The sequence below is a fragment of the Oncorhynchus nerka genome, linkage group LG10 (assembly GCF_034236695.1).
Source record: "Oncorhynchus nerka isolate Pitt River linkage group LG10, Oner_Uvic_2.0, whole genome shotgun sequence".
Taxonomy (NCBI): Eukaryota; Metazoa; Chordata; class Actinopteri; order Salmoniformes; family Salmonidae; genus Oncorhynchus; species Oncorhynchus nerka.
In genome coordinates, this window is record NC_088405.1 from 52,796,110 (window position 1) to 52,856,361 (window position 60,252).

Consider the following 60,252-nt stretch of genomic DNA (forward strand, 5'->3'; position numbering starts at 1 on the left):
ATTTGTCAATTTTCACACATTTGTTTAACTAGTCTGTAAAAAAATATTTAATCATGACAATTTAAATAAATAATTGTATCAATTTTAGAATAAGGCTGTAACGTAAGAAAGTGTAAAATGTCAAGGGGTCTGAATACTTTCCGAATGCACTGTATATTGGTTCCTTGGACCTTAATGAGTATTGGCAGGCTACTTAAGAGTACATCTTGGGCTACAGCTGAGGGATTGCAAAAATTCCTGTCAAAGGAAATACAAGCACACACAGGCTCCTGAGCCTTGTAGGGATGTGACTTGAATTGGAATGTGACTGAAGGAATGGGATGTTATTTTTGTGTGTGTGTGTGTGTGTATTTTTCTCTTTTGTATGATGTCGGTTTAGCCCAGTTTCCTACAATGAGAGTGGTAGAGGAAGATGAGTACAAGGTGAGGGATCCTTGTAACCAGCAAGAGAGTGATGGGAAGAATATGTGCTTCAGTAAGGTGTGCTTTTTAGCGTGTATAGCCATGGTTGTTAATTGTATTGCAGAAATGTATCGAAAGTCACAGAAAATAGAGGTTGTAGTGGCAGCGCCAGAGAAGTAGAACAGCTGCAGGGGGTATTGAGTGGTAGTGGAGTGGGTGGTGAGTTTTTAGAGAGGGCTAATCGGTGGTAGGGTAATTTTCCTTAACTCCAATTTTGTATTGTTGTATCTAATAATATAATGTGAATGTCCTCACACACCAGTACAGTAGGTGGTGGTGTATGCACCTAAAAGTTGGACGCGATCCCCCAACTAAATCCCAAAAAGAAGAAGGTGGTGGTACGGGACCGCCATTATACCATAGAAGAAGACGGCTCCGAGCGACAGTTCAAGTGTTTGCAGCAGCACACCCTCCCCATAGATAGAACAATGAGACAGATATTTCACTGGATGTTAAAATGTGAAGCATCCGCTAGGCGTTTCCACTCACTACCAAATATGGTAGTGAGAGGAAGCCCCACAGGCGGGCAGTACGAGAAGATGGAAATAGATTATGTAAATGCTCTCATTGCTGAAACATTTGATCTCAATACAGTTTTCTGTTCCCAAAACTAGTATATTATGAACAGTGGACTACGGTTTGTAGATTTTACCCGTCGCAAAAGTTGTTTAAAAATCGCGTTGTTTGGAGGTATTGCACACGCGCACTTCACAAAGTAGGCGTTCCTTAACGGAAATATGCCAATGACGCTAGATGCTTGTTCTGCCCACTTTGGGTCATTTGTTCCCTTTGAAACGAAAGGCTGTGGTCTATATTTACTTTAGTTGGTCTATCTTTGGTTTAGAAAATCTTAGCCCTCCCTGTACCGGACTGCAGAACGAAGGCGATTGAAAGTAACGCTATTTCAACACAAACTGAAAGGTAAGTTATTGCTATTAGTAATTTGGTAATTTGTCCCATTTAAAAACAACTCGTCGTATGTGGATGTATCCAAGAATAGTTCACATTTCTAAGCGGCATAGTTAACATCAGCACAGATTTGGGGAGCTTAACGCTTAACGCGTTAGCTAGCCAACAATAGCTACACCGTTACATTAGACTAGCCAGTTTAGTGTACAAATAACCAAATAATTTCAACTGCACCATGTTGGTTATTTAGCTAGATGCTAACTAATGTTTTTGCTAACAAGCGCGATCGACTTGCGGTTGGCGAGACTTGTCTAGTTATATCGTTTAAAATATTTATAGGTAACCCGTTAGTGATATCTTGCCAATGCTAACAAGCGAACAACTTTTTAGCTAGCTAGTCGAGGTTGTTTGGCACGCTGCGTTTAGTCAACGTTATCCCACATTTCCCCATAGTTGCACTTCACTGCTAGCAACTAGTTACTTTTTATAGTAACTGTTACAACTAATTGTTCTGACAAACCCATGTACCTAACAAGCAACTACTTCTTAACATGTTTGCCTTTTTAAAATGGCTGCATATGTCGATGTGCTTTAGCTTGTTAATTTAGCGAGCTACTTATTTCTTCGATGGTGTAGTTCGTAGCAAAGACAGTAGAGTATGAAGATAGGCAGAAACTGCTTCTACAATAAAAGTCTCCGATCACGCTTGTAGGTGTCGTGGCGACGTTGGCTGGCTAAGCGCAGAAAACGCAATTTGGTCTGAAGGTCGTCTCACGCCGAACTGCGCATGTGCAGGCCGTCAAAATCAAACCCTGGTCTTCTTCGCAAGGGTTCCTGGAAGTCTTACCATGTTACGTCTCTGGGGTTAAAAACTGTGTTGGTAGTAACTAAATCTGTACATTGGTTAACGTTAGCTACCTGTAGTTTCACCAAGTCCGCTTGCTAGGCTTTGTTTAAAACTTGCTGTCACTTCTGTCAATGCAAGTATGTTTCTTTTCTACAGATTATTCCGTATATGCCAAAGATGGTCAGACATCTCTCCGGACCTCCTCGGTTCAAGCCCAGGTATTTGCAGAATATTAGTTATTGCAACAAACAAGGTTACGTAACAACAACAACAAACGGGTGTGATCATTCTACATTGGTCCCTGCAGTTTACGCTCAAACCTTATTTAGAACGTCCAGTTTCGATTGATGCATCAATCGGCATTTGAGCTGGCCACACTGTTTTTTCATAGACATTTTTCACAAACACAGTCCCTACAAAGTTATGTCCAGAATGTGACCAGTTTATTTTTGGATGCAATGTTCAGACATTCACAGAAGTAGCTGCAGCATAACACAATCATCCAAACCAGAAAATGTAGGCTGCATTTGTCCTAGTGCTAACTGAGGAAAGATTGACATAACACAAGCGGTCAAATTTTTATAACTATCGGCTGACAAACTTTTTAAAATGTATTGTACCTGTATTTAACTAGGCAAGTCAGTTAACCTCACTAGGGTACGTGGGATGCTAGTGTCCCACCTGGCCAACATCCACTGAAATTGCAGAGTGCCAAATTCAAAAACAGAAATACTCATTATAAAAATTCATAAAACCTACAAGTGTTATACATGGGTTTAAAGACTAACTTCTTGTTAATCCAACCACGGTGTCAGATTTCAAAAAGGCTTTACAGCGAAAGCATACCATGCAATTATTTGAGAACAGCGCCCAGCAGACAAATCATTTCAAACAGTAACCAGCCAAGTAGAGGAGTTACACAAGTCAGAAATAGTGATAAAATGAATCACTTACCTTTGATGATCTTCATATGGTTGCACTCACAAAACTCCCATTTACTCAATAAATGTTAGTTTTGTTCGATAAAGTCCATGTTTATATCCAAAAACCTCCGTTTTGTTCAGTAATCCACAGACTCAAATGCAGTCACAACAGGCAGACGAAGAATCCAAATAGTACCCGTAAAGTTCGTAGAAACATGTCAAACAATCAGTATTTCAGCCGGACAATATCGTCGTCAATATAAAAGGAAAACAAGAAAGGCACGCTCTCGGTCGGGCGCATGAAAAAGCTCTGGGACACTATAGTGTCCACTCATTCAGAGGTCATACTCATTTTTCAGAATACAAGCCTGACACAAATTCTAAAGAATTGACATCTAGTGGAAGCCATAGGAAGTGCAATTTGAGTCCTAAGTCAATGGATACTGTAATGGCATTCAATCTCTCTCCACCAGGTGTAGCATTTCCCTCATACTTTAAAAACAAGAAATGGACAGTGACCGGGGTAAGGGAGATGCCTAGTCATTTTTTGCGTCATCACTGCAAGCGATCATAATTCTCAAAGCCGCTGTTTACTTCTAAGATCACTTTAGCACCGCCCTAAAAACCCGACTCAAATTCGACACAAACTTCAAATAGGTATGTAATGTCACATTATATAAACTTTTTATAGTGTTTTATTTACATTTTAGAGGTGATAAGTTGGACAGATCGAGTGGGGAAAAAAGCAATTTTCCCACACAATCTCTCTGTCTCACTATCACGCGTGTCGCATTTCGCTTCCCTGCCCGCCATTTTTAAAAAGACCCGACGGGGCTCATTGCCTGCTTGAATTATGCAGAAACGGGCAGTGTTTAGGTCATGTAATTGATTCTGTTGGAAAGGGGAGAAATTGTGCTTCACAATGGTATTGACATTACAGTTGATCTGGAAGTATTACGTTTTTGGGGCGCTAAAATAAGGGCAATTGTATGGACCAAGGCGATGTACGAGTTTACGTGAGTTCACGTTACTTGATCGGCGCAAACATATTGAAGTGCGTAGGCTCTCCTCGAAGAGAGAAGTTTGTCCGGCGCGATCAATCCTCAAACGTAAATTGTCCACTGCTGAAATAGGCTACTTCTATGTGAATCAATGAGGCGGGAACACGCCTCAATTGAAACTTAAAAAATACAACTTGTTTGAAAATAATAGCCTAATAGATAACTTGCAGGCAGCGCGTGTTAACCGTCCGGTTGCGTAATAATCACATTTTGGAACAGTGAGTGCATGCTGACATCACGTGCATAAAACAACTCGCGCTGGGGCGACCGTTATTTGGATATTTGGAAGTCATGTATGAGAAGGTTAAGTAGCACTATTTTAAGTGTAGACATGGCTAATGATAAAAGAACATGAATTGTGTGGATGGATTCTTAAGACTGTTTTGTTATTCAACAGGTCCTACTCGGGTGGCTACAACAACACGCCACACGAAGAGCATTACAGCCCTCATCCCGGGAGTCAGAGAGGATTCCAGGGCCACCCAGGAAAGGCCCCTCCAAGCTGGAGAAATTCCAGAGGCAGAGGACACGCTCACTTTGCCAAAAGTCCCACACTGATGGGAGAAAGGCGGGAGCGACAATTCAATCAGTGGAGGTCCCAAAACCAGGATTCCTTCAACACATGCCCCTCTCAATCGGACCCCCATCATGGCCACAGGAGGGCACCCCCATCCAGGCCAAACTGTCCTCCCCAAGCCCAGCATAGGTCCTCCCCACACAGTCCTGCACAATGGCACCAGGGCCAGAGGGGAGCACCTATCCATGGACAACACCCAGGTCACAGATCCCCCTCACCACACCATTACCATAGCCAACGCCCTGACAGGAGGCTGCCACCCTCACCATCCCCCCACAGTTCCTTCATGGGCCCCCACAAGCACCCAGGTCCTTCCTATGAAGAGGATAGGAGCTGGGGTGCCCGGCCACACCATAGCCCCGGGAAGAGGTTGTTTGAGCGCCCAGGTCGCGGGGGGAAGCGCTGGAATGGGCCAGGGCCCTTTCCCCACCCACACAATAGTGAACGTGGACCTTCTGGCACCACCCAGAAAAAGCCACGGGAGTTTCATGGCAGAGGCCCATATCCAGAGAGGTACAGGAGTGAAGAGGCAGTATGGGCTGGGTAAAATAAATGGAAAGAAAGTGTAAACTCACATAGTCCTCTACACCACAGAGGTCAAAATTATTGTTCAGTGTTACAATGCTAATAAACTGTAAAATGCGGTGATCTGGTGTTAATGCGCTGGTCGCCTGCCACTGGAAAGAGTTTTTGTATATGCTCACTGAAGGTTTTACGCCTACCTGTATCATGGCATTAAAGTGAAGGGGCACCATAAAGAAACGCTAAACCTCTTCCTGCGTCCCCCGATAATGGATCTTCCAATGTAATCATTTGTTGTATTGTTTGTGATGGATGTGCAGGTGGTCTGCTGAGCGAGATCCCAGGCAACAGCATGGAGTGGTGGGAAGGGAGAGGGAGGGCAGCGGACACCGCAGCGCTGAGCGGGCACAGGAAGGCAGCTCTCACCACCCTCCCCACAAATCCCCCGCATGGAAAGGCGTTTCATCTTCTTTCTACCAGAACAGCCCGCAGGGAAGACCAAGTGGACAACCTCACAAGCGGAATTTCCAGGAGTGCGGACCAGGCCTTGTTCCGGAGCATGGTCATCCAAAGTGCCCTCGGAGAGAGATCCCACAAACCTTCTCTAGGGGATTTGGCGGCCGTCCCTTGTCTCTCGTGGACAAGAGTCGCTTGATGAAGGGGCGTCAAATTAGAGCGGAGTCGGTGATGCGGCTTAAAGCACCTCCACTTCGACCCAGAGGAGCAGATATCGAGAACCAGGAAGAGGAAGGTCCGCATGCATCCAGAGCAAATGCACGATCCAAGTTCGCTCTTCGGCAGGAGCGTTTCCAAGCAAAGGCTGGGCCGCTGAGGAAGAGGCCCATAACTCATCAGTCACCTGCCAAGTCTTCCAGGAACTCTGAGTCACACAAGGAACATGTGGACTCTCAGCGCGCCTTGAGCACACACAGGTACGGTATCTTCCTTCTCACTCTGGGAGCTGGGGCGTGATGATGTTTGGAGGAAATGGAGTTACGGCGATGTCCTGAATACGTTACGCTTTGAAATCAAATGTCCAAAGTCCTCTGGCAGTGAACAGAATAATTCACAAGTGTTTTTTTCCCCCTTTTTTCTTCTGGGTGCCATACATTCAAAGTTGAATTAATATCAGCCTGTTCATTAATGTCAGATTGAAAGATGCTAGAAAAGCCATATCCATACGTGTTGATGGGAGGCCTGTTCCTCTGATGCTATTGGGGTCTGAAGCTAGTGGTGCTGTCCCTCTCTGACCAAGTGGAAGAGTTGAAGAAACTTACGCACGCAGCAAGCCCCCCCCCCAGACAGAACAGAAGTTCAGAAGAGTCCATCTGTGAAGAGGACTGCGGACAAAACCATACCATTAAATCCACTGAAATGCCACAGTAGTTGCACACCAACATGACTCGTAGGAAAGGAGGTGCTTTTCTTATCCTGGATGAGCAGTGACCTATGTAGGAGGAGACTCTGAAACGGACAGCTGTCATACTAATTCGGGTAACACGATCTGCCAGTTGACAAAAGGATATTTGGCTCGCAGGAAGTCAGTTTGAGCAATAACATTCAAATGGCATTGGAATGTGCAGCAGCTTCCTTGAAGATGCCATCCAGAGGACTTTTGGGGATCGTACACTGCCACTGACATGCGGCAGAAGCTCTGAGGCTGTACAGCATCAAGAGGAGAGGACACTGCCGCTGAGGAATCTTCATATCAATATTTACTCAATGGTCCAAAGATGAGGTCAACGTGTGCTGCTGTTCCTAAACTGTTGGCCCCTTTTATGCTCTGGTAATACATGGATGCATACAATACCACTTGTATTTCTTAGAGACAGAATGCAGCCATGCAGTTGACTCGCTACTTAAAAAATTACTCATTAAATGTCCAATAGACCTACAAGAAACAAATGAAGCGATAATGGACCACACCTTGGTACATTAACATCACACGGAACCTTATCTGGCTAAGCAGGTGAACAGTGGACTTTCTCTGCATGAAAGAATACATCAAATCTGCATCTATGCAGAACATGTGCAATGTTTTGTACAGTACACTGAATCTCATAACAGCAATGGTGGGATTACAAGTACAATTGGATGTCTAGGTGTAAACAACGGAATCCATTCCTACAAAGTGCAAGCTCCTTCACACCGTGCTCTGTAGATGCTTGCTTGTTTATTGAAGCGTACTGGTGAATTTTGACCGAAGACTGACGATCTCGATTTGAATTGAGCACACTGCTTGTACCAGACAGGAGCGCAAGATCACAATAACATACCCTTTTGAAATTGAATGTCCAATGATTGCAGGAGAGTTGCGATTTGGGATATGAAGACTGAACTTAACGAAGAGAAGTAAGGATCAACTGAAGGTCACCGAACATAGACTAATGTCTCGTTTGAACTGGAGAGGATTGAGCTTCACTTCAAGTTAAAAAATGTGGACCCCAAGAGACCGGGTCATCAAAACCATCAGCATCACTTGTCCATTTCATACACGTCAGTTTTCACACAGTGAAGGGTTCATTGGAAAAACAGCGTTAGGAAACCATGGACATTACATGCTCTTTGTAAGTACCCGAGTGACGATCAGCTTTTATTATGACCATTATTACACTCAGTGATTTTATAAATGAATCTTTAGCCGCCTGCCCGTTAACTCCCTTCATCCGCCATGCAACTTCCTGTCATTCCATGTCCCCCAATATCTGTTCTAGTCTGTTTTAGCGTATTACATTTTTTGTTCTACAGAACGACACCATTTCAACTTTTCAGGGCATTACTTAGACTGACGGAATCTTCCCTTAGGGTGCAGGCTTCTAGTAATAATGTTCTGCTTGACTGCCTACCAAACCTTTGCCTCTCAGGCTTCACTGAATAGGATGCTTATCTCTTGTCATCCTCTACCTCGGCTGGTCTCTCTCCAGCTCTTCCTCTATAGACCGACGGTTGGCTCGTGACCTAGTCGTCGTGTCCCAGTGGCAAGCGCCGGGGACAAACTCCAGCTCAAAGGACAGCCCCCCAAGGGATAGAAGTAGACCACCAAAGAACAAAACCGGTAAGGGAACTGTGACATTTTGTTTAGTCATGTTGGCTAACAGTTTGTTTGATGCCCCTCGACAGGAATGTGACGTCTCTTGGCAAATTAAGATGATTCATGAATCATTGAGAGAATGCGACTTCTCTTACTCACTCTCACCTGACTTTTCAGAGCCCTATTACAATTCAGATGAACAACTTACGCTGAATGAACGCTTCTCTAAAATTCATGACTCCAGTCCTTCCCCTTCTCCAAGAGACTGGAGATATGCAGAAAGGTAATCCGCCAATTTAAATATAAGAAACTGGATGAAGATTATTGTAAAAAGAGTTGATGTAAAGTGAATATATTGTTATGAATGGAATATAACTGGAACCATTTTGTTGGTGCAAAGTCTTTGTGGTTATGGGTTACATGGTATGATGCATAACAATGGATGTGGCTTCACACAGCAATAACTGTAGTTTCAGTCAGGATTATTTAGCCGGATAATTCACTTTGTCTTGTTTCACATGTTAGGCAAACGGACATGCCACAGGAGAACCACACACCTGAAAGACCCTTCAGGAATCCAAGATCACCGCAGGTGAGGAGCACTTCCTGGTTTTGACTGTGCTCTTGGAAAACTGAATGTTCATAGCTTTAGTGTTGGGAGTGCTAACATGCTTACTGTAATGAGCGTAAGCTGTCATGGGATGCCAATACCTTGAATGTTGCCTCCCATAGTTTTGGAAACCTCAGCGAGCAATTCCATTTCTCGATCAACTCCATTCCACCATATATGCTCATGCTTTACTCTTATGTCCCACAGAGACCCAGCTTCCGTCCCAGCAGCCCAAATCATAAACCAGGTCCTCCCCAGAGAAAGCCAGGCCCTGAACTGCCAGGTCCCTTTAGGAAGCCACTCATGGTATGAAGCTTATTTTTTTTCTTATTTTTTTTTTATTTTAAACAGCTCTTATAACTTTTGGTCAGTGACTTCTCTTAGCCCACTGACCTTGTTGTTGGCCTCCCTGACCTTTTTGAAAATATAGGTGGTGGTGTCCGGTGGATTAAGCTGTATGTCACTGAAAGACTGCATTTCTGACTAGTCTGTCTGAAATAATTTCTTCCTCCTTTTTATAGGGAGGCTTTGTGCCACGTCCCTTCTCTCAGAGGCCAGTGTTCAGGAAGAGCCAGAGCATCCTGTCAAAATACCGCAACATGCCGACGATGCGTCAACGTGTACCTCCCAACAGAGGGTCGAATTACCGCCGCTGGTGATCAAACTAGAGGGACTGACTGCACAGATTGGGGTTACACGCCCTGGCCTTGTGCTTCGGGCTGCCTCGTTGTCTTGGAGATGGCTCCCAGATGGAACTTGTGCCCATCAGAAAAACCAGACATAAAATGTGTATTTTTTATAACATAAGATGTTTTAAATATAGAGAATAGGCCATCTGTTTCTATTCTTCCTGACTAGTTATTATGGACATGGCTTTGTGATTTCACAACTGTGTTACAGCTCTCATAACATGTAAATGAGGTAATGGAGACTTTTCTTTTTATATTTTCCAGCATCACTTTTTTCCCCGATGCTTAGATTTGTTTGTGTTTTTGCTGTAAAGTGGCCTTAAAGACTATTCCACAGGGGCTGTTGAATATGATGCTCTGTCAAAAGTGTGTTTTTATCATTCTCAACCTGTTAAAAACTACTGATACCCTTTGCATGTCCTGCTCATTTGAACATTTTGTTTTAAGGTATTTCAAATAATTGGCTGGACATGCCTTGTGTGGAGGTTTCTCTTGTGCTGAAGGAGGCCCCGTAGGACCTTTTTTGGGATGTACCTTCCATGGGACTGGGGAGATCTAGTTAGCATTTCACATTGACTAAAATTCCTTTTGAACTGAAGTGATCCAATTCATAGTATTGAGGTTCATGTGAACTACAGATGCTTGATCAACACTGTCCCTTTACTGCAAAAGGAGTTTAAAACAAAAAATGAATAAGCGGTGGACAGACTATAGCTGGGAAATTCTATACTGATTCTCATTTATGGATGTAGTAGTGTAGCTGGTTTGTATGTAAATTGAGTCTTGCTGAAAATTATATGGGGCTTGTATGATTTAGTTTTGTATGAGATGATACTTTAGCTTGTGTTATGGCTGAGTAGATAATTTAATCTCTGCCAAATTAGCTTCACCCTACTCCTGTAACACTGTTGAATAGAAAATAGTTAGGGGAACAATCTGAAGAAGATAAAAGCACCATTTAAAACATTGATGTGAAAGACAAAAAAAATCCACAATGAAAGAAGAAGAAGAAGGGGGGAGTCAGAAGGAAAGTTTGCTCTAGTTTGAGAGGTGGAGAGAACTGTTCTGTTGGGTGTGCCATTTGCATTCCTTGGAGATCACCAGTCAGACGAGCTGTTGACACTTCAGTGTAGGCTAGCCATGTCCTTTCCTGTGATTGGTTACAGCTGTCACCTTAAAAGGAGGGGATTGCAGGGGTCTAGCTGCATTCCAGAACTGTCACAAAGGCTTGACAGCTAAAGGAAGCCCTGTGGGGGAATAACCGGTGTAGAACTATAGAAAAGTAAGATTAAGACCGTGAGAAATAACCATATATAAAGGAGGTAAAAGTACACAATGAGCTTATACAGTCAGGTCCATAATTATTGCCATTCTTGATAAAGGAGCAAAAAAATACTATATAAAATAAATAAGACAGATACTGAGCTATATTGTATATGTATTTTATACTAATACAACTTCTCATAGAAAGAGACTTTGTTCAAGTTTAAAAATAAAGATCAGGGTCAAAAGCATTACACATCTGATTCAAACTCATCAAGCTTTGATTATTTGAATCAAGGTTTCACACATTTTGGCAGACAGGAATTCCATTTATATCTTCTAATCTCTGAATAATATAATTTACCCCCAAAATGTAATGATAAACTAGTAGCGCTTCATATTCCTGATTCAAACTACAATGACGATTCCTCTTGACTTTTCCCATTCAAACTCAAATTGTGGAACTGACTCTGAAGATACTGGATAATTGCGTGTGTCAAATGCCCTGTAGTCTGTCCCTTTAAATGCTCCCAAATCTTTAGTTCGGCAATCAGTAGTTCTGTCATCCTCAGGGACGGACCCAATGTTACTGGTAGTGAGCATGTCTGGGTGCTCCACTATTCTGTGCTAAACTTAGCCCTGGCAATACCTCCTCTCATCACACTAACGTGCTTTTGGGTTACAATGGAACCGGTGAATGGTGTAGAGTTACCACCAATGGAGCTGGATTGCGATAGGAACACTGGCCGAACAAGGTGAGCATGTACAATATAAATCCTATCTTGAACACCTACTAAGACACCAATCCATTGACAAGATCACATGTTTCTTTTCTGTAGCAAACGGTTACTGCTAATGTTTTGCACTGATTCTTCATTTAGATTTTTCAGTGTGCACAGTATCTACGATTATGTTACATTTGAAACAACAGTTGTCCCTTACGGTTGGCAGCCTCGTTTATTTTCTTGAGCAAGAATGATTCATGCATTTACTTATCCCCTTGATATCTGACAAGTGTACATTATGATGCTTTCCAAAATAGGCTTGAACGCGTGCATGTTCTGATTGACACGTGTGCTTGGAGAAATACCAGACTCCACTGACTTTATTCACTCCACTCTGTCATTTTTAGATAGAAATTCTTAGCTTCTGGAGCTCTTTTCTCTCTTTCATTCTGTTACTCTACATATCACCTTGGCGTTCTTCTGTGTCACCATGGGCAACTATAGCTCTGCCCTCACCGCCGGTAAGCCAATCAACCATTCTCCAATCTTCTCTTACGTTCCTTTTTTTTTAACTCGTTTTAATTTAGTGGCTCAAGAATTGAAGAATACCTGACAACGTGTTTTTACGATATTCTGTTATTTTACTTAAATGACCCCCACCTCCAATTGAGCCTTTAAATCAAATAAACTGTGTCTAATGCCGTCTTGGTTTGTTTTTTTTCTCCCTAAGACATTGAAGATTTTGATGCTGTCGTTTCGGTCACTGAGACGCTGAATCAATTGGCAGCACACGTGGAAGACGAAAGGTTTCAGTCACAGATTCTGTCATTGGTCAGTATATTTCTTAACACCGATATCTGATATGGTTATTATTGTAGAGTAGTGCAGCATGTGATAGGGTTGTTGAGTCTCTGAGTAGCTTGTCAACTACTCACAGATCTGTTTGTGTCCCGTTTTGTCCTTGAGTTAAATTTAACATTTTAAGCTGGCAGACAACCCAAGCAAGCATGCATGCACACATGTACATTTGACATGTGCTAGTAAGTATTCATAAAGGGACTGAAGTGTTCAATATTCTGTAGGGACACAATTACAATAACCACCTGTACGCATAACAGGATATGTCATTTAAAAAAGTATGAAGTCCTCATCTCCTTTCAATACTCATGTTTCTTTCTCTGTTTGCTGTTGTCCTCTCAGGCTGCTCAGTCTAACCCTGACATACAGGTGGCCCCTACACAGGAGGGAAAGGCGGAAGAGGAGCTGGACCTCTCCTCTGTCATATCCCACATCAGCACCCAGACAGCACCTATAAACACCCCTGTTTTACCTGTAAGTCCATTTTCACCTTACTATGCTTGCTGCCCAATGACTATGTGGAATATAGAGTTGCTTATTCAGCCTCTGTTGCGTTGGTTTAAAGACTATCAATTGTTTGTGCTGTTATGATGCATTGGTGGACAGGTGATTGAAAAGAAGCCTCACCGCCCTCCAAGGCACACAAGGCTCTCCTCTTCAACATCCACTGTTGCCAGTGTTCCCCACCCCTTCTCCACCCTCCTCCCTGGGGCTCTCTCTGCTATCCTGCGTGTGACCCTGCCCCCTCACCTCACCTCTAACACCAAGCCCAGGAGGGAGACAAGTGCCCAGGGCCCACTGACCCTAGAACAGCTGCAGACAGAGCTCCGGGACCTGAGGGACGAGGTAGAAATGATGAAGAGCCAGCACAAGTAAGTCTTTGTTTATCTTTGCGTGTAACTACAGTATGTCTTGTATTGTGTTTTCCAAGTGTGCCTCTGATTTAGGATTTCTCTTCTCTGATAGCAAAGAGATTCAACTGCTGATGAATGAGTTGGATGAGGAGAAAAGGATTCGTTTGTCAGTACAGGTACTGTGTGTCTGTCAGACATCTACATATGATCCAAGTACTGAATATATCACACTATTGGAGATATACCTAACAGAGATTAGATGTTTACTGACACTATTAGGGGAAAATAGGGTTCTTCGTCCGTTGCCATAACTCTTTCTGGGTTCCATGTAGAAATCTGTGGAAAGAGTTCTATATAGAACCCAAGGGTTCTACCTGGAACCAAAAGTAGTTTTTCAAAGGGGTCTCCTATGGGGACAGCCAAAGAACCATTTTAGGTTCTAGATAGCACCTAATACAATGTGTAGGCATTGTATTCTAGATACATTTGATGACCAACCTTTCCTGACTTAAGACGAGCTCTGTTTATTACAGTCCAGATTGATGTAAATGGTTGTAATGATTTCTTATCATTGTGCTGTGCTTGCTTGCTGTTGTCCAATTGATGTTACCTCAAGGTCTCATGTGTGTCTTCTTGTTTCAGATGGAGGTGGCACAGATGAAGAAGCACAAGTCCAAATGAGCTGTCGGGCTCAAACAGCATGACATCCCCAACAAAGTTTTGAACAGGCGGTAATCTGTCTCAGCCTCTTTTGGTTTAAAGACTATAAATTGTTTGACCAGTTTGTTGTGATCCGTTGGACAGGTGATTGGAAAGAAGCCTCACCACCCTCCAAGGCACACAAAATGAATTATCAATGATTTATGAAACTCAACAAACTATATAGTGAATGTTGAGAAGTTCTCATGAGCATCTTGTACAGAGACATTTTATATTTGCTTATTTTACTTTTTAAAATAAAATTAAAACCAATCATCTTCTAAGTCTAGTGGTTTAAAGTACATTTTAATTTCTATTGTGGCTCTTCCCCTTTTTTTTATTTTTTAAATTGATTGACATTAAAATATTGTGGTTTATAGTATGATTCCTCTACCATATCATTCCACACAGTGATAGACACAATCATAGTACTTTTCAATATTCTTGTAATAAATACAAATCATCACACTCGCACTTATTTAAAATGCTCTGGACTCTTACTAGACTTAAGCCACTGAATACAAGGAGTTGACAGTGAGTAGCTATCTGGGTCAACCGCCTCACACGATTTATCCAGAGAGCCATCATATGGCCGCTGCTGATTCTGTACATCGTAGATCTGCTATTGTCTCAGAAGTTGGATTCCTCACAGGGGATGGGTCTGAAGGTCAACTCTTTGTTCTCCTCCAGGATGACGTCATAGCGGCAGAGAGGCCTGTGTGTGTGACAGTAAAAGTGTAAGTTTGATAGGTGACATTCATGCAAAATTACACAAGGAAACAATGACTTGACACACAGTCACAATGGGCAAAAGTCTGGAGATGGCATATGTACAGTGCCTTCAAAGTATACACTCCTTGACTTTTCCCACGTGTTACAGCCTGAATTTAAAATGGATTACATTGAGATTTGTTGTAACTGGCCTACACACAGTACCCCATAATGTCAAAGTATAATTTTGAATATTTTTATAAAATTTAAAGCTGAAATGTCAAGTATTCAACCCCAATGTTTAGGAAAAAGTTTGGACTGTGTGCAATAATGGTGTTTAACATGATTTTTGAAGGACTACTTCATCTCTGTACCCCACACATCCAATTATCTGTAAGGTCCCTCAGTCGAGCAGTGCATTTAAAAACAGATTCAACCACAAGACTAGGGAGGTTTTGCCTTCCAAAGAATGGGAACCTATTGCTAGATGGGTAAAAATAAAGCAGATATTGAATATCCATTTGAGAATTAAGTTAATTACACCATCCAAAATGTGTCACTACACAGACAGCCAGAGAGGAAAGAAATCGCTCAGGGCCAATGGTGACTTTAAAGTTTAATGTATCAACATTGTAGTTACTCCACAACACTAACCTAATTGACAGAGTGAAGAAGGAGGCCTGTACAGAATTAAAAATATCCCAAAACATACATCCCGTTTGCAAGGAGGCACTAAAGTAATGCTGCAAAAAAAATGTGGCAAAGCAATTAACTTGTTTTGGAATACAAGGTGTTATGTTTGGGGCAAATCCAATATAACATATTACTGAGTACCACTCTCCATATTTTCAAGTATAGTGCTGGCTGCATTATATATATACACACTGCTCAAAAAAATAAAGGGAACACTTACATTGTGTTTAACTCCAAGTCAATCACACGTCTGTGAAATCAAATTGTCCACTTAAGAAGCAACACTGATTGACAAACTTCACATGCTGTTGTGCAAATGGAATAGACAACAGGTGGAAATTATAGGCAATTAGCAAGATACCCCCCAATAAAGGAGTGGTTCTGCAGGTGGTGACCACAGACCACTTCTCAGTTCCTATGCTTCCTGGCTGATATTCTGGTCACTTTTGAATGCTGGCGGTGCTTTCACTCTAGTGGTAGCATGAGACAGAGTCTACAACCCACACAAGTGGCTCAGGTAGTGCAGCTCATCCAGGATGGAACATCAATGCAAGCTGTGGCAAGAAGGTTTGCTGTATCTGTCAACGTAGTGTCCAGAGCATGGAGGCGCTACCAGAAGACAGGCCAGTACATCAGGAGACACGGAGGAGGCTGTAGGAGGGCAACAACCCAGCAGCAGGACCGCTACCTCCGCCTTTGTGCAAGGAGGAGCAGGAGGAGCACTGCCAGAGCCCTGCAAAATGACCTCCAGCAGGCCACAAATGTGCATGTGTCTGCTCAAACGGTCAGAAACAGACTCCATGAGGGTGGTATGAGGGCCCGACATCCACAGGTAGGGGTTGTGCTTACAGCCCAACACCGTGCAGGACGTTTGGCATTTGCCAGAGAACACCAAGATTGGCAAATTTGCCACTGGCGCCCTGTGCTCTTCACAGATGAAAGCAGGTTCACACTGAGCACGTGACAGACTTGACAGAGTCTGGAGACGCCGTGGAGAACGTTCTGCTGCCTGCAACATCCTCCAGCATGACCGGTTTGGTGGTGGGTCAGTCAGGGTGTGGGGTGGCATTTCTTTGGGGGGGCCGCACAGCCCTCCACGTGCTCGCCAGAGGTCCCGAGATGAGATCCTCAGACCCCTTGTGAGACCATATGCTGGTGCGGTTGGCCCTGGGTTCCTCCTAATGCAATACAAGGCTAGACCTCATGTGGCTGGAGTGTGTCAGCAGTTCCTGCAAGAGGAAGGCATCGATGCTATGGACTGGCCCGCCCGTTCCCCAGACCTGAATCCAATTGAGCACATCTGGGACATCATGTCTCGCTCCATCCATCAACGCCACGTTGCACCACAGACTGTCCAGGAGTTGGCGGATGCTTTAGTCCAGGTCGGGGAGGAGATCCCTCAGGAGACCATCCGCCACCTCATCAGGAGCATGCCCAGGCGGTGTAGGGAGGTCATACAGGCACGTGGAGGCCACACACACTACTGAGCCTCATTTTGACTTGTTTTAAGGACATTACATCAAAGTTGGATCAGTCTGTAGTGTGGTTTTCCACTTTAATTTTGAGTGTGACTCCAAATCCAGATCTCCATGGGTTGATAAATTTGATTTCCATTGATAATCTTTGTGTGATTTTGTTGTCAGCACATTCAATTATGTGAAATTAATTATATGAAATGAAGAATATTTCATTCATTCACATCTAGGATGAGTTATTTTAGTGTTCCCTTTATTTTTTGAGCAGTGTATATATCCTTCATTTAACTAGGCAAGTCATTTAAGAACAAATTCTTATTTACAATGACGACCTACCTTGGCCAAAACCGGATGACACTGAGCCAATTGTGTGCAGCCCTATGGGACTCCCAATCTTGGCCGGATGTGATACAGCCTGGATTCAAACCAGGGACTGTAGTGGCGCCTCTTGCACTGAGATGCAGTGCCTTAGACCGCTGCACCACTCGGGAGCCCAATGAGCATGCTTGTAAGTATTAAGAACGCGGGAGTTTTTCAGGATAAAAAAGCAACAGAATGGATGCTTCTACAAAGTATTGACTCAGAGGTGTTAAATCGTTATGTACATAAATGACATTCCTTCATTTTCAGTACATTTGCAAACATTTCTAAAAACACGTTTTCACTGAGAGAGAGAGAGATTTTTTAATTTTTTAAAAATCCAGTTTGAATTCAGGCTGTAACACAAAATGTGGAATAAGTCAAGGGGTATAAGTACTTTGAAGGTATAGTACTTACAGTAAATAAGTGACACGTGAGAGAAGCCCTAGATGAACGAGGGTACAAACTAACACTGACCTGTCTTTACGCTCCAGGTGTGTGAGACGGATGCGGAGCACTCGTAGTTTGAGCTTTGGCTGTAATGCATTCCCTGTAGAGAATTTGATTGAGATCTTGTAGACCTTCTGTATGTCCTTATCAAACTGGGCCAATAATCTGGTCTCTGAGTACTTCTCAAACTTGGATGCTTTACTGAAGATGGAGAGAGAATGAAATGTTAATCACTTCCCCCCCAAGAGTGTGTATATGTGTAGTTTTGAGAATGATACAGTGAGAAAATTGTAACTTACTGGTTTATTGTTGCCTCTGTCACCTCAGCACCATTGTGTAGTTTGATGGTGATGTAGCCCCAGCGAGTATCGTGGTTCCATGTTACAACATCCACCCTGTAGTTTGTCCCTTAGAGAGAGAGAGAGAAGCGTAATTTCCTCCGACCAATGGCCTACTAGAGATCTCATTACGTTTCCAATCTAGTTAATCTTGTACATTTCGCCTGATCATTGAAAATAAGTGGTTAGAAGATTAAAAAAGACGGACCAAAGCAATATTCCCAGAAAGTCTCTCTTTATAGAAGTCAAATGTGTATGTAAGCCAATGATTGTCCACTTACTGCAGAATGGAGTCTGTTTATTGGTGGTGAAGAAAACCCTGGTTTGATTCAGAGGCACAAGAGTATCCTTCCACTCAATGCTATCATACCCTGGAACAACAGATAAAACAGCCATGTTATGTCAATGTGAAGGGACACTGTCTTCCAAAGATGGATTGGTCTTCACCTGAAAGAACTGTGTGTGATTCAGGAATGTACGTTAGCTTAATCAAGGCACTGATGTTGGCGAGTTGGCAAACTTTTTGTGATTACGTGCGATTAGAAAAGCTTGAATCTAATGGAGAAACTCATGAATCTAATGGAGAAACTCATGAATCTAATGGAGAAACTCATGAATATAATGGGAGTTAGAGAGTAACAACCAAAGACTGGGCATCCGGCAGGTTTGAATTGATCACAGTCCATGCAGCGTCCGTCCAGGAATTCGGTGTAGGAAGAGCATGGGAAGGCCCTGATGTTACAGGTCCGGTTAATGGAGCCCAGATAGAGGAACACTGATCTCTGGTGGTCACACTTAAAATAGCTGGACCCTTGGAGAGTAGGAAGGGGAGAGGACATAATTAATATGTTTACCGTCACAGGAATGAACTATGTGATACACATGTCCTACGTCTCATTTGAAGGACGACATCTTGTGCAAATGGGATTTTTGAATGATCTCTCTGGCTAACCAGTTTGATTGTTATGCCTGTCTTACCAAGATACTTACCTGAGAAGATGGTCTTTGGACAGCCAGGCTGGTCGGCTCCACCGTTAGGATAGAAATCAATGTGGCCCAAAGGCTTCCTGAACCCAAATGCTGGTAATACAAAATGAACACATGAAGATACACAACAGAAAACACAATAATAGCCGATTCCCTTGGTATTCAGTGAACGCCAAACATGCAAGCAGAGACCCATACATACCGTCCATGTCTGTGTGCACCACGTCCACAAACTGTGCATCTGTGGGGTCCAGACGGTCCTCTGGGGGGTTCCCAGTGAACATAGGCCCCGCTGGATCTAGAGCTGATCAGGTCCACATCAGATCAGTACATTTGTAGGATAAATGTGTTAGCTTGCACTATTTATAACAAAAGCGGGGAGGAATGAGCAGAAAATCTATTCCACTGATTCTAACCTGTGATCCTCCCAATTTTTCCATTGAATTTGGCTCCAACAAAGCCTGAGATGTGAGCTCCAAGACTGATTCCAATCATATGGATGGAACTAAGAGAGGCACCATTCTCCTGAAACAGACAAAAATAGGCTAAATAAATATTAAGCTGTTATTACATACATAATACATGTGGCCCTAAGTAGGGCCCTAAATAAGTATGTGAGATACAGTATTCAGACTAAGCACCCACTCTTACCTGCATATTTCTGATGAAGGCAGTGAGGTTGTCTGCTGTATCGTGTGTGTAGGTCACAACTTTCAGGTAGTTGACATTGGTAGCTCCGCGGTTCCAGTCCACCAACAGGACGTTCATGTCTCCGCGGGCCAGCAGCTGCTGTGTGATGTCATGGATCCAGACGGGCGGAGAGCCCGTAGGACGGTAGCCATGAACGATAAAGGTGGTGGGTTTGGTGACGTTGAACAGGGGCTGGGCTGACAGGTTGTGGTGGGACAGCTCCTGACCACAGATAAGATTAGCTCTGGTGTACAGCAACAGCTTCACATACAGGCTGGTCCCGATGATAGAGTGATGGAGGTCCAGATCAGTGAACACATCACATTCATGGGCTGAAGACAGAGTAAGTCAAAGGGAAAGAGAGAGAGAGAAAAAGAGTCAGAAAGGAAAATCACGGTCATTGTTGAATAGGAAGTTCCAGAAGTAGTATTTCCTGTCAGTGACTGGTTTCACTGTGCGTATGACCACCACCAAAAACCACTCTGACTAAACAACCTATTTTAATGATGTCTTAAAGTTTCCAAAAGATCTTCCAACAGCTGGGGGAGTATTATTTGATGTCCCCAGCTTAGGTTTTACGCAGTTAAAGTGTGTGTGTGTAAGTTCATCATACCGCTGTATATTGCAACAGATCCCAGCAGCAGTGTCAGGCACCACCAAAAGGACATCCTTCAGACCTGCAACGAGCCAGTTATAAGACTATTGTTACAATGGTTAGTGGTTACAAAATGTTACAAAAACAGGGTGAATCTCTTTCTCCAACTATTTTCAAGCAACACTACTTGATTGTACATTGACATGAGAGTTATGCTCGGCGACCAGTTGACTGAGCTGAATATCTCTGTCCCTCTCTGTGTTCCCATTGGGTGACTATGGTGTGTTTGTGTACTACCTGACACGATATGGTGCATTCCTTTCACTGCGTCAGTGCAGTACTAGGTGCATAAGGGCATGTCTGAACTCATAGAGTAAGCTCTTAGAAAATATGGTTCCAAAATGTTTTTTTTTCAGCTGCCCCCATAAGTGAATTATTTTTGGTTCCAGGGAGAAGGGTTATTCATAGTGATAGGTGTTAGTGATGGGCAATGATAAGGTAAATCTACATATCCGTTGAATTTTCTTGATCACATTGGTTTGAATGAATAACATTACAACTGTATAGACTTCACATCCACAGCTTGTGAAGTTTAGACAACTCTTTACTAATTGCCCTTTGGGCCAGGTATCAAATGTTCTGGAGGCCTAAACCTTCCTAATCAGTTTGGATACAATGGGAAACCTGTTGATGGCCCATCAGCAGGCAGTTAAAAATACTAAATGAAGAGCCTTTGAGAGGATTTGTGCCTGCTGGAACAGTCATGTATGCTCTTTTACATAAAAGTGTAGGTCAACTGTAATGGAGGACTGAAAAATGTACTTACTATGACTGAGATTTGTGGTTGTTAGCACCTAGCTGTTTTAAGATGAATGCACTGTAAGTTGTTCTGGATAAGAGTTACTGCTAAATGACTCAAATGTAAATGTTAATTGACTTGGTGGACTGTATATTCTTAGGTTTGGGATTGCTTAATGGGTTTGCTGATCAGGGCACAGATGAAAGACAGGTGGATTACCGTTGAGTTGGGTTTAATTAAGACAAGGATTCACACGGCATAGGACAGAGCACAGCACAGCGCAGTGTGGGATGTAACATGGGTTTAGTAGGCACTTATGGGTTAATGGCTTGATTGACAGCTTTGAGTGTCAATCAACTTCCATGTGGCTGTGGTTTGGGTGTTTGCCTCTGGAGTTGGTCAGAACGCAATGATGGCAAGACACTTGAAGGATAACAGTGGCCTATCATGGGGGGGGGCTAAGCGGAAAAATCTGAAACAATCATGCATTTTGTGATAAACAAATACTAAATTTGGCACAGATGTATGCTCCCTGAAAAGATTTAGATATGAAGCCACCCGAGATTTGGCCCTTGGGGGTATGGCAGACATTTTAAAAAAAGACCGCAATAATATTATTTTACAATTCAGGAGGACTGTTTTGAGAAGAAGGCACCAAATTTGTCACAGACCTCTCTTAATTCCCATAGAGCACCCAATTTCTTCCTTTTTGTTTACAAAGCCCCTTTGCACAAGCTTCCAACCGCCACACCCCTAGCCTGGCGTACCAATTTGTGTCAAGAACGGCAACGCCATTCACAGGGGAGGCAGGTAGCCTAGTGGTTAGAGTGTTGGGCCAGTAACCGAAAGGTTGCTAGATCCCTGATCTAGCAACCTTTCATGGTAAAAATCTCTCATTCTGCCCCCTTTTTTTATTTATTTTTTTACCTTTATTTAACTAGGCAAGTCAGTTAAGAACAAATTCTTATTTTCAATGACGGCCTAGGAACAGTGGATTAACTGCCTGTTCAGGGGCAGAACGACAGATTTGTACCTTGTCAGCTCAGGGGTTTGAACTTGCAACCTTCCGGTTCCTAGTCCAATGCTTTAACCACTAGGCTACCCTGCCGCCCCGGCATTCTGCCCCTGAACAAGACAGTGTTCCCCGGCAGGCCATTCTTGTAAATAATAATTTGTTCTTAAATGACTTGCCTAGGTTAAATTCCTTTTAACTCGAGGTCCCTACCAACCTAGGTACCCTTTAGTTTTAACGCCCCCATGTTTGGAATCATTTAGAAACCTCATTAAATCTTGAATCCCTGGTGCAAATAGAGCAGTTTAGAATGCTGATGAGGGATGAATTCACTGAGACCTGCAAATGTTTTGGTTGATTGTGGTGGTTTATTAGTGTTGTTGAGATGTGGTGTGTCTGTATCTGCTGTATCTTATAGTTACTTTTTGGCTGCTTTATTGATTCATCATGTTGTGAGTTGTTTGTTCACAGGGCACCATTGTGAATGAGACCATGGTTTCAATTGGGCTCCACTGAATAAATAAAATATATTTAGATATGGAGCCACCACGGATTTGGACCCCGGAGGCCGTGGCGGCCATCTTACAAAATGGCTACTGTCAGTAATATAATGGTACAGTTTTGAAGACCTTTTTATATAAACCAAGTTTGGCACAGAGGTAGATGTATGTACCCTGAAAATATTTAAATATGTAGGCACCACATTTATGGCCCCTGGGGGCCGTGGCAGCTATCTATGAAAATGGCTGCCAATAGTACCATTATTTTATAATTATTTTAAGATAAAGGCTCTAAATTTGTCTCCACCACATATTTTGCCCCTGGGGGCTGTGGCACCTTACACAATGGCCACTGTTGGTAATACAATGTTACAATTCTGAAGGCCTTGTTTGAGATAAACACACTAAATGTGGCACAGAGGTAGATTGATGTACCCCGAAAAGATTTAGATATAGACCAACCACAGATTTGGCCTGAGGGGCCGTGGCAGCCATCTTACAGAATGGCCACAGTTCAGTTCAGAAGGCCTATTTTCAGATAAACACACCAAATTTAGCACAGACAGATACACTGAGTGTACAAAACATTAAAAATGCCCCCCCTTTCCCTCAGAATAGCCTCAATTCGCCAGGGCATGTACTCTACAAGGTGTCAAAAGTGTTCCACAGGGATGCTGGCTCATGTTGACTCAAATGCTTCCTACAGTTGTGTTAAGTTGGCTGGATGTCCTTTGGGTGGTAGACAATTTTTGATACACACAGGAAACTGTTGAGCGTGAAAACCCAGCAGCATTGCCGTTCTTGACACAAATTGGTACGCCAGGCTATGGGTGTGGCGGTCACGAAAATTCGTCAGCCGAGGATTGTCAAGAAAACAACTGTCGGTCTCACGGTAATTGACCGTTAATTAACATAAACACATTTAGCATCGCCTGGCTTCCACACAGGGCCTACAAGCCACTGATGACGACCTTTGCAACATCTGCATGTTAAAAAGTCTAATAAATCCATGTAATATAGCCTACACCTTCACAATAAATCCATTATTTATTTTAGACAGGTCTAAAGAAGCATGATATGAAGAAAATGTCATCTATTTCAGAAGAAAAGAATAGCATACTCTGAGTTGTCCTTATGTTAGGTCCTTATGTGGCTATGCCTTATGGCTGTGGGGTACACTTGTTAGTTTAGCAGACAAGATTTGCTTATAATTCTGTGGCATTATTTTATATTATAGTATGAAGAACACAATTGAACGAAGCTGAATAAAATATTAATATTTTCCAAACGATTTGAGGGAGTGTGCACATGTGGCTATTCTGTGTTGAGCAGTTAACAAATAAATAGATACTCCTATATACTTAATTTGTCACGGGCGTCGTAAGAAGTGGACCAAAGTGCAGCATGGTGAGCGTACACATTCTTTTAATTTATGTAAAATGTCACCAACAAAACAGGGAAATGACCGTGAAGCTTACAGGGGCTATAGTGCCCCTAACAAAGATAACTACCCACAACTACAACAGGGAAAAAAGGCTGCCTAAGTATGATTCCCAATCAGAGACAACGATAGACAGCTGTCCCTGATTGAGAACCATACCCGGCCAAAACAAAGAAATACAAAAACATAGAAAATAGAACATATAATGCCCAACCAAATCACACCCTGACCAAACCAAAATAGAGACATAAAAAGGCTCTCTCAGGTCAGGGAGTGATATAATTTAGAATTATTAATGCAACGTTAGTTGTTCTACAAAGGTTGGGCTATATGTTTTGATTTTTAATACATTGTAAGGCTGCATGGTGAGACTCTAAAGTTGCTTGAGTGCTGCATTGTACTTTTCTCCCTCAGCGCTGCACAATTCGAAGCGCCTCTCGCGCACATGGTTCTGTCACATGATCGGGTCTTTCTCACAGGCTACAAGTGAAGACAGACACATTGGGGACGCAACTGCGCACGTCCTTATCCAAATCCGAGGTGCATATTGACGATTTCCTCAGCTAACAAGATGAGTATGCCTAACGAACAGCAAAAGCACCAGTCTAGGTCAATCTACTATCCCCCATAGTACAAAAGTTGAGCTATTCTATTCTGTGCAAGAAATAAATATTCCAAACATAGTCTGAGACAGTTGTGGGGTGCAATAAATCCCAAATGAATACAACCACTAGCATAAAAATAAAAAAAAACATTTTTACGCAAGGTGGCCGACGCAACAGAAACAAACATTTAGCTTCAAATGTTGATAAACCATTAAGCTATTTCTTGAAATTATAAGCGCAACAATGCACACATGGCAGTAGGCTATAAGCGCCAATATTCCATTATCCCAAAACACCATCATCAAAAGTGACTGCAAATGCGATTATGCATGTAATGCTTTTATTATAAAGGTGAATTTTTAGGGTGAAAATTATATTTCCCAATCCTGAAACTCACATGCTGCTTATGTATGCTAGTTAGGCTCTAAACCCCTTGTAAGCGGTTAATGTGCTTCATTTTAAGAAGTTATTTGGCCACTTTGGGCTAGGCTACATGAGGTGTGCGACTATGATTAGAAAAATATGCTTTTCCTGTGGTTCATTTTCATGCCAGACAGGTAGGCTATACTCCTGTTATAAAGACAAACAATGTGCTTAATATTAGCAAAGTTGAGAAATAAATATAGTAAGCCTATTCTATAGAAAGCTGATGGGATCCTCCTATTTTTAGTAGAGGCCATCACTTTGTTTTCTCACACAATTCCATAGCCTATAGAAATGCTGTGCAACATGAGCTCATCGATTACATTTGCATTGATGTCAGAGTGATTAGAGGGACAATAGAGTGCTGAGTACCAGGCAGTTAGCAAGTTCGGTATGTTACGAATGACCATCAGCAGCATCAGAGCTTGGAAAAGCGCAATTACAGTGACTTAATGGTCACCACGAATTGGCTTCATGACTCATGACCACCAGTGTGGCGATAATATGGTCACCGCAACAGCCCTATGCTGGCACCTAGTACCAATCCCTCTTTATTCTGTTTCCTCCCCTTCATCTACATTGATTGAAGTGGATTTAACAAGCGACATCAATAAGGGATCATAGCTTTCACCTGGATTCAGCTGGTCAGTCTGTCATGGAAAGAGAAGGTGTCCTTAATGTTTTGTACACTCAGTGTATGTACAGTATGTACCCTGACACTTTTTAGACAAGGAGCCACCATAGCTTTGGCCCCTGGAGACCATGTCAGCCATCTTACAAAATGCCATTGACACCCAATTAGGCTAGATGTTATAATGTATGTTATAGTTTAGAGACCCTTGTGTACATATCCTAACAATTTTATAACACGCCTGCCATTGTTTGATGTACAGCATTGGTTTATGTACATGAATACAGGATATCAGATGCGATCCAAAGCCATGAGTTACCTTTGCTTTATAGCCCCTAGTAAATTAGCTGGTTAATTCCAGGGCTTTTGATGTTGTACTCATCTCTCTTGAAAGGGTGTATAGTACACCTTTACTCGATGCTGCCTCAGATCAGTCACCACCAAAAGTCCCAGACATACTAAATTGTGCCTTTAAATTAGTTCCAATTGCAGAAATTTCAAGCTACATAAATACACCAAAGATGGCACAGAGGTAGATGTATCTAAAAAAGGCCTTAAGAAATGTAACATTGCATTACAGAGTTGTAATTTTGAAAAATGGCCACCACTGACCCCCAGGGGCCAAATCTGTGTTTCTCGATACCTACATCTTCTAAGAATCCATAAATCTACCTCTGTTCCAAATGTGGTGCCATCATCTCATAATGGTATTGCGGCAGCTATTTTGAAAGATAGTTGCCCCGCCCCCCAGGGGCCAAATCTGGGGTGGCTCCATATCTAAATATTTTCAGGGTAAATAAATCTACATTTGTGCCAAATTCGGGGCTATTATCACAAAGTACATGATTGATTTGCTAAGCTGCCCCACTGATAAAGGTACAGTATATACAGGGATATGTCTTGACCGCTAGGAAGGCTACAAATTGTACCACTGATCTATAACTATGGATGTCGGAAGGTGCTTGTGGGTGTGCTGTGCATGAAGTGACGTTACATTTAGAGTGAGAACAGCAAGGATAAACCGATATCATGATATGCCATGCTCAAACGATATCGATATCATATCCAAGTATTGATATTGGTGCCCACCAATTGGCATACACATAAGCACAGACACCTTCCCAATTAGCAGCATGGATGCATGCGCATTATCATTGCATTCTTTGGAACTCAGTTTCTTCCAAGTTGCCTCGCCCTCCCTTTACAGTTTCACTTTGTGTGTGCATGAGAATGCCATAGAATCTATGTTTTTGTACAGAGAGAGAGAGAGAGAGAGAGAGAGAGAGAGAGAGAGAGAGAGAGAGAGGAAAAACAGGTTTCCGACAATGACACCATTGACCCTGTGACAATGATTGCATGTTTATCAGTGTGAATCCTTGTGGGTGTGTTCAAAACTCGCATGGAAATGTGCATGGAGGCTGCTGAGGGGAGGACGGCTCATGGTAATGGATAGAATGGATTCAATGGAATGGTATCAAATCAAATGTATTTGTCATATGCGGCAAACATGGAAACCACGTTCGATATCATTCCATTGACTCCCATTCTAGCCATTATTATGAGCCGTCCGCCCCCACAGCAGCCTCCACTGGCACTGAGCTATATCTGAGTTCTCACCAAAACAAAAAGTTAATCATTCACACAAGCAGAAGACGAATCCCTGTCACATGTTGCTCACAGACACATCTTTATTTCTATTATTAGACTGCAAGTGTTTACAAAGGAATAAAAACACTGAGAAAATGCAATTCTCCATACTGTACAGGCTGTAGCCTGCCAACAATCCTCTCTATTACACAAGAATACTTCAGAAGAAGCTATAAAGGGAGAAATATAGGGAGTGGGAGAGAGACAAGCAGAGAAGAACTGACATTGTGGAAGTCTTACCTTGTTACCTTGAGAGCGCTAGTTCCCCGGACTCAGTGTGTCAAGAGGTCCAGACTCTTCATGTTTGCATAGCTGTGTGCCGGTGCTCATTCCAGGAAGTGGACAAGGTGAGAAATCATAGTAAACTCCCACTGTTCCCCGCCTCTCTCTACTCCCACAGGCCTGACCACACCCCCCTGCCCCAGGACATCTTGAATATAAATGACAAATTCCTATTCTGGCTGGGCTGATAGCCAGTTATTCTCCAAGCAGGTAGTAGAACAATCAGAACTGTTCTTGACATTTTGACTTACCTTTCTACTGCTGTTGTTGAGTTCTATTTTCCACATCCTGAAACTCTTGTCAAAAGTTGAACATTGAGCGTAAGGAACACAGAGTTATTCTGGAGTAATTCTGTGTTTTTTTCTGTTATAATTTTGGTTTGCAATCAACTTTAACTTTTGATCATTAAATGTTTAGCACAGGATAAACCTTTTGCGCTACTAATGGGCAGATTGTCACCTGGACCTTCGGATAAGCAACAGCGCCCCCTAGTGTTACAAATTGTGTACCTCAGATGTCGCAATGTACTGTTATTGGCATCCTTTTTACGGCAAACGCCGATCAATGTAATTTTGATCTAGCAGCAGGTTAGGGGTCTTCAGAGCTGGTGAAATTTAACTCAACAGGTTCCGAGGATCATTATGCAGATCCAAAAAGAGGCAGACAAAACTGTCTTTGTGGCTAATTTAGGCAGTTCAGCTAATGAGGAAATTATTTTCGAGCTATTTTTGCAGGTAGGCTCCTATTTTCCACAGGCTCAAAAACTTGACGAAATAAATGGCAATGGGTGTGTGGGTGAAATAAAACCACTAGCGTTTACTCCAGCTGAGCTGTCTGCCTGTCTGGGTGTAATCATTAGTCTAAGCAGTTGCAACTAAAACGAGAGTTTCTATTCGACAAATTGAGGTATGTCATTCACCGTTTCGTTCTGTTTTCTTCCGTTTAAGAAACGATTGCAACAGAATTGGCATAATGAATACACCCCCTGGTGACAGTGGTTGCAACCCAACTAAGCAGGTCTTGCAGTTGGCTCTCTCTATCGGTGGAAGTTAAGTTGTGTTTTCAATTTAAAATACATGTTGGACAAATTCGTTTCTCCTATGTTTCATGCGGTAGTGTCATTGGTTTGATTTCTATCAAGCCAAAGCACTTTTTACACTAAATGTGAAAAACATGCAGAGATGATAAGATTGAGAATCAGGATAAGGCCACATCCAGTAATTTTGGTGGCCACAGGTGAAATGCAACAAAAAGGAAGTTGCACAGCAATATATTGTCTTATCTTTAAAAAATTATTCATTATCTGTGTCTGGTGTTTCACTTTTACATCGTGCATTGTTTCATACCACCAGGCTGGGCCACTGAAGAAGGTCACCATCGCCCGAGACCGCGAGGGTCGCCAAAGGTCATATGGGTTTGTGTATTACAAGCATGCTGAAGCTGTACCCTATGCCATTGCCTTGCTGAATGGCACTTGGCTCTTTGGCCGTCAAATCAGGCTTCAGTACGGCACCGGTAGGCCAGTGTTTTGTATCATCATTAAGAATTGCAGCTTTCAACTCACACATTTGGACTTATGACGTTTGCAGAGCAGCAATTTAGCATCAGGACATTTCCAAAACCTATTCATTCATAATTTGCTCTGTACATGAAGCAGGTTGTGTTCTTAAAGTAACTGTTGTTTCAGCTACTTAGGGATATTAGTGCCTTGTATATAGGTAGGGTGGAGGTTTTTAGGCCCTCCCCCTTGCCCCCCTGTAGGTAGCTCCCACCAGGATGGGGGATCTGGACCTCAAGGCACAGAGGATGACCGTGATGACCCTTCACATGACACACCCAGGTGAATCGGGCCAGACCATTTTATATCCGAGCATCTTCGTTTTGGCTAATGTTATGAACAGATTGTATCTAATGCTTGACCGTCTGTTTATTCTTCTTAGTATGAACGTAGGCCTCCCAGAGTCATCTGTGTTCCACTTCACAGGGCGTGCTGATGGCAGCGTCTCCTGCCAGGACAAGTTACACTGGAGCAACATGGTGAGGACTCCTGGGAATTAGAGGGCAATATTTTCAACATTCAGTACTTTGAATGCATTCAGTTGTGCAACTGACTAGATATCCCCCTTTCCTTTCCTTGTAAAACAAATAAGGTGCTTGACTAGCAGTTTTTTTGTTGTGTGTTGTAGGTGCGTGGCTACCCTTCTGAGCAGTACCCTCTGAGTATCACCCCTCCCCAGCCTCACTACTATGTCCCCCCGTCACCCTTGTGTCCCCCTATTGTCCCCCTGCTGCCCTGGCCAATGCCAGGATATCCCCAATGGGCCCTTACACGACCCCCCTGTCCCAGCCAGGGTCAGGCCCTCCTGCTCCCCCTGCCTCCCAGCTCTACCCAGCCCAGCAAGCAGACAGCTCACCAAAGTGAAGGGCCTAAGAGGCAGACAGCTCAGCATGGAGAAGTGGAGACTGCGAAGCTACGCAAACACAGACGAAGCAGGGAGAGCAGACTGCAGAGGCACAGGAACAGATGCAAAAAGTGAACACAAACACTCAAATAAACAATTAGCATTGGTCATCAAGTTTAAACGTGTAGCATACGCTAATATACTAAGATGCCCACAAGCTGTGCGGTTGTGGGGATGGTCATTTTCTCAGCTTTACAAATGCACAAACACTATACAACCATTAAAGACCGGCTGCTCTTAAATATAGCCCACAGTATTCCTTTGAATATTCCTGTACAAATATATGTATATATCTGTTTACGCAGTTTTGTTTCATATGCCTCTGACTGTTTTTCTGTTTCATCGTCTGGTGTGTTTACACCAAATAAATAGCACATTTCCTAAAGGAACTTAAATGTTTGGCAATTTTGATTTATGAGTTCAAGTGATTTTTACCACAGATTATTGGAATGCGAGCAGCACTTCTAACTGTGTGACAGAATTAGGCATAACTGTCATCATTCTCATTGTCCCCACCATGAAATCGGGGAGGGGACTGTGGATCTGTCTCCGTACGTTGGTTACACGCAATATCTCAGACAGCACTTGCCCGATTGTGACTAAACTTGGGTGAATGATGTGTCTTGCCATAGAGATCTGGCATTTACAAAATTACACTGATTGGCCCAAGGCAGGAGCTATAGTAATTAACTGAAATGTGATAGTCCCATGCGATCTCAACTGGGCCAAGGGGGGCTGCATTCGTGGGGGACGATGTTTACTGTTGCTTTGTTTTTAGTTGGATGTGTAGGTAGATTCAAGGATGATGGTCACTTCTAGTAGCAGAAACTATTCATTTTGCTGACCTTGCATCATGTAGCTCATTTAGAATAGGGCTTAAACAAATCTGGTGTTGATACTTGCACACGATTATACTTTAATTCTATCTAAATATTCTCTTTAGCTAGAATCACCTTTGATCTACTTAGATATAATTACCTTAGGTCTGATGTAATGTTTATGACGGAGGACTTCTGGTATAGTTCTCCTTCATTTTATTGCTTTGGTAATAAACAATGCTGTATGAACTCTGACAGCTTTAGTGAAAGCTGAATTTAGCGCATAGATGAAATAAGTAGCGAACTCTGACTTAGGCAATATCTGAGCCTTAGTCATTTACTATGAGGATGCATGTTGTCTGATGTTCCAGAAGGAATTCCATGTCAGAGAGGGCGACAGAGTGGGGTTACTATCAGAGGGTACCTTCAGTGATAAGGTGGCATTAATAGCTCACACATATCAGTGTTCAAAGTCTACTTAAAAGACAGGAGTGGATTTATGTTTCAGCGATGGATATTATGTAGAATATAAACTATACCTTTCTTTTAGTGTGTATGTGTTTGATAGTTTGTGCGTGGACGTTGAGTGTACAAAATATTAAGGAAACCTGCTCTGTTCACGACAGACTGACCAGGTGAATCCATCTACAGTATGATCCCTTATTGATGTCACTTGTTAAATCCACTTCAGTCAGTGTAGATGACGGGGAGGAGACAGGTTAAAGAAGGATTTTTAAGCCTTGAGACAATTGAGACATGGATTGTGTATGTGTGCCATTCAGAGGGTGAACAGGCAAGACAAAATATTTATGTGCCTTTGAACAGGGGTATGGTACTGTAGTAGGTGCCAGGCGCACCGGTTTGTGTCTAGAACTGCAATGCTGCTGGGTGTTTCACGCTCAACAGTTTCCTGTATATATCAAGAATGGTCCACCACCCAAAGGACATCCGGCCAACTTGACATAACAGTGGGAACCATTGGAGTCAACATGGGCCAGCATCCCTGTGGAACGCTTTCGACACCATGTAGAATCCATGCCCCGAAGAATTGAGGCTGTTCCGAGGGCAAAAGGGGGTGGGTGCAACTCAATATTAGGAAAGGGTTCATAATGTTTGGTATACGCAGTGCACCCTACATGTGTGTGGAGTATCGTCCGTTTGGAAGTTGTATTCTGTTATTTCATTGTATCACATGCTGACCGAATGGTCAGATTGAGATGGGTTCAGAGTGAAGGGACTGTGCCAACCTCCATCCTTTAGACCCACTGACTTCTTTTGTCATTCTCAGTGCTCTTGTTATTAAGGACACTCATTAGTGATATCACCAGTGATGCAGCATAGATTGGCTAACACTTTGTTGTTCCAGTGACTCTGCACAATAAAAGGTTTACTGCGGCCCCTCACAGAGATAAAGGGCCAAGCTCTTATGAATAAGTCGCCCTTCAGAGAAATTCTCCTCGGCGGAGAGTCAAAGAAGCAGGCTGTAGATACAACAGAAAACGTAGGGCGCAGTTGGAGACTCACTCTGCAGTGCAGAATCCTATGATAGTTCATGACAGAGAAAGTGATTGAATCCCAGGGAATTCTGTGTGAGGTGTCTGTGTGAGGTGTCAGCTGAAGGACAAGAAGACCGTGTGAGTGTGTGAGAGGACGTCAGGGAGCCATGTGGCGTGGGAAGCGACGTTGGTCGTCCACGGAGGTGCTGCTGAGTGTCCTGTGTCTGACCCTGCTGGCGGTGTGTGTCAGTCTCATCATCATCACCTGGCTCGCCATGCAGACTGACCGTAAGAAAAAACACTCCAGACTTTTGTTTTCTTTCCTCCCATTTCTGTAACACTCTATGCTGTGCATAACTTATGGGTAAAACATATCCATTTGCCATAGTTTTGTTTTTGTTCTGTTGGTCTTGTATGGAGTGACAAGTGTCAGTCACTGACAGTATGTGTGTTTGTCCCAGTGGACCAGTGTGGTCTTGGTGGGACTGAGTCTGTGTTCAGTGGGAGGCTGGTCATTACGAGGGGGGCTGTGTTTACTGAGAAGCTGAGAAACAGGAGCAGTCTGCAGTTCAAGTCCCTGGCCTTCGACACAGAGCATTTGGTATGCCGGGATAACATACACACATGTATCATTCTCCTGTCCACTCTCCTACACACTTTAGCCTTGTATTATAAATACTGTATTTTCTCACAGATATCTGACGCTTACGGCTGTGGCTCCCTCAATAATGATTTCAAGGCCTGTGAAGTTTTAGAATTCAGGTGAGAATTCAGGTGTATAATGATGTTTACAAATGACAACCTCATAGCATAGTTACATATACTGAAAGTGACAATGTCGTTATACCCTTTCTGACCATGAATCACCCCATGTGACAGCAATGGCAGTGTGGTGGTGAACTTTGACCTGCAGTTTCGTCAGAGTGTGGAGGTGAAGGAGGCAGAGCAGCAGCTGGTGGCTGGGCTTCAGAGCACTGGGGGCCTGGTGGTTAACCAAAATAGCATCCAGGTCAGAGGTATACAGTAAATATGGAAAGTATTTATACCCCTTTATTTTTTTTCCACATTTTGTTACGTTACAGCCTTATTCTAAAATGGATTAAATAGTTTTTTTCCCTCAACAATCTACACGCAATACCCCATAATGACAAAGCCAAAATAGGTTTTTAGATTTTTTTTGCAAGTGTAATAAATTCCTTGAAGTTTATGAAGTGTGCAACTCTTTTTTTTAATAGTTTATTGCAAAAATATTAAAAACAACTGAAATATCACATTTACATAAGTATTCACACACTTTACTCAGTACTTTGTTGAAGCACCTTGGGCAGCAATTACAGCCTCGAATCTTCTTGGGTATGACGCTACAAGCTTGGCACACTTGTATTTGGGGAGTTTCTTCCATTGTCTGCAGATCCTCTCAAGCTTTGTCAGGTTGGATGGGGAGTTTCACTGCACAGCTATTTTCAGGCCTCTGCAGAGATTTTCAATTTGTTTCAAGTCCGAGCTCTGGCTGGGCCACTCAAGGACATTCAGAGACTTGTCCCGAAGCCACTCCTGCATTGTCTTGGTTGTATGCTTAGGGTCGTTGTCCTGTTGGAAGGTGAACTTTCACCCAACTTTGAGGTCCTCAGCATTCTGGAGCAGTTCTTCATGAAGGATATCTCTGTACTTTGCACCGTTGATCTTTCCCTTGATCCTGGCTAGTCTTCCAGTGCCTGCCACTGATTAACATCCCCACAGCATGATTCTTCCACCACCATGCTTCACCGTAGGGATGGTGCCAGATTTCCTCCAGACGTGACGCTTGGCTTGGCATTCTGGCCAAATAGTTCAATCTTGGTGTAACGGCTGTTGGTGGAAGAAGGTGAGGACCAAAGTGCAGCGTGGTACGTGTTCATGTTATTTTATTGACACTGAACACTAAATACAAAAATAACAAAGGGAATAACCAAAACAGTTCTGTCTGGTGCAGACACAAGGACAGAAAACAACTACCCACAAAACCCAGTGGGAAAAAGCTACCTAAGTATGGTTCTCAATCAGAGACAACGATAGATAGCTGCCCCTGATTGAGAATCACACAGGCCAAACAAAAAAGAAATACAAAACATAGAAAATGAACATAGAATGCCCACCCTAGTCACACCCTGGCCTAACCAAAATAGAGAATAAAAGCCTCTCTATGGCCAGGGCATGACACTTGGTTTCATCAAACCAGAGAATATTGTTTCTAATGGTCTGAGAGTCTTTAGGTGCCTTTTGGCAAACACCAAGTGGGCTGTCATATACCTTTTACTGAGGAGTGGCTTCCGTATGGCCACTCTACCATAAAGGCCTGATTGGTGGAGTGCTGCGGAGAAGGTTGTCCTTCTGGAAGGTTCTCCCATCTCCACAGAGGAACTCTAGAGCTCTGTCAAAGTGACCATCGGGTTCTTGGTCACCTCCCTGACCAGGCTCTTCTCCCTCGATTGCTCAGTTTGGCTGGGAGGCCAGATCTATGAAGAGTCTTGGTGGTTCCAAACTTCTTCCATTTAAGAGTTATGGAGGCCACTGTGTTCTTGGGGACCTTCAATGCTGCAGAATTTATTTGGTCCCTTTCCCCAGATCTGTGCCTCGACACAATCCTGTCTCGGAGCTCTATGGACAAGTCCTTCGACCTCATGGCTTGGCTTTTGCTCTGACATGCACTGTCAACAGTGGGACCTTATATAGACTTTCTAAATCATGCCCAATCAATTGAATTAACCACAGGTGGCCTCAAATAATCTCAAAGATGATCAATGGAAACAGGATGCATCTGAGCTCAATTTTTCAAGTCTCATAGCAAAGGGTCTGAATACTTATGTAAATTTAGGTATTTCTGTCGTCTAGTTTTAATACATTTGCGAACATTTCTAAAAACCTGTTTTCACTTTGTCATTATGGGGTATTATGTGTAGAATGATGAGGGAAATGTTTTATTTGATCCATTTTAGAATAAGGCTGTAAAGTAACAAAATGTGGGAAAAAATAAAGGGGTCTAAATACTTTCCAGATTTACTGCATACCTGTGACCTGGATGCTATTGTCAGAATACTTTCCGTATGCACTGTAGGTGTAAAACACACCTTATACATACCGATACATGATCATAGTATTGGGAAGAAAATGGGATCTAGATCTATTACCACATTACTCATCCAGAAGACTTGTCTGAAATGAGAATTTGAACCTATATGATGTTTTTGTTTAGTGAAAGAGGACCTAACTACATACCAGCCGACCTCTTCAACCAAATGGACCACTACACCTCATCTTTCCACTACATCTTCTTCAGGTGAGAACGTAATCGATAGGAAACACTTACAGTAGATTAGTCGTACTGTAGTACTGTACCAGTACCATTTTTTAAAATTTTTATACATTTCATTGATGATGGCGAATGATGATTAATGTCCACAGGGAAATGCCCACCTTATCATATGGCCTGTGGGGACGGCACTACATGTGTGGCCACCATGCAGTTTTGTGATGGAGTAGACAATTGTCCTGATGGCTCAGATGAAAACCATACTCTCTGTGGTGAGTGTTTGAGACTCAGTCTTTGCTGATTATGGAGGCCTCGTAACCTCGTCCCTACACTCTTAGAGAAAAATAATTCCAAAAGGGTTCTTCGGCTGTCCCCATAGGATAACCCTTTTTGGTACCAGGTAGAACCCTTTTTGGGGTTCCATTTTGAACCCTCTAGGTGAGATCCGGCTGGTGGACGATTAATAACGAAGTGGAGAAACATTGTTCTTGACTGTATAGATGGTACAGAGTAACAAGAATGCCATGTCAACTCATAATGTGGAGTCTGGTAATGTGGTCATGAGTGCATTGGGTAGTATAACAGACTTGAACTGTGTGGATATCTCTCATATTTTCATAGCAACAAAGTGCGATGGCCAATTCCTTCTTCTTGGTCCTACGGGCTCCTTCCATTCTGAAAACTTCCCTCTCCCCTACAACAATGGCATGATTTGCCGCTGGGTCATACGGTAGTCCTGCTTCTGACACTAACTACACACTACTCACTTTCATATACTTTTACCTGACATACCAGTGCTACCTCTCTACTTTTTGTGCTACCTTAATTAATTAAAAAATATATATATATACACAGTACCAGTCAAAAGTTTGGACACACCTACTCATTCTACGGTTTTTCTTTATTTTTACTATTTTCTACATTGTAGAATAATAGTGCAGACATCAAAACTATGAAATAACACATATGGAATCATGTCGTAACCCAAAACGTTGTTACATATATATTTTATATTTGAGATTCTTCAAAGTAGCCACCCTTTTGCCTTCTTGATTTTTTCATGGGTGACAGGGTAGCCTAGTGGTAAGAGCGTTGGACTAGTAACCGGAAGGTTGCAAGTTCAAATCCCCGAGCTGACAAATCTGTCGTTCTGCCCCTGAACAGGCAGTTAACCCCACAGTTAACCGACAGTTAACCCACTGTTAACCCACAGTTAACCGACTAGACACAGAGTAGCTGAACGGATGATCTCTGCATGTGTGAGGTGTGATGGTGTGGGGTTACTACATGTTATTTCATAGTTTTGATGTCTTCACTATTATTCTACAATGTAGCAAATAGTAAAAATAAAGAAAAATCCCTTGAATGAGTAAGTGTGTCCAAACTTTTGACTGGTACTGTATATTTCTTATTTTTAGAGTTCAGAAAGGACTGGCCATAAAGATGAATTTCCACTCATTCGACACAGAAGAAGAGATTGATACTCTCAGTCTGTATGAGGGCACAGGACAGGGGAAAAATCTGACATGTAAGTATATAACACTCCTGAGCAAATATGTACTAATTTCTATTCAGCAAAATATCTATATAAACTACAGTAATAGCCCACCTACCACCCACTATGGCTGTGTTTCAGACCTGCTGTCAGGCCGTTCCCCAGGCACTGTGTGGCTGCTGTCTGACAAGGCCACTGTTGAGTTCTCTTCTGACGATTACAACAATTTCCACGGATTTGACGCCACCTACTCAGCAGAAGACATCAGCAACCTCTCTAGTAAACTTAAAGCAGCGTATCCCAAACTCGGTCCTCGGGACTCTAAGGGGTGCACGTTTTGGTTCTTGCACTAACACTACACAGCTGATTCAAATGATCAAAGCTTGATGATTAGTTTATTATTTGAATCAGCTGTGTAGTCCCTTGGGGTCCCGAGGACCGAGTTTGGGAAACCCTGCCTAAAAGATTTCCTTTGAAGTTATCAGAACAAACTAGAAGGAAGATTGCAATATGATTTGGTTTTGGGTCTCTGTGAAATGGCCGTGACAGTGTTCCTCTCTGTCCTCTCAGATGAAGAGAGGCTGAGCTGCTCCTTTGAGGAGGGCCTGTGTTTCTGGAGGCAGGAGCCTGAGGATGAAGGGGACTGGATACGCACCAATACCCCAACATTCCCCCCTTTCACAGGCCCAAACTTTGACCATACATTTGGTAACCAATCAGGTGTGTCATTATGTGACAAGACATTACTTTACTTAGCTGAGACTTTATGATTTAGTTTAGTTTTTAGTTTAGTTTATTTTATTTTTACAGGGACAGTGCACATTAATCAACGTTTCAGTAAAAGTGCCGGTTTTAGCCAGCCGGCTAATTTTCAACCGCAGTCCCTGGGCAGGTTATTAAAAACAATTACAATATAGACAATAGCACCATAGAACAAGCAAGACATAGCAACATAGGACAAGCAAGACATAGCATACAGACAGAGCAACATAGAACAAAAAGCAGGAAGACAATTTCATGTCGAAGTCGCAATGCTGCAGTCTGTTTCTGTTCTGTGACTGTTATTGTGTTCTGACGAAACAGGCTACTACATTGTCACACCGGGAAGCCCTGGCCAGTGGGAGAAGAACTTCAAGATTCGCAGCCTCCGATTAGCTCATTCAAAAGAACCAATGTGTCTGAAGTTCTGGTAAGTGACCCTCTCTCCCTCTATTCATGTACTGTCTGTGGATATCCATCTCTAAACACATAGCCTCTCACCAGATGTGTATTTATGCTGCTTGTTGCTCCAGGTACCACATGTATGGAGAGAATGTGCATCGGCTGAGGGTGTTGGTAGAGAGGCGGTCAACTTCTTTGGTCAGAGAAGCTTCAGTCATTGTGGTCTTCCAGAAGGAGGGGAACTATGGAGATAACTGGAACTTTGGCCAGGTCACCCTGAACAGCACAGCTGATGCAACGGTCAGAGCGCTCTGAATCCCACACTGTGTCATTGCCACGTTGTTATACTTGGCTGTGCATGTTACGTCTTTCTATAAGGATCTGTCTCTTCGCTGCGATGTTCTTCTCCAGGTGGTTTTTGAGGCTCAGAAGAAGGGGGGTATGAAGAATGACATCGCCCTGGATGACATTAGTCTGACAAATGGTCCCTGTGGGGCGGACCCACCAGACCCAACAGTGGTTCCCACCCCTACAACACCACCTCCAATACCTCGTATGTTACTGTTAAGCACATGGTCTTCACATGGAACACTTTGACACAGGCCGTCCATTCCGAACAGAAACACCCCATCATCGTTAACCAGCACACTCATCCACTACCACCGAGTCACCAACTCGCCCTCTCTCACCTGACAATCACTGTTCTGTGTCCGTTAATGTCATGTGTCCTTGTTTTCCATGGTAGCATCTAAAGCGTGTATTCCTTCCTCTTTCTCAGCTGACTGTGGAGGACCTTTTGACCTCTGGGAACCCAACTCTACATTCAGCTCCCCCAACTACCCACACTCCTATGGAAACAAGGCTTCTTGTACGAACTTTTTTACATTTTATTTTATTTTATTCTAATTGGTTGAAATGTGGTGTTCATACATCTGTTTATCCTGGGAAAGGTTTGTGGACTCTTCATGCCAGGGAAGGATGGAACATCCTGCTTCACTTCCTGGATTTTGACGTTGAGTCGACCTATGACATGGTGGAGGTGCGGGATGGGGCGGGGCCACAGTCTGAACTGCTGGGTGAGTCTCTGACCCTCCTCTTACTGTGACGTCCTTCCTACACGAGCCTCTGTCATGTTACCATGACACTGTTAGTTGTTATTGAATATGCAGATGAGGTTTACTGTGGTGAATTGATGAGTGTTTTTTTGTCAGGTGTCTTCACTGGTACTGATGCTACCTTTCCAGATGTGATCTCCACAGCCAATCAGATCACAGTGATATTCTTTTCGGACAGTACAGGGTACGGCAGAGGGTTCCGTGCCAACTTCACATCTGGATTAGCACTGGGCATGCCAAGTAAGATTTTATATTAAGTAACCAATTCAACATTCTAAAGTCCAAAATGAGTAGTTCTGAATTAACCTTACCTGATGTACTCTTTGTTCTTCAATAGCCAAGTAACCAAACTGCCTTTGTCATTTCAAATTCCAGAGCCTTGTGTCACTGGGCAATATCGGTGTCAGTCTGGAGAATGTATCTCCAATGCCAGGGTGTGTAACGGCCAACCAGACTGCGCTGACTCCTCAGACGAAGCTGACTGTGGTGAGTAAAACAAATGAAGCTGTGACCCTGTTCACACTCATACAGCAATTCATGCCAGTAAAAGTCACGTGGGCCAAAAGACTGGTAAAGTGGTTCTCCATGATTCTATGCGTTTTAGTGCATCAGGTATCAGTGGACAGTACGAGTGTCAGACATCTGCAGCTCCAGGTCCAGACCACCCGGTACACAACCTGTGGTCAACACTGGAACTCTCAGCTCTCCCACTTCATGTGTCGTTACCTGGGCTACAGGTGAGACCTCTGCTGTGTGTGTGTGTGTGTGTGTGTGTGTGTGTGTGTGTGTGTGTGTGTGTGTGTGTGTGTGTGTGTGTGTGTGTGTGTGTGTGAGAGACAGTCATTCTTTGTATGTTTGACAGAGTGAAGGACAGGGAGTCAGTCACTGTGTTAACATGTACTCTAGATCAGGAAGTGCCCTCCTCATACCATCCACAGAGAAAGACTCTCCCTTCACCACCGTGAGTGTGGCAGCCAACGGTACCCTGGACCTGACCCCCAGGTACACTACATTCAACAAACGGCTTTAATTTATGTTTTTTTTTTAAATAAGTAATTTAGCAGGTGCTCTTATCCAGAGCTACTTACAGGAGCAATTAAGTGCCTTGCTCAAGGGCACATCGACCGATTTTTCACGTAGTCGGCTCGGGAATTGAGGAAATCCAACCTTTCGATTACTGACCCAACCCTCTTAACCGCTAGGCTACCTGCCTCTAATAATTCAACTTTGATTCAACAGTCATACCAGCATCCAACTTGTTTGCTTCTATTTCCCATAGTGAAAAATGTACGGGTGAAAAGGTTATATCTTTGGAATGTGACAACCAACGTGAGTATGAAAAGCATAAAGCATCAACATAGTAACATGATACATACTGTAAGTCCTCATTCACATATAGACATTGACACGTATTGACAACTGAACAAAATACACTCAAAAACACTATACTGTGCATTTTAGCGTGTGGCGTCCGTATGGTCTCCCAGAAGATGAATCGAAGTGGGTCCACTGAACGAAGGAGGGAGGAGAAAGGAGAGGAGGAGTCGGAGGAGAGTGGAACTGTCAGAGTGGTGGGAGGGACAGACTCTCGTAAGGGGGCGTGGCCATGGATGGTGTCGCTGTACTTTAGGGGCCGCCATGTGTGTGGAGCTACTCTGATTGACAACGAGTGGTTGTTCACCGCTGCACACTGCGTTTATGGGTGAGGAATCCTCCTCTGCATTTATACTGTTGGTTTATGCTCCCGTATTCACCTTTACTTTGTGTACACTGTAAATATACACTGTGTATACACCTGAGCCTCACCTTTCTCTGCACACAACATGTCACATGTTTCTGTGCATTTACCCTCAACTGAGTTTGACCTATTTGAGTACAGAGTAGCTCTGCCATTGTTTTTCTGGTCCATACATTTGGAGTTTCACAGCCCATGTCTACGTTGACGGCTGTCTTTTTATCCTGCAGGAAAAATATTCACCTTTCCAACTGGGAGGCAGTTTTGGGCCTTCACTCCCAGGACAGTGTAGATGTCCTCCCATCACAGACCCGAAAGGTTGACCACATCATCATGAACAAACACTACAACAGAAGGACCAAGGATGCTGACATCGCAATGATGCACCTTCAAACAAACGTCAACTTCACAGGTGTGCAATCAAACACCCCTCTGCTCTACATAGCCTGAGAGTTTGGCCTAATGTCAGATTGGCACTGAGCACAAGGGGCCATGTCATGTTGTGTTCATATAAAGTGGATTATTAAGTAGATAATTAAGTAGATGTACCTCACATATTCACACAGATCCACACACACAGGATTTAATATTCACACAGATCCACACACACAGGATTTAATATTCACACAGATCCACACACACAGGATTTAATATACACACAGATCCACACACACAGGATTTAATATTCACACAGATCCACACACACAGGATTTAATATACACACAGATCCACACACACAGGATTTAATATTCACATAGATCCACACACACAGGATTTAATATTCACACAGATCCACACACACAGGATTTAATATACACACAGATCCACACACACAGGATTTAATATTCACACAGATCCACACACACAGGATTTAATATACACACAGATCCACACACACAGGATTTAATATACACACAGATCCACACACACAGGATTTAATATTCACATAGATCCACACACACATGATTTAATCTTCACACAGATCCACACAAACAGGATTTAATATTCACATAGATCCACACACACAGGATTTAATATTCACATAGATCCACACAAACAGGATATCATATTGACACAGGTCCTTCTTCTACAGATAACATTCAACCCATCTGTCTGCCAGGAAGTGGCCAGCAGTTTGAGGCTGGGATGAAGTGTTTCATTACAGGCTGGGGAGCAGAAGTAGAGCAAGGTTAGGACTTTGGTGTCACTCAATCAAATCAAATTGTATTTGTCACATACACGTGTTTAGCAGATGTTATTGCGGGTGTAGCGAAATGCTTGTGTTTCTCGCTCCAACAGTGCAGTAATATCTAACAAGTAATGTGTAAAAATACACTCAATCTAATGTAAAGGAATGGAATTAAGAATATATAAATATTTGTACGAGGAATGTCAGAGCGGCATAGAGTAAGATACAGTAGAATAGGACAGAATACAGTATATACATATGAGATGTAATGGAAAATATGTGAACATTATTATTTAAGTGACTAGTGTTCCAATTATTAAAGTGGCCAGTGATTTCAAGTCAATGTATAGGACAGCAGCCTCTAATATGCTAGGGATGCCTATTTAACAGTATGATGGCCTTGAGATAGAAGCTGTTTTTCAGCCTCTTGGTCCCAGCTTTGATGCACCTGTACTGACCTTGCCTTCTGGATGATAGCGGGATGAACAGGCAGTGGCTCGGGTGGTTGTTGTCCTTGATGATCTTTTTGGCCTTCCTGTGACATCGGGTGCTGTAGGTGTCCTGGAGGGCAGGTAGTTTGCCCCTGATGATGCGTTGGGCAGACCGAACCACCCTCTGGAGAGCCCTGCGGTTGCGGGTGGTGCAGTTGCCGTACCAGGCGGTGATACAGCCCGACAGGATGCTCTGAATTGTAAAAATTTGTGAGGGTTTTAGGTATCAAGCCAAATTTCTTCAGCCTCCTAAGTTAGTTCACAATGTCATTAACAGGTTAATCTGAGGATATGGTTGATGAAAAGTGCTATACAATTGAAATTGATCGTTATAATTGATGTATGTGCCTGTAAATGTTGATATTCCCTCCAGGCACATCAGCTAATGTGCTGCAGCAGGCAGTGCTGCCCCTGGTGAGCCGCTCTGAGTGTCAGAAGCTGCTACCTGAGTACAACATTACAGCAAGGATGGTGTGTGCCGGCTACTCTGAGGGGGGAGTGGACTCCTGCCAGGTACATGGATTTCAATGGTCATAACCCTCTGTGGGCAGAACACGCTACATGTCTGTGAAAGAACTGCACCAGGAAAACTTTCAGATAGTATACTATCCCAGTGGAGCAAAAGATGGTATACTGCCCCCAAGGCAGCACTTGATAGTAAGGTTTGGGTATTTGTGTATTGTACAGTACAATGCCAGCTGTACACAATGCCATCCACATTTAGTAGTATCCATGTACAGTGTGCGAGAATTATGTCCACTGACTGTGTCTTCCTGTTGTTTTAGGGGGACTCTGGAGGTCCTCTCATGTGTGAGAAGGATGGCCACTGGGTGCAGGTTGGCGTGATTTCTTTTGGTGTGGGGTGTGGCCGCCCCCAGCGCCCTGGTGTGTACGCCCTGGTCTCCCAGTTCACTGACTGGGTCGTCCAGACCAGACGGCTCTCCTGACACTGGGGACACTGGGATTACAGGCTCCAGGGAAACAGAATATTCAGTCCTGAATTAGGATCATATGCAGTCTTGGTTACTAAATCAATCAATGCGTTTGAATAAGTACAATGGTGTAACACAGATTTACAGGGATAAGCAAAATATGTACAAATAATTGTTTGCATTTCTATGCTATCTTATACTTATAAAAATCAGTTGTTGTACCTACAACACAAATGAGACTTCCCATGGCTGGTCCTGAAGAAGAAATTAAATGTTGTGAAATTATGACACAAGATGGCAGTATCTTGCGTATTATGCTTTGGAGATGTTGTGTTTTTTTTCACACCACAATGCCTTGTGAATTAAAGTGATATTGTATGCATTTGATCTTAATACTAGAGACAAACCTTCTTACTGTTAATAAATGTTTACATATTTCCTATTCCTTTTCAAGTCATTGAATGGTAAAAGTTGGGGCTGAATAGTTAGAATGCTCATGTACTGTATACACTGAGTGTATCAAACATTATGAACACCTAATATTGAGTTGCACCCACACTTTTGCCCTCAGAACAGCCTCAGTTCGTTGGGGCTTGGACTCTACAAGGTGTCGAAAGTGTTCCACAGGGATGCTGGCCCATGTTGACTCCAATGCTTCCCACAGTTGTGTCAAGTTATCTGGATGTCCTTTGTGCGGTGGACCATTCTTGATACACACGGGAAACTGTTGAGCATGAAACACCCAGCAGCATTGCAGTTCTTGACACAAATCTGCCTGGCACCTACTACCATACCCCGTTCATAGCCACTTAAATCTTTTGTCTTTCCCATTCACCCTCTGAATGGCACACATACACAATCCATGTCTCAAGGCTTAAAAATAATTATTTAACCTGTCTCATCCCTTTCATCTACACCGACTGAAGTGGATTTAACAAGAGACATCAATAAGGGATCATAGCTTTCAGCTGAATTCACCTGTTCAGTCTACGTCATGGGAAGAGCCGTTCTGAATGTTTTGTATTCTCAGTGTATGTTGTGACTGTTCTGATAGAGGAGTGCGTTGCACGCCAGGTGCAAAATACAGGGATTATGTGTCCTATGCTTCTCACCACGGCTAGACGACACGCCCAAGGATCTAGCAGATTGTAGATAACATCAGCAAACTGCCCAGGAGACAAATAGAGTGCTGGCAGTGAGAGGGTGTAACCTGCTCTCTTCTCAGCTGACCAGCGACGTGGATCCACCTGCATAGAGTTATGTTTGTTCTTCGAGCATGAAGGGAGGGACAGACTAAAACACTGAGTACTCTGCAATGGGGAAGACACAGACTGTAGAACATCCGTGGTTTGGTTATCTAAATGTCTGATTTTCAGTTTCCTTTCAACTTACTTTTCATTTCCTTTATCACCTCACCTGTAGTGGAATCAGTTAGTGATTGCTGCCAAGTTAGGAACTATGACAGTGTATAATTTGAACTTGGATCTAGGTTTCCTAAGCAATGAAGAGGCACATGCTGTTGTTGAAGTTCTAGAGAGAGACAAGCGTCTAAAGGAGATTGAAAAGGAGAGGATTGGGTAAGTGAGAGGTCGTATACTTTAGTGTAAAAGGACAGCATTTGATTTTTTAAAGTTGGATTGAATCGTGGGTTTCTGTCTGCTTTTCTCTGTGTGTGTGTGTGTAGCTACATACTTTATGTCTGACTAATCATTTATACTTGTGTGGTCACCAGACGTCTTCTTGAGCAGCGGGGGGACAGAAAGTCTGTGTTAGGATGGCCGGAGAACCTGAGAAACCAGCAGACTAACAAGAGCAGTGTCCACCCAACCCAGGCACCACACAGCACTAACATAGGTGAGGGCAGACCACCAGATACACTGTCTACACCAGTGGAGGCTGCTGAAGGGAAAACGGTTCATAATAATACAGGAACGGTGCAAATTCAATGGAAACCATGTGTTTGATTATTTGATATATGGGTATATCCCCCCCCACATTCTGAAATGACCTGATGGGACTTTGATAAATGCAGAAAATTCCAATCAAAATAAACATTGTTTACATGACTAATGCTTTAACTGGCCTACTGCCATAATCAGTTTAATATCAAATCATTTGTGTGCATGTAAATGTGCTCACTGTGTTTTATATGTTGCATTACTAACTATGAAGCTCCTGGCCCTTATGCCAGGAACTGCTCTGGTTCTACAGGGTTAAAAGTGTCCTCATAACTTAACAGATGTCTCATAACATGACTTTCCATATACTGTAGTTATCTGTAAATATGTACTTATGGTTAATTGTTAACTTGCTCTGTCTATGACTGGCTAGACGTGTGTCAGGGAGAATAATCACTATTATGTACACTACCGGTCAAACGTTTTAGAACACCTACTCATTCAAGGGTTTTTCTTTATTTTTACTATTTTCTACATTGTAGAATAAAAGTGAAGATATCAAAACTATGAAATAACACCCATAGAATCATGTAGTAACCAAAACCGTATTAAACATATCAAAATATATTTTATATTTGAGATTCTTCAAATAGCCACCCTTTGCCTTGATGATAGCTTGGCACACTCTTGGCATTCTCTCAACCAGCTTCATGAGGTAGTCACCTGGAATACATTTCAATTAACAGGTTCTTAAAACTTAATTTGTGGAATTTCTTTCCTTCTTGATGGGTTTGAGCCAATCAGTGTTGTGACAAGGTAAGGGTGGTATTCAGAAGATAACCCTATTTGGTAAATGCCCATACATCAACTGTTCAGAGGAGACTGTGTGAATCAGGCCTTCATGGTCAAATTGCTGCAAAGAAACCACTACTAAAGGACACCAATAATAAGAAAAGACTTGCTTGGGCCAAGAAACACAAGCAATTGACATTAGACCAGTGGAAATTTGTCCTTTGGTCTGGAGTCCAAATTTTAGATTTTTGGTTCTAATCGTTGTGTCTTTATGAGACGTGGTGTGGGTGAAAGGATAATCTCCTCATGTGTATCTCCCACTTGAAACATGGAGGAGGAGGTGCTATGGTGTGGGGGTGCTTTGCTGGTGACACTGTCTGTGATTTATTTAGAATTTAAGGCACACTTAACCAGCATGGCTACCACAGCATTCTGCAGCGATACGCCATTCCATCTGGTTTTGGGCTTAGTGGGACTATCATTTGTTTTTCAACAGGACAATGACCCAACACACCTCCAGACTGTGTAAGGGCTATTTTACCAAGAAGGAAAGTAAGGGAGTGCTGCTTCAGATGACCTGGCCTCCGCAAACCCCCGACCTGGTTTGGGATGAATCGGATCACAGAGTAAAGGAAAAGCAGCCAACAAGTGCTCAGCATATGTGGGAACTCCTTCAAGACTGTTGGAAAAGCATTCCAGGTGAAGCTGGCTGAGAGAATGCCAAGAGTGTGTAAAGCTTTCATCAAGGCAAAGGGTGGCCATTTGAAGAATCTCAAGTATAAAATGTATTATTTTATTTTTTTTACACTTTTTTTGGTTACTACATGATTCCATATGTGTTATTTCATAGTTTTGATGTCTTCACTATTATTCTACAATGTAGAAAATTGTACAAATAAAGAAAAACCCTTGAATGAGTAGGTGTTCTAAAACGTTTGACCGGTAGTGTATTACATGTAACTGTTAGCATGAACTGTAACTCTTCAAATAAATATATCTTAAATAAATCCCACAAAAAAATAAAAAAATAATCTGCACTTGTATTACTAGCGCTGACTTTGCTAATAACTACTTTAATGAGTTAAAATGGACAAACTACGACTGTGATATGTGGTTGTCTCACCTAGCTATCTTTAGATGAATGCGCCAACTGTAAGTCGCTCTGGATAAGAGCATCTCCTAAAGGACTAAAATGCCAAATATAAGGTGAGCCATTGACCCAGAAATGGCCTGAAATTGCCCCTAGGACAAGTGATGACTAATAAGATGTAAGAGATGGAATCTGATCTGCTACTCCTCCAATGAGAGCATGACTAGGTCACTACTGGTGACCTAACTGTAGATATTGCTGCTACTCATGAGGTTTGCCGGGTCAGGTTAGTCAGTCAGCTCTACTCTTTATCTTTGGCTATAATAGTTAGTAATTCACTGCTGCTTGTCCTGAGTGATATTTCAACACGTTGTCATTCTACAGAGCAGCAAACTGTGAGAAGCAAACCAATAAAAGGGAAGGATGACGGTAGCGGAAGACATACAACTCTGCGAGCCCGTCTCAGCTCCATGTTCAGCCTCAGGGTCCCTCTGAGGGGCAGCAGAGACCCGGGAGGGAAAAACAACAGCCATAACAATGGGTGAGCCTTTGTAACAAATAAGTAGCTGGTACACTTACAAACATGGTGGAAACATGCAGATTACTGTGACAATAGCCTTCAGAGGATGGAATTAGGGTAAAGGGATATTCTAATGCAGGCTTATTCCCATCCCCTAGGGTTAGCAACTTCTCCTCTTCTGGAGGACAAAGCTGCGAAGGCAAGAGTACTGAGGCAAAGCATGTGGAGGAGCAAATAGGTGAGCTTGCAGAGGAGCCTAACAAGGAGGTGCACACAGAGGAGGAGCTCACCGAGGAGGTGCACACAGAGGAGGAGCTCACCAAGGAGTTGGACACAGAGGAGGAGCTCACCAAGGAGGTGCACACAGAGGAGGAGCTTACTAAAGAGGTGCACACAGAGGAGGCACACACAGAGGCGGCACACAGAGAGAAGGAGCTCACAGAGAGTCCTGCAGAGGAGGAGCCCACTGAGGATCACTCAGTGGAGTCTAATAAGGTACAGACTAGTGCATAATGGCCCTCAGTAGGTGTGTAGTAACCAGTGCCTGTGTGTTCCCCTCACCTTTGGGCCTATAATCTCCTTGTAAAGTATTGCTTTCCGCACTGCATCAAAGTTGTCGTATTTCACACACCCCCTTCAGGGAGCCTTTTCAACAGCTTGGGTGTACCCTCAGCAGGTTTGCATGCCTATGACACATGCTTGGGTAAACTCAGCGGCTTGTGGCAGTTCTTGAGAACATATCTAACCTATTCTCCTATATCTCTCTGTCATGTAAGTTAGCTTGATAGCATGTTTGCGTTCACAACCACATTTATTTGATTAACCAACATTTTGATTAATTGGGAGTTGCACGTATTGTTGAGTTATTATGAGATTGGCCCATAGCTTTTGATGAACTCATGGATCAAAGGTTAAATGCAAATATTGATTCAAATCCCTCTATTGTATGTTGGTGCCAAGCACAGCATGTGATGTCTAAAAATAGACATGATTTGCATACTTAAACTCTTTCTCTCTCTCTCTCATTTACAGGTGATTGGACCTGCTGCCTTCCCTGTGGGTGAAACAGGGAAGAGGAGAACAGATCTACTGGAAACAGGGGGAAAGCAGGAGAGCTCCACAGGTGTGTAATGGCTCCAGTCCTCCTCTGGTTATTTACTAAAGGACAGATAGTAAACTGTGTGTTATGATTGCAGCTATGATGGCTCCTAGTTTGGACGGGGAGTGAAACAGACACTTAAACTGTTCATTCTGTAAGCCATGTACACACAAATGGAGCCATATATGTTTAGATGTGGTTACTTCTGTTATCCTTGATTTGATATGCACTAAGTGTACAAAACATTAAGAACACCTGCTCTGTCCATGACATTGACTGACCAGGTGAAACCAGGTGAAAGCTATGATCCCTTATTGATGTCACTTGTTAAATCCACTTCAATCAGTGTAGATGAAGGGGAGGCGACAGGTTAAAAGATTTGTAAGCCTTGAGACAATTGAGACATGGATTGTGTATGTGTGCCATTCAGAGGGTAAAAAAACATTTTAGTGCCTTTGAACGGGGTATGGTATTAAATGCCAGGCGCACCAGTTTGTGTCAAGAACTGCAATGCTGCTGGGTTTTTCATGCTCAACAGTTTCCTGTGTGTATCAATAATGGTCCACCATCCAAAGGACATCCAGACAACTTGACACAACTGTGGGAAGCATTGGAGTCAACATGGGCCAGCATCCCTGTGGAACGCTTTCGGCACCTTGTAGAGTCCATGCCTGACAAATTGAGGGGGGTGTTCTTGATATTTTGTACACTCAATGTTTACAAATACTTAGTAAAGAAATGAGATTGTGTCTCAAAGAGGCTGGTTTCCTAGCAAATAAATGGTTAATAAAAATATGAACAACTGTGTCAAAGGTCAATGTACCAATCTTGTTCTCTTCATTGGTCAGCCATAGGTCAGAATCAGAGAGAGGACCAAGAAAGTTCTGGAGTGACTGGACCAGCGTTAGCACCACAGTCAATCAGCCACCCACCAGTGAAGCATGAGGATCCTACATCTAAACCTCGGAAAGGAGAACACATCCAACCATCAGCTGAATTGAAAACGTCTATTCCCTTTAGCCCAAATCGGAACATATGTAGCTGCCCCATCCGCCCCCACCACTCTGACATTTCCTCCCCCTTCCTTGCACCTCAAGAGCAGTCCCTGCCCAGGACTGCCACTGTGGAGAGTCTTTCCCCTGAGGTTACGAACATTCCCTTTCACAGCCCACATCAACCACCAAAACTTCAGTCTTCTAACTTTAAGAGGAGCCAGCTTCAGAAGGCCTCTGGTCGGGCCGTAACACCAGCTCGCCATTTGTCCTTGATCAGGCCATGGAGTGTGGAGTCACCAGGAACGTTCTCCTTGCTAAGACCAAGCAGCTTCACCACACTGCCCACCTCCCACTATGTAGAGACCCAGGCTGAAGCCTCCGGCATCTCCTCCGACCTCCCCTCCAACCTCCCCTCTGGCCTCCCCTCCTCCTCTGACCACCGAGAGAGTTCAGTCACCTTGAGAGAGCACATTTCAAGAAGTCATCTCACCTTGTTCTCTGCCTCTGACCTACAATGTTTCCCACCCCAGAGCCTCAACAGAATTCTGCCTCATACTACACTGTCTCATTACCCTCTTGGATATAGGACCAGATTAAGCTCATCTTTGATATTTAACTCTCTCCCCGTGTCTAGGAACACTTTAGATACAGCAACTGAGAGTCCAAAATACCTTAACAGGTCCAAGTCACTTGATAGACATTTAACCAAAGCTGTGTCTATGGATACTGCTGGTGACAATCACTCCCCCTACTCACCACCCAGCAACACAAGATGGATGTCATCTTCTGAGAGAATCAACATGTTGGCGAAGCAGCATAACTTAGCAGCCCAGGTTGGTTTATCAAAAGCCATCAGCCAACAGAGGATTCTGCAGACGAATGCCTCCGTTCAATCTAATAACCAAAGAATGTTCAAGCACCATGCATATTATTCAGGTGTATATGACACAGGTCCCAGTCTGGCAGTTAAGACTCATTCTCTCTCCAGCCTCAGCTCCAGGGCCTCTCACGGCCTTCAGTCACATCTTCACAGCCCCCCAGTTTCACCAGATCATATGACTGATCTCACAGAGCCTATGGTGGTACACACAGTGCCCCAGCAGACACAAAACAGTTGATGATAGGGGAAAAAATAAAAGTCACTGGTTCAGAGATTATTGATAGTGAAACACATAATATCAGTGAATCTAAATGTCAGACTTCAAATAAGGATCTGTTTGCATCTCAGATTAGAAAGAATAGCTTGGGTCTGCCTGCTCAGGACGCAACTCTTGTCTCTGATAGGACTGAAAAAGAGCCCACTGGTTACAGAAGCAACCGGAAAGTAGATCAGGTACTGAATCGCCTCAGAATGATATTCAGTAGCAAACGTATTGAGGAAAGGAGTGTGTTGTTTGGTAGAAAGGGGAAAACGGTGCCATCAACACTTGAGGGAGCTAGTGTCATCAGTGAGAATAGACGGACAGGGAAGAGGTCTCCAGAGGTCAAAGAAGTGCTGAAACCCATTGACCTTCAACGTAATGTGGCAGGTCATCTGAGACAACAAAACAGAGGCTGCAATGGGCTGACAATTTCCACAGTTAAATTAGCATCCAAGAATGCACAGTTAGATATTCATGACAAAGAGAGGAACACAATATCAACTGAGAAAAATGGAAACCCATCGCTGTCAAAAGAAGAATTAAGTAGAACAAATCCTCCACATTCACCCTATTTTAGTAGTCAATCCCATAAGGACTCTGGAAGTTCTAGAACCAGTCATTTTAGCCTCAACACAAAGAATGAAGATGTCTTCTCTAGCCCAATGGGTAAGGACAGTAGATCAGATAGGAGTAGAACTGCCTGTTTTAAACCCGCACAGCTCTCATACTCCAACAACTCTCCAACCACTACTGATTTTGGCCTGAAACATGGCCGCTCCATCTCTGTCACCAACATTTACTCAAACCGAACATCAAGAAACAGGCGCATCTCCACAGGAACTGATATGGCCCCCACAAGGTACCTAAGGAGTCTGGATGATATCAGAGGGCCAGGGGACCTTGATCGCCCACCCAGGACCCTTTCCAGAGCTTTCTCTAGCACTCAGAAAACATATATCAGTCTAATAAAAACAGACAGCATCTTAAGCCCTAAGAGCCTGACATTGCCTATGCCTCTACGGTTCAATGAGTCATCGACTTGGCACACAGAGATTTTAAACTCACTTATCATTGATCAGAAGTTGCAAGTCATTCAAGGCCCCATGGAACTACTGCCCATCACTAGCTCCAGTTTGTCAGACTTTGAGGAGTATGACTCAGATACAACTACAGATGGAGAATATTACTTGAGCAGTGATGATTGGGAGAAAGAGTCAATACTCTAGCAAAGGGCGACCGTTTTGAGTAACATTGTGCAGATATTTAACGTTTTTGTGAAAATCATTTCTTATTGGCCTATGTATTTATAGTTGAAAAACATTAATAAAACAAATAATTAATCTGTACATTTATTGAATCCATGTTGATGATATGGTGATATATGGTAGTGAGAGGAAGCTCAGTGGTTGGCAGTGGGAGAAGATGGAAGGAGATGGATTTTGGCCGACATTCTGCAAATGTTATAATTGATAAAACATTTATTTTATGAACAGAGTGGACTAAGTTTTGTAGACTTTACCCTTTGCCAAAGTTGTAAAAAAAAATCGCGTTGTTTAGTGCAAATGCGAATTGAGTTATTGCACACTCGCACTTCACAGAGTAGGCGTTCCCTAACGAAAATATGCAGACGAATATGGAACGCCGTTTGGGTCTTTGCGTGTCAAAAAAAGATACATGTCAAATAACACTATTTGACGCGTCAAATAAGCTTGTTGACCAATCAGGAGCTGAATATGGCTGCACCTCACATAGTAATTTAACGCGTTCATTATTTGTTTACATAGTTATTACACATGGATTACACTATCACTAGTATTTTAGATGTCACAACGATTCATCGATACGTATGCTATGATGCTGGTGAAGTTGTCTCGCGCATCTACAGTGCTGTTCATTAAAAAAAGCTAGCTAGCTCATGGATGCAAACAATGTTCTTCCCCAAAAACTGTGCAAAACGACATAATCTCTTTCACTAGCTAATAGTTAGGTGTCATCTAAAATAACCTTAATTTATAAAACAGTTCTTATTTGATTAATGGTGGTCGGACCCATCTATGTGAAGCTAGCCACAATAAGGATTAGTCACAATAGTGGACTTTGCGGTTAATAAAAGTATGTCATTGACAGTGATGCAAATGACCACAAATAATATAATTATTAATTATTATGTCATAATTGAATAGATCATAATAAACGAGGTTGGAATGTTGTTATATAAAATCAAGAAAATACAACAATTAGTTAATTTGACAAAAATATGTTGAAATCACACTGGATGTATTAGAGGGCATACTTATTTCACTGCACAGCCTTACCTATGGATTGTGGATCAATGACATGGGGTATCAGTCTACTCAGTAACACCCAGAGAATAGTAGCATCGTAGCTCTTATCACGAGACTCTGAAACAACTGAATTGAGCCACATTTATTGTCAACCTACTATGTGTATTGAACATTATTCCCGAGGGAAAACAATACTGAGTGGATGTTTTGGAGTCTGATAACTCTGAGGAGGGCGTTGGGAAAAATATATTGGGTATTGAGTAGACTGATACCCCATTTCATTGATCCCCAATCCTTAGGTAAAGCTGTACAGTGCAATATGAATGTCAATACACACAATAGGCTGACTGGGGAGGTGATTTCACAGAGTCACAGTGCCGCGATAAGAGCTACAACCCTAATGTTTGCGTAAACTCTTCACAGTTGTGTTCTGTGGGTGTCACTGAGTAGACTGATACCCCATTTCACATTCCAACCTTGTTTAACATTATCTAGTCTAAAATGGCATGATTCCACCAACTGTAACCTTCTGCATCACTTTCAAAGAGGTACTCTTATTTTGAAGGCTAACAGCAAATTCCACGATTGTGCCTAATCCTTATTGTGGCTAGCTTCACAACACATTAACCGGTCAGGTCGAGCCTCACTAGCCAGATGAAGCTAGCTGACTGCTTATAACGTTAGCTTTGGGCTAGAGGGTTAAGAAGTTGGCTAGTTAACTGAAGTTCAATTTAAATAAGCTAATACTAGCTAATACGAGGTTCCTTAGGAAGAGGCTGGTTTAAAGCTCATGTTACCCTAGCCCCTTTCATTACATTAGCTAGCTAATACTTACTCACAAGGATTCCTAAATAATTGCTAAGAATGATGAAAATGACTAGTTTCTACTGGTCTTTGTTTTCAGGCTGGTTGTATTGGTGTTAGCTAGGTAACTTTACCAAGCTAATGCTAGAACGTTTCCAATAGGATATCGCTAGCTCGTGCTTGGCTCTGCCCACTATGACTCATTTGTTCCCATTGGAAACGACATGTAGCGGTCTAACTTGTCTTTGCGTAACCCTTATACAAATGTTAACTTTCAACTTCAATGGGGGTGGGGACATCCCTAGGATTCCGATTAACACGGACCCTGAAAGAAGGAAAAGAAGTGACGTCTGGTAAAATTAAAAGGGAGTAATATCCGGCATTCTTCTGTATTATACCATCAATATTTGGTCTCTGTAAACGGATAGTTTTTCCTGTGTGTATTTCATCAAACTTCCTCTACACACAAGTCCATACATCGTGCAATCGCATTGGGCCAAATCACAAATTCACCCCCTTCTGAAGATGAGATGCTGCATGCTAAATTGGTACCCTAAAAATAAATATTAGTTAGGTAGCTACCTCGTCTCTCTACTTTTAGAAAGGAGCTAACTATGACTCTTAAATATAATCTACTCAACCCTATACTGAGCGTATTTCAGTTAGTTTGTATAGTTTTAATATTATTTACTTGTAACTTTCAGTTTTGTCAAGCTAGTGAAGTCAGACCTGAAAATGTCTTGTTTGGGGTCCAGGGCTAGACCCTAAAGTCGTTTTGCCCGTTCGATCCAGGCTGTCAACTCAGCTGGGGAAAACTTCTCTCCAGGTAAGTGTCTGTGATAATATTAATATTTGTCTAACAGAGAGGATGAGGCTCTTTGTCTATGTCAATTATTTCATGAATTTAATTTCTTCATCCGCTGGTCAGTCCCTTACTAAAGTTATCTTTGGGGAAACTGTTTGGTAACCCATCCCTTTTGAAGGCAATTTCACCCCAAGATCAATTGAGATCTCATACAATGGGGAGTTTGTCATCAGATAAACAACTTGTTTTTGTTACTGTAGCCTATGCTTTATTGATGCACAAAATCGAACTCTTAACGTCTTAAACAATGTCCATGATTGGGCAGCCCTTTATTCCCCTATAGAGCCTAATATTTGCGGGCTAAACATTACTCCAATTGTCCCTACGGTTATGTTCTTGTTCCTATAATCGAGGTGATTTAACTACTTTTGATCTCCTCTTTTACATGCAGGTAGACTCGTTCAGAAGCAGCATGTCCGCATCCACACCCACCTTCCCCTGGACAGAGGCGATGGTTCCTTTCTGATGAGGTACTGTCTGCATTGGCAGATCTGTGTGATCGCTTGAGAGAAAATATCAGTTAACTCATCATCTAAGTCTGCCTGTTTGAATAATATAGATGGCAGTATGTTGATCTGTTATTTATTCTCACTGATTCCACGTGATGCTGCATCCTGTTGGTTTTATGTACTCAGGCCCAGCCTATCATGGGTACTGTGACTGCTCAGGGCACAGTCGCGACTTTAGCATGTAAATCTCGGTGCCCCCGCATTTTTTAATATGTATGCCAGCAAAGCCACTACACAACACTAAACAATACATTAATTGCACTATAACAGTGACATACAGGGCCTATATAAAGCTGTCCCAACAGCAGTCCTAACGTCTTACCACTGCTACACCTGGCAATCAGCGGAGCCTTGTCTGGCAGCGAAACAGTTCATTCAGCCTAGGGTTGCCAACTGTCCTGTATTAGCCGGGATGTCCCTTAAATTGGGCTGAATTGGTTTGTCCCATACGTGATCTCCCTTGTCCCGTATATTCATCCAATCACAGTATAGCGTAAACGCGCCAATTCCTGCAAAGTCATTTCTGTTGTAGTTCGGTCGTTTTGGCATATCATGGAAATATGGATAAATATGCAAAAAAAGAAAAGACTGCAGCTACAACAAACAATGGGAAGCAAACAAGACGTGGGTTAAGGCTGTCAGTGGTGACTCCGACGAAAACTTTCTGTACTTTATGTTGTCAGGAATTCTCAATTGGCCATGGAGGGGAGAGTGACCAAACTCAGCATGCATCCACAGAAATGCACAAGAAGGCCACGCTAGCTAAAGGTGCTAGCAATATCGTCTACTGCGGAAAATTATGTTCTGCCTCCTACGGAAGGTGAGCCTGTGTATTTCTCAGTAGCCAGTGATGCCTCAAACAAGGGAAATAGAAAAATGTCCGTGTGACCGTGCACTGGCACGCCACCTTTTGTCCCTTATTTGGTAGTGAGAAAGTTGGCAACCCTAATTCAGCCTCATTTACTGCCTTTAAAAAAAACATAGCTGATATGGCTGATTTGCTTAAACAAATGTGGTTTTTACTGACAATTGAGATGTACAAACTATGGCATAAGGTGGGGGGGCGAGTAGATAAGAGGCAATCAGTCATTTCGATTGACATTAATGAGCGAGCTAGGACGGACATAGTCAATATAAATATTTTTTCAGACTTCAGTGCTTTCCCCTCCATTGACCTGCAGCGCCTCCTACAGGAGGTTCCCTGTCGGTTCTCCAACAGAGGAGGTCTCATTCACTATGCTGTAATCGACAACCAGGTCGCTGTTCCCTGGGAAAATGCATTGACTTCAAGATAATAATAAAAAATAAAAAAATGTCACCTTAATTTTATTAGTTCTCTGATGAAATGTTCCTCTCACTATGCAGGAAGGTAAAACGTTGCTTTGTCTTTTTTGTGTCATTGTATGTGTTCACTATTATTTATAGGTGAGTTTGTGTGTGCTGGTCTCTGTCCTTTCATCAATAAGTATGATCATGGTCCTTTCTTAACTGTCCGATGGTACTTATTTGCCCCTCACCAGAAATTCACATAATAATATATTTTCAATATGAGGTGAGACTTCCTGATGTGGAATTTTACATCAATGTGGGAGACAGGCCAATGGAAACAAGGAAGCAGATGACATTCCTGGGGCTGTTCCAATCATCTCCTGGTGCGGTTCCACAGACACCATCCTCCCCACCTATGACAACACTCACTCCACCCTGGAGACCCAGTGACATTTCCAGTGACCCGCTGTCAGTCCAGGGCAACACAGGTTAATTCTGCTTACTTACACCTCATTACTCATATGCACATTACTCTGTTTCCTTGGCCTCTTGGTCCAACAAAACAGAACAGGCCTTATTCTGTGGCCGGGACAGTCGTGAAGAGTGCCTACACCTGGTCACTCTGTCCAAGAAAAGGGGGAGGGATCTGGGCAAAACAAATCTTGTTGGATTCTTTGACTTATTCAAGGTGGGGGACCATTCTGAACATTCCACCCAAAGCCAGCAGGTTCCCAAAATAAAAAATTGGTAGCCACAATAATATAAAATAAAAGGGAATTCTAAACTTTCACACCTTGGCGTAATATACGGCCCTTTCCCATTTACAGTATAAGTATCAGGTGAACGTTAAGGGCACAGTGGCTCCTTACAGGTTCCCTTAGCTGATGCTGGGGAACAGCCTGGTGCTGAAGCATAATTCACCAAATCACTTCTACACCCACCTGAAGAAGCCAGGCACCCACTACATCCCTGTGAAGAGGAGTCTCTGACCTCATCCAAAAGATTGAGTGGGCAATGGTATTTGAGTGGGCAATGGTGTTTGTGTCAATATGTATTTGCTACCATGTACATTTTGGGATACTTGAAATGCAAATGCATGTTGTAATGAATAGGATCTAGCCAGGTTTTTGTGGATATTTGATTAAGATATAGATTTCTTTATTTTCCCTACAGGGGAATGATGATGAAGCACAAGCGATAGCAAAGCAGGCCAGACGATTGTACGACAGCTCGTACAACCTAACAGATTCTAATGTTACTATTACAGTGTGCTACAGGTAATTGTCTTTATTTGCTATGCATGCCAATGCTAAATCAGTTCAGATAAATTAAGGTACTGTCATTATCCTTGATACTTTTACTGCAGTGTCAACTCTGATACTGTACTGTGTGTGAAAAAGAAACCCAGCTAGGAAAGTTGTCTCTTTCCATAACAGCTGTACTCTGAGCGTCAGACCAACCAGCCCACACTGCATCCAGACATGAAGCGGGTTCCCCAGCCATCCGACCAGAGTGCCCTTTGCAGCTGTCAGCAAGAGCCTCAAAGAGATGATCCCAGCCTGGAGAAGGATGAACCCTGATCAACACTGAAAAGAAAGGGAAGAAACACTAGCTATTTCAATACAGAAAGTGCCTTGGACTTCTGCTTGCTTGTTGATGGAGATTCTATGCAATGAAGAAGTACTGTGTGACCAGGACTGCTTAGTGGATGTACCAACACTCATATAGACGATCAAATATTAAATGTGGTTTGAGCCAAACAGACCTTGTCACAGCTCACTTTACTGAGCCTTTACTGAGCCTGGAATATGACTGTTTTATTGACAAGACCATTATGCGGAAGCATCTGTTTTCACTAACCTGAGTGATATTGCCATATAGATTGGTTTCTTTTTGGACTCTTCTAAAGCCACTATGATTGTGCAATTAAATGACCTATTTACTTCGACGTACTGTTGTGAAAAAAATACAATTGTATTGAAACATTGATGGACGACCAGAAATGTCTTTAACTAGGGCTCAAATTCACACGTGCCATAAAACAAAAAAGAGGGGGCACCCGGATTTGAACCGGGGACCTCTTGATCTGCAGTCAAATGCTCTACCACTGAGCTATACCCCCTTCTGTTCGTTAAGGGGAATGTTTTAGAATCTATAGCTACCTGCGTCACAGTTCAGCAATGACAATCTTTTGATTGTAATATTAATATTGACTTCACTTTCGACTACTTGTGATTAGATTTCCTAGACAACGTACTTTGGTTTTAGCTGTAGTCAATAGCTACAGTTAAGAGACAAACCATAAACCAAGTAGCTATCTAGCAGGAAGCTAGTAGTAGAACAGATAGTAGACATTTTGGTTGAAGCTAGCGACTCAGAGCCTTGGCACCATGACCGGAAGTACTGTAACGTTAGCCAGCCAGCGCTATTGGATGAATAGACAGCAGCCTTTTTACAATATGGCCAATTTTGCAACTGTGATAGTTAGTGGTAATCATGGTGCGTATTTCAAGTAGTTTGCTAGCGTTGTTATTTACAATTATTCGAACCCAGTGCCATATAGCATATTACTATACAAAACACGTAACATATTGACCCCATTTTGAGAGGTTAACGACAATGTTGCAGTTAGCTATCTAGCTAGGTAAGTTAATTAACTGTTAATAACATCCGGCCGTGATTGGGAGTCCCATGGCGTCGCACAATTGGCCTAGCGTTGGCCGGGGTAGGCCGTCATTGTAAATAAGAATTTGTTGTTAACTGACTAGCCTAGTTAAATAAATGTTAATTAAATGTTCCACAACTAACGTTAGCAGCTAACACAAGCGAGCTTTGTTTGGTCCATACTATCTCTCGAGAACACAAGGGGTCTTACAGCCAGCTAGCTATATGTCCATCTATTTAAATGGGATAGGTTCATACATACATACATAAACGTCCCTTTTTCAGGACCCTGTATTTCAAAGATAATTAATAAAAATCCAAATAACTTCATAGATCTTCATTGTAAAAGGTTTAAACACTGTTTCCATGCTTGTTCAATGAACCATGAACATATGGAACGGTCGTTATTAAGACACTAACAGCTTACAGACGGTAGGCAATTAAGGTCACAGTTATGAAAACTAGGGC

The 60,252-nt window shown here is 42.8% G+C and overlaps 6 protein-coding genes, 1 long non-coding RNA gene and 1 other non-coding gene across 18 annotated transcripts; 6 read left to right on the top strand and 2 right to left on the bottom strand.

Moving 5' to 3' along the window:
* The first annotated feature begins 1,233 nt into the window (after positions 1 to 1,233).
* Positions 1,234 to 10,043, top strand: LOC115135553 (serine/arginine repetitive matrix protein 1-like). 3 transcript variants are annotated; one of them, XM_029670349.2, is made up of 9 exons: positions 1,234 to 1,383; positions 2,375 to 2,436; positions 4,600 to 5,322; positions 5,622 to 6,233; positions 8,226 to 8,356; positions 8,510 to 8,615; positions 8,858 to 8,924; positions 9,150 to 9,248; positions 9,464 to 10,043. In XM_029670349.2, the coding sequence occupies exons 2-9, from the start codon at positions 2,387 to 2,389 to the stop codon at positions 9,599 to 9,601; spliced, it is 1,926 nt and encodes a 641-aa protein (XP_029526209.1). In that variant the 5' UTR covers positions 1,234 to 1,383; positions 2,375 to 2,386; the 3' UTR covers positions 9,602 to 10,043. The 3 variants fall into 3 exon arrangements, with proteins under 3 accessions (XP_029526209.1, XP_029526210.1, XP_064879616.1); XM_029670350.2 differs by having other exon boundaries at positions 4,600 to 5,292; XM_065023544.1 differs by lacking the exon at positions 2,375 to 2,436 and having other exon boundaries at positions 1,235 to 1,383.
* A 92-nt stretch (positions 10,044 to 10,135) lies between these two features.
* Positions 10,136 to 14,315, top strand: LOC115135555 (SH3 domain-containing kinase-binding protein 1-like). 2 transcript variants are annotated; one of them, XM_029670354.2, is made up of 7 exons: positions 10,136 to 11,649; positions 12,124 to 12,140; positions 12,350 to 12,450; positions 12,820 to 12,951; positions 13,084 to 13,349; positions 13,444 to 13,507; positions 13,974 to 14,315. In XM_029670354.2, the coding sequence occupies exons 1-7, from the start codon at positions 11,579 to 11,581 to the stop codon at positions 14,010 to 14,012; spliced, it is 690 nt and encodes a 229-aa protein (XP_029526214.1). In that variant the 5' UTR covers positions 10,136 to 11,578; the 3' UTR covers positions 14,013 to 14,315. The 2 variants fall into 2 exon arrangements, with proteins under 2 accessions (XP_029526214.1, XP_029526215.1); XM_029670355.2 differs by having other exon boundaries at positions 11,562 to 11,649; positions 12,027 to 12,140.
* Positions 14,316 to 14,459: 144 nt separating this feature from the next.
* LOC115135554 (lipase member H-like) lies at positions 14,460 to 27,734 on the bottom strand. 2 transcript variants are annotated; one of them, XM_029670352.2, is made up of 11 exons: positions 27,628 to 27,734; positions 20,348 to 20,411; positions 19,696 to 20,066; positions 19,461 to 19,569; positions 19,247 to 19,348; positions 19,048 to 19,137; positions 18,701 to 18,868; positions 18,339 to 18,428; positions 18,019 to 18,127; positions 17,747 to 17,920; positions 14,460 to 14,745 (listed from the first exon to the last, which is right to left on the bottom strand). In XM_029670352.2, exons 2-11 carry the CDS (start codon positions 20,400 to 20,402, stop codon positions 14,661 to 14,663), a joined length of 1,353 nt encoding a protein of 450 aa, XP_029526212.1. In that variant the 5' UTR covers positions 20,403 to 20,411; positions 27,628 to 27,734; the 3' UTR covers positions 14,460 to 14,660. The 2 variants fall into 2 exon arrangements, with proteins under 2 accessions (XP_029526212.1, XP_029526213.1); XM_029670353.2 differs by having other exon boundaries at positions 27,636 to 27,724.
* Positions 27,735 to 28,223: 489 nt separating this feature from the next.
* Positions 28,224 to 30,520, top strand: rbm11 (RNA binding motif protein 11). 2 transcript variants are annotated; one of them, XM_029671992.1, is made up of 5 exons: positions 28,224 to 28,403; positions 29,022 to 29,184; positions 29,431 to 29,509; positions 29,610 to 29,706; positions 29,856 to 30,520. In XM_029671992.1, exons 1-5 carry the CDS (start codon positions 28,311 to 28,313, stop codon positions 30,204 to 30,206), a joined length of 783 nt encoding a protein of 260 aa, XP_029527852.1. In that variant the 5' UTR covers positions 28,224 to 28,310; the 3' UTR covers positions 30,207 to 30,520. The 2 variants fall into 2 exon arrangements, with proteins under 2 accessions (XP_029527852.1, XP_064878912.1); XM_065022840.1 differs by having other exon boundaries at positions 28,313 to 28,403; positions 28,617 to 29,184.
* A 1,845-nt stretch (positions 30,521 to 32,365) lies between these two features.
* Positions 32,366 to 44,294, top strand: tmprss15 (transmembrane serine protease 15). 2 transcript variants are annotated; one of them, XM_029670356.2, is made up of 25 exons: positions 32,367 to 32,733; positions 32,907 to 33,046; positions 33,140 to 33,207; positions 33,325 to 33,461; positions 35,678 to 35,761; positions 35,887 to 36,006; positions 36,356 to 36,464; positions 37,153 to 37,262; positions 37,371 to 37,508; positions 37,800 to 37,949; positions 38,313 to 38,418; positions 38,522 to 38,690; positions 38,802 to 38,943; positions 39,169 to 39,258; positions 39,341 to 39,466; positions 39,602 to 39,745; positions 39,881 to 39,991; positions 40,110 to 40,242; positions 40,412 to 40,507; positions 40,785 to 40,834; positions 40,967 to 41,207; positions 41,471 to 41,652; positions 42,334 to 42,429; positions 43,294 to 43,433; positions 43,706 to 44,294. In XM_029670356.2, exons 1-25 carry the CDS (start codon positions 32,613 to 32,615, stop codon positions 43,865 to 43,867), a joined length of 3,165 nt encoding a protein of 1,054 aa, XP_029526216.2. In that variant the 5' UTR covers positions 32,367 to 32,612; the 3' UTR covers positions 43,868 to 44,294. The 2 variants fall into 2 exon arrangements, with proteins under 2 accessions (XP_029526217.2, XP_029526216.2); XM_029670357.2 differs by lacking the exon at positions 42,334 to 42,429 and having other exon boundaries at positions 32,366 to 32,733.
* A 705-nt stretch (positions 44,295 to 44,999) lies between these two features.
* On the top strand, positions 45,000 to 52,734 carry LOC115135557 (uncharacterized). Of its 3 annotated transcripts, none has more exons than XM_065023546.1 (6): positions 45,000 to 45,429; positions 45,585 to 45,706; positions 48,017 to 48,173; positions 48,311 to 48,647; positions 49,185 to 49,275; positions 49,827 to 50,057. In XM_065023546.1, the coding sequence occupies exons 1-6, from the start codon at positions 45,311 to 45,313 to the stop codon at positions 49,991 to 49,993; spliced, it is 993 nt and encodes a 330-aa protein (XP_064879618.1). In that variant the 5' UTR covers positions 45,000 to 45,310; the 3' UTR covers positions 49,994 to 50,057. The 3 variants fall into 3 exon arrangements, with proteins under 3 accessions (XP_064879618.1, XP_029526218.2, XP_064879619.1); XM_029670358.2 differs by lacking the exon at positions 49,827 to 50,057 and adding an exon at positions 50,100 to 52,734 and having other exon boundaries at positions 45,005 to 45,429; XM_065023547.1 differs by having other exon boundaries at positions 45,012 to 45,429; positions 49,790 to 49,873.
* Positions 52,735 to 54,314: 1,580 nt separating this feature from the next.
* Positions 54,315 to 59,107, top strand: LOC115136410 (uncharacterized). Of its 3 annotated transcripts, XR_003864612.2 has the most exons (6): positions 54,315 to 55,303; positions 55,734 to 55,812; positions 56,535 to 56,671; positions 57,448 to 57,608; positions 58,294 to 58,397; positions 58,557 to 59,107. It is a non-coding gene; the product is annotated as an uncharacterized LOC115136410 (long non-coding RNA). The 3 variants fall into 3 exon arrangements; XR_010464891.1 differs by having other exon boundaries at positions 56,535 to 57,608; XR_003864613.2 differs by lacking the exon at positions 56,535 to 56,671.
* Positions 59,108 to 59,170: 63 nt separating this feature from the next.
* On the bottom strand, positions 59,171 to 59,242 carry trnac-gca (transfer RNA cysteine (anticodon GCA)). The gene has a single exon. It is a non-coding gene; the product is annotated as a tRNA-Cys (tRNA).
* Positions 59,243 to 60,252: the final 1,010 nt, after the last annotated feature.

Excerpts from the sequence above, each read along its gene's own strand:
- LOC115135553 (XM_029670349.2), top strand. The coding sequence starts at position 2,387 with ATGCCAAAGATGGTCAGACATCTCTCCGGACCTCCTCGGTTCAAGCCC. Across the intron at positions 6,234-8,225 it reads CGCGCCTTGAGCACACACAG|CTCTTCCTCTATAGACCGAC; the intron begins GTACGGTATCTT and ends GTCTCTCTCCAG. Across the intron at positions 8,616-8,857 it reads GACTGGAGATATGCAGAAAG|GCAAACGGACATGCCACAGG; the intron begins GTAATCCGCCAA and ends TTCACATGTTAG.
- LOC115135555 (XM_029670354.2), top strand. The coding sequence starts at position 11,579 with ATGGAACCGGTGAATGGTGTAGAGTTACCACCAATGGAGCTGGATTGC. Across the intron at positions 12,451-12,819 it reads AGTCACAGATTCTGTCATTG|GCTGCTCAGTCTAACCCTGA; the intron begins GTCAGTATATTT and ends TTGTCCTCTCAG. Across the intron at positions 13,350-13,443 it reads ATGATGAAGAGCCAGCACAA|CAAAGAGATTCAACTGCTGA; the intron begins GTAAGTCTTTGT and ends CTTCTCTGATAG.
- LOC115135554 (XM_029670352.2), bottom strand. The coding sequence starts at position 20,402 with ATGTCCTTTTGGTGGTGCCTGACACTGCTGCTGGGATCTGTTGCAATA. Across the intron at positions 19,138-19,246 it reads GGTGCACACAGACATGGACG|CATTTGGGTTCAGGAAGCCT; the intron begins GTATGTATGGGT and ends TTGTATTACCAG. Across the intron at positions 14,746-17,746 it reads CACCTGGAGCGTAAAGACAG|GCCTCTCTGCCGCTATGACG; the intron begins GTCAGTGTTAGT and ends TCACACACACAG.
- rbm11 (XM_065022840.1), top strand. The coding sequence starts at position 28,851 with ATGATAAGATTGAGAATCAGGATAAGGCCACATCCAGTAATTTTGGTG. Across the intron at positions 29,510-29,609 it reads CCTTCACATGACACACCCAG|TATGAACGTAGGCCTCCCAG; the intron begins GTGAATCGGGCC and ends TATTCTTCTTAG. Across the intron at positions 29,707-29,855 it reads AGTTACACTGGAGCAACATG|GTGCGTGGCTACCCTTCTGA; the intron begins GTGAGGACTCCT and ends TGTGTGTTGTAG.
- tmprss15 (XM_029670356.2), top strand. The coding sequence starts at position 32,613 with ATGTGGCGTGGGAAGCGACGTTGGTCGTCCACGGAGGTGCTGCTGAGT. Across the intron at positions 39,259-39,340 it reads CTATGGAAACAAGGCTTCTT|GTTTGTGGACTCTTCATGCC; the intron begins GTACGAACTTTT and ends ATCCTGGGAAAG. Across the intron at positions 41,653-42,333 it reads AACAAACGTCAACTTCACAG|ATAACATTCAACCCATCTGT; the intron begins GTGTGCAATCAA and ends CTTCTTCTACAG.
- LOC115135557 (XM_029670358.2), top strand. The coding sequence starts at position 45,311 with ATGACAGTGTATAATTTGAACTTGGATCTAGGTTTCCTAAGCAATGAA. Across the intron at positions 45,430-45,584 it reads ATTGAAAAGGAGAGGATTGG|ACGTCTTCTTGAGCAGCGGG; the intron begins GTAAGTGAGAGG and ends TGTGGTCACCAG. Across the intron at positions 48,648-49,184 it reads ACTCAGTGGAGTCTAATAAG|GTGATTGGACCTGCTGCCTT; the intron begins GTACAGACTAGT and ends TCTCATTTACAG.